At 32.4% G+C, this 72,089-nt stretch overlaps 5 protein-coding genes and 1 long non-coding RNA gene across 10 annotated transcripts in view; 2 read left to right on the forward strand and 4 right to left on the reverse strand.

Moving 5' to 3' along the window:
• Positions 1 to 6,131, reverse strand: part of LOC144562310 (putative potassium transporter 13) — an 8,266-nt gene extending 2,135 nt beyond the window's left edge. Inside the window, exons 1-7 of the mRNA XM_078311508.1 lie at positions 5,875 to 6,131; positions 3,805 to 4,036; positions 2,403 to 2,657; positions 1,835 to 1,885; positions 1,280 to 1,540; positions 433 to 485; positions 219 to 333 (exon numbers count right to left, since the gene is read on the reverse strand). Coding sequence (XP_078167634.1) covers positions 219 to 333; positions 433 to 485; positions 1,280 to 1,540; positions 1,835 to 1,885; positions 2,403 to 2,657; positions 3,805 to 4,036; positions 5,875 to 5,928 — 1,021 coding nt within the window. The 5' untranslated portion in view covers positions 5,929 to 6,131. The remainder of the gene's footprint in view (positions 1 to 218; positions 334 to 432; positions 486 to 1,279; positions 1,541 to 1,834; positions 1,886 to 2,402; positions 2,658 to 3,804; positions 4,037 to 5,874) is intronic.
• Positions 6,132 to 13,520: 7,389 nt separating this feature from the next.
• LOC144562329 (uncharacterized) lies at positions 13,521 to 15,071 on the forward strand. The gene is made up of 2 exons (XR_013514062.1): positions 13,521 to 13,647; positions 14,092 to 15,071. It is a non-coding gene; the product is annotated as an uncharacterized LOC144562329 (long non-coding RNA).
• Positions 15,072 to 18,404: 3,333 nt separating this feature from the next.
• PDS1 (4-hydroxyphenylpyruvate dioxygenase) lies at positions 18,405 to 21,329 on the forward strand. Its single transcript, XM_078310419.1, has 5 exons — positions 18,405 to 18,882; positions 19,399 to 19,829; positions 20,139 to 20,429; positions 20,999 to 21,177; positions 21,211 to 21,329. The coding sequence occupies exons 1-5, from the start codon at positions 18,457 to 18,459 to the stop codon at positions 21,216 to 21,218; spliced, it is 1,335 nt and encodes a 444-aa protein (XP_078166545.1). The 5' UTR covers positions 18,405 to 18,456; the 3' UTR covers positions 21,219 to 21,329.
• A 2,717-nt stretch (positions 21,330 to 24,046) lies between these two features.
• CYP59 (cyclophilin 59) lies at positions 24,047 to 32,983 on the reverse strand. Of its 3 annotated transcripts, none has more exons than XM_078310421.1 (14): positions 32,842 to 32,983; positions 31,692 to 31,907; positions 30,610 to 30,714; positions 30,134 to 30,251; positions 29,819 to 29,869; positions 29,620 to 29,717; positions 29,108 to 29,207; positions 28,764 to 28,883; positions 27,557 to 27,634; positions 27,190 to 27,236; positions 26,882 to 27,092; positions 26,479 to 26,587; positions 25,160 to 25,280; positions 24,047 to 24,880 (listed from the first exon to the last, which is right to left on the reverse strand). In XM_078310421.1, exons 2-14 carry the CDS (start codon positions 31,787 to 31,789, stop codon positions 24,289 to 24,291), a joined length of 1,848 nt encoding a protein of 615 aa, XP_078166547.1. In that variant the 5' UTR covers positions 31,790 to 31,907; positions 32,842 to 32,983; the 3' UTR covers positions 24,047 to 24,288. The 3 variants fall into 3 exon arrangements, with proteins under 3 accessions (XP_078166547.1, XP_078166548.1, XP_078166546.1); XM_078310422.1 differs by lacking the exon at positions 32,842 to 32,983 and having other exon boundaries at positions 26,882 to 26,922; positions 27,037 to 27,092; positions 31,692 to 31,921; XM_078310420.1 differs by lacking the exon at positions 32,842 to 32,983 and having other exon boundaries at positions 31,692 to 31,921.
• A 2,173-nt stretch (positions 32,984 to 35,156) lies between these two features.
• On the reverse strand, positions 35,157 to 38,034 carry LOC144561996 (uncharacterized). 2 transcript variants are annotated; one of them, XM_078311116.1, is made up of 6 exons: positions 37,881 to 38,034; positions 37,687 to 37,836; positions 37,296 to 37,372; positions 36,596 to 36,726; positions 36,422 to 36,470; positions 35,157 to 35,535 (listed from the first exon to the last, which is right to left on the reverse strand). In XM_078311116.1, the coding sequence occupies exons 2-6, from the start codon at positions 37,814 to 37,816 to the stop codon at positions 35,287 to 35,289; spliced, it is 636 nt and encodes a 211-aa protein (XP_078167242.1). In that variant the 5' UTR covers positions 37,817 to 37,836; positions 37,881 to 38,034; the 3' UTR covers positions 35,157 to 35,286. The 2 variants fall into 2 exon arrangements, with proteins under 2 accessions (XP_078167242.1, XP_078167241.1); XM_078311115.1 differs by having other exon boundaries at positions 37,687 to 37,840; positions 37,881 to 38,033.
• Positions 38,035 to 60,004: 21,970 nt separating this feature from the next.
• On the reverse strand, positions 60,005 to 62,748 carry JASON (aspartyl/glutamyl-tRNA(Asn/Gln) amidotransferase subunit). 2 transcript variants are annotated; one of them, XM_078311623.1, is made up of 7 exons: positions 62,470 to 62,748; positions 62,312 to 62,384; positions 62,150 to 62,205; positions 61,496 to 61,749; positions 60,659 to 61,082; positions 60,366 to 60,448; positions 60,005 to 60,200 (listed from the first exon to the last, which is right to left on the reverse strand). In XM_078311623.1, the coding sequence occupies exons 1-7, from the start codon at positions 62,626 to 62,628 to the stop codon at positions 60,188 to 60,190; spliced, it is 1,062 nt and encodes a 353-aa protein (XP_078167749.1). In that variant the 5' UTR covers positions 62,629 to 62,748; the 3' UTR covers positions 60,005 to 60,187. The 2 variants fall into 2 exon arrangements, with proteins under 2 accessions (XP_078167749.1, XP_078167748.1); XM_078311622.1 differs by having other exon boundaries at positions 60,005 to 60,214.
• Positions 62,749 to 72,089: the final 9,341 nt, after the last annotated feature.

Here is a 72,089-nt window from a genome sequence, read left to right on the forward strand (position 1 = left end):
AATGTTAGGTTTTGTTGACAAGCTTGCAAGAAAAGCATAATGAACATCAATGTACTGGCTTGGTACCGTTGATTTTAGTCTAGTACTATATGTGGTGAATCCTTGATAAGAGCTACTTAAATGAAAATAAATCTTGCTCAAGTACACATTTATATCTAACATAATTCTTAAGATAAATAAACAATTTATAATATAATTAAGAACCAAGATATGTATACCAGGTATTGCCATAAAAAAGCTTCTCTCGAGATCTTCGTGGTGCTTGGAGAGATATGCAGCTTCCCCCATATATGCCACAACGAGGCATGGATATATTATTGCTGTAAATCCCACCTTTAATAATCAAAATATACAGGTTGAATAATTATATCGTCCAATTCATACATATTATCGTTAAATTTAAGAATGTTAAACTGGCAAATTAAGTAATACCCTTATTGAGGGCTTTGAGAAGTGCCCAAGGTCAGCAAACATCGCCTCAGCACCTGATTCAATCATCCATTTTAATACAGTATAAGGAAAGAGCACTGAAATGAACACTGCATGCTTTTCCTATTTGATCCCGGTTTTATTTATTTTTCATTTATTAATAATTAACTTCCCTTTATCGTTCAAGTAACTTGATTGATATATTGCTCACACGATATTTCTATGTTACAAGTTGCCAAAACGCTTGATGAGCACTGTATAGGACAATTTTACGAGTACCTTATGAGCATCAAATGTTTCTCTGACACTTTGTCAAATAATTTGTAAGGACTCTGAGAAAGTCAAGAATCACCTTATGTTCACCCAAACCGTCATGCATAGTACGACCACTAGAAAGCATAAACCAAACAGCCATTCAACCGACCACTTAGTTGCAACCATACGGACAATAATCAAGAAACCCAACAATTAAAGAAAATTATACATAGACAATTAAAAGTGACAGCAATCAAGACACTGTCAGCCTGTCACATCCGGTTTTGGCAAATAAAGAGCCATCTCCCTCTGACAATGGTGTCCTTACAGCCTCTCTCTATATATCTTGAACACCAATGAACTTCTCCAACTCGCATAAGTTAATTCTCATACAACCATTAGTCCATTACAACAAGAGAGAAAAACAGATCTTCCCATTAAAGTTTTGTTGGGCTTTATAGGTCAAATCTGGGCCTGTCCAATTTGGGAATATGTGTTTTTATTGGATTTGAACCAACCTATCTCTAAAATATATATATCCAAGACTTGTCATAATCACCAAGAAATTTTTTTTATTTTTGTTCCTAAAAATCACCTGTTACACAGAGAACAATTCCTCCAAGGGAACTCCACCCGTCTTTCCCAGTTTCTCTAAAGAAATTGTAGATATAATAAGGCGATAAAGCTTGAAACACACCAGGGTTCCACTTGACTATGTTATAAGCACCTATAATGGTGATGCAAGCAAGCCAAGTGATCAGAACAGGTGCAAAGAGGAACCCGACCCGGCGTGTGCCATAGCGCTGAAGAGCAAAGAGGGCCACTAAGATCGCACATGCTATGATGACGATGCAATCTGCATGGTTAACAAGTTTTTGTGATCTGAATGAGAACATATGTAGAACCCAAAGTATCTACCAGTATGTAGTGGCTCAAGTAATTTAGGTTTTAGGCCTTTGTGGTTTATTAACCCATGTTATGTTCTCAAATTAGCTGGATTCATGCTCCAAAAACAGTAGCTGGATTCCAGCCCAAAATACTAAGTCTGTCAACTAGGATAAACAAAGACCATGTCTGATAATTTAGTCATTGGTAAGATCAATAATTGAATTAATAATGTACTGCTACCACTAAGGATGAAGGTGTATACTTTGATGTAGACCAGGGAACTTAACTTGAAGACCAGACACAGCAGCGAGCACTGGAAACAGAGAATGAAACAAAATTAATCGAGCCTCTTCAGTAAAACTGAAAGACAAATGGTATACATACACATAAATTTCGAACAGCCAAATTTGATATTATTACAGCTTCAAGCTGGAGACACACCTTGGTTAATACAGGAGGTTCTGGCATTTCATTTATCTCTGGATCTGATATACATTTTTTTTTCTTTTTCTTTTTTGTTGTTGCTTGGTTTTGTTATGCTAAACTGACACTAAAATATAAATTCCATTTTAGAAGATAAAAAATAAAAGTGTCATTGTTTATTGTACATACAGAGCTTGTTGAGTTGTTGTTTACCATGCTAGTTTTATTCAGTAACATTCGGGGAATGTGTTGCTTCTAGGTTATATGGTCATCTTTGTTACACCTTATTAACAAGATTGATCAGCTGGTAAAATAAAACCGACAAACTGTGATGAATTTCAAACCAAAACCAGAAAGTCAACTTAGTAGAGTTGACTGGGTGAATAAACAAATATAGTTTCTTGTACCAGACATTGTAGGTGTGAAGACACCATCACCAATAACCATGCTGACACCAAGAAGAGAAAAGACAAGGAGTGCAATCTGGGCTGGCCGATGCCTCTCTAAGAAACTTTTTATTACCAAACCGGCATTTGATTCTTTGCAATGCAGCACCGGTTTGCACTCAATAGCTGCTTGATTGTTGTTTGTCATCTGGGAATTGCCTAGGAGCCCCATTCTTGAGTTGCGGCACATCAATGAGTACAAAGCAAATGTACCCCCTGCAGTCATGTTAAATTCAAGATTAGCATATGAAAATTAATGTTGTACATGGTACAATAACAATATTTGTTCACCTGATCAACAGGAAAAAAAGGAGGAAAAAAAATTATTAAGTTGGACAAGTATTAGGTGCAGAAATCTTTATTGTGAAATTATCAAGGGTGTTAGGTTGTTCTACACACAATATGTCCTGTGAGGCAATTTGTCGAACACCTATTAGTCACTCACAAGAAGAGAACAAAAAACAATTTAACCAATATTAATTGTTCACTGGAGGCCGCTACCAAAAACTATATACACAATTTAACTACCATCATTCAAGCATATAGAAAGAAATAATCAAAGCAAGAGAAAGCCGATAGCAAGTAGCTATGCTTTGCCTAGTCAATCTGATGACATGCAACGAATACAACTAATCTAACAAAGCTCATAATGGAGAGTACTATTGTACAAAATATAATCTTTGAGCATAACAATTATCATCCAAATTTGCCCAAAACTAACGAACTACCCCTCTCCTCACAATGGTATTTCACGCTCCCTTGTGAAACAATACACTCTTGCACAAGTAGGGAACTAGGGGGACTATCAGTATCAGTAATGGGCCATATTGGGTTTTTCCAATTTGGGCCTAGAAAAACCAAAGTATAGTGTGGGTTTTGTAGATGCAATAAAAAACATGTAGGAGCGATATGAAAAATCGACAAAAATTTCTCTCCATTGTATAATGTATACTATACACAACCGACCAAACACACTGTATTTTGGGACAAACATGCAAGCATGATAGCAATGCTCTCCACGCGTGTATTCTATAAAAACAACTCCTGGAGACATTTACTTGGGCTGTACGTTGTTTTCATCTAATTAATGGTGTCAATTTTCTCATATAAATCGGTTGCTTACAGATTTAGATGCATTGAACCGTTTCTCACCCCAACCAACCCTCCTGATAATGAAAAACTTGGTGAATAGACTAATTTGATGGGAAAAAAATGCACAAGAGGACTCAAATCCATTCCTAATGAGAGAGATGAATTTTTTTACAATATTAAAACAAAAGTTAAAAGTTACATTTTAAAAAATTACAAGCTCGAAAAGAAAAAAAACGATAATTTTGCAAAGAATCAATAAATTTGAACATACCTTCGCCGTTGTCGTCTGCTGTCAAAACGAAAACGATATATTTGAGTAGGGGAATAAGTGTGAGTGTCCAAATGACCATGGAAAGGACCCCAAGTATCTCAGCATCTTCTTCATGAAGGCGAAGCCGACCTGAAAACGTGCTCTTGTATACATATACCGGTGATGTGCATAGGTCGCCATACACAATACCGAAGCTCTGGTATGCTAAGAGTAAGGTTTCTTTGGGGAACCTCTGCAATGGAGAAATTATTTAATTAATAGTTTTCAATTTGTATTGTATATGAGGGTCAGTTTGTGCAGTCCCCTACAAGTTTAATTCCGATTAATTGTTTATTAAATTTCCTTCAAATTTATGGAAGTTCTGATAAAAACAGAAAAGAAAAAAAAGATGTGAACATGTCCCCATAAATATAAGTTGAAGAGAAAAATTTCACATGCGCGCTGGTCTATAACAGGGAAATTCAAATTCTGGACTAGCTAGCTTATGCATTCAATTACTAATTTTGCCATTTTAAGGGTGGGGAGATACACAAACTGTGTAAATTAATTGCCTCATTGTTTTTTCCTCATCAAGCCTCCACCTGTTCTTTTTAGAAAAGTAACACCAAAGAAAAATAAAAATACAAAGATATTTGTAAATGTCATGTCATCTATAACAATCTTTCTAGCTGGTATATATATATAAAATGAATGATTTATGTACACGTAGTTCTATTTTTTTCTACTTTAATATTGTCCATGTGAAAAATCATGAAACTATAACAATAAATTGTAATTTAAAGCACGTCAGAGTAGTGGTATACATGACATCTAACGAATTTACGTTGTTATAATAATTTAAGAACTTTTCATATTAATTTTGTAAATAAAAAATATAGGTGAGATGGAGCTATAAAACATAGGGACTGAAAATCACGTTGTATCATATTATATTTTATGCATTGAATATTATAGATCGAAGTCCATATCACAGAAAAAGTCATTACTTTAATTAATTGATTCCTCAAATCAAGAAAAGAATAAGTAAAATCCGTGCATTATAATTAGTTCAATGAATTATCTAATATAAATTCCATCATTATCTAGCAATATTCAATTTAGTTGAAATATTGGTTTCAAGAAAATATATGTTGAAAATTTAGAAACTTGTTCCTCTCTAATTAGTTTAAGCACAAGACTGCATGCAATGAGAATTTCTCTTCAATCCCCCCCCCCCCCCCCCCCCCCCAAATATTATCATGAATTAAGTTAATTTCTCCACTATAACCCCTACATTTAATTACATTTTCTAACTTGCAGAACCACGCAATTAATGTATGTATGACTGATTGAAAATGAAAGAATAAGCTAGGATATATAATGGACACCTCGAGTGAAAGATGAATTAGGATAAAGTAAAATAAAAATCATTTGTATATGCGCTATAGCTGGATAATTGAAATAAGAATACAAAAAAAGGCAGCAATAACCTGATTAAAATAAAATGAAAACGCAGTAATTTCTGAAGAAGAAATTCGAAGTGACATTGGGTATTTACTACATCTGACAAAATTTTGCTCTTCTTCGTTAGCAAACTAATCGTGTATAAGCTCACAAGTCACAACTAGTGCTTGTCTCAAAAAGGAAAGATAATATTTGCTATAATAAGGCCATCAAAATTCCAATTTTTTTCCTTATTTAACGGAGGATCTCAAGATAAAGTAAGTGTTTCTAATTATTTATCAATGCTGAACACATTCTATTGGAGAATTAATCATATAGTAATTCCTTTCACTACTTCAAAAGAAAAAAAAAAGAAAGAAAAAGAATTCCTATATTTTTGGAAATATTTATGTTTTGTTAATTAGTAGGATTATTGGAACTATTTATCACTTCATTTAAAATTAAAAGAAAGACACTATTTAGTCAGAGAAGACTCAGCACAACCATTTCAAATCCACAAAAACGCAATATATATGTGATTAATTAGGAATGCGTTAAGAAAAAAAAATTGAAAGTCGAATGGTGTTAAGTATATTACACTTCATTAAATGAAAAGATGAAAAAACTAATGAGAAAAACAGAACTCACCCAAGAACGACGCTTCTGTGAACAAACTGCAGATGACTGATCTGTGATCTCCATTTATCTTTTGGTATTGCTCTCAGTAAAGGTCCAATGAAACCATGCTCCTATTTGTTGGTTCATACTATGTCTATGTATGATTCTTTATTACGAGAAAAGGTGAGATGAGAAGAAGAAAATTTTGAGAGATCGATAGAGTACAGACAGATGGATCGTGAGACTAGAATAAAAAAAATTGATAGATTGTTGGAGGTGGAGAACATGTCAGTTAAGTGAGGGTAAACGTTCCTCTAGAGGTTAGAGAGAGAAAGAGAGAGGCTCCAAACTTTACGTAATACGCCACGGTTTTTTGTAAAAGCTTCTATTGCACTATAGGGTTGTCAATGATACCCTTTTATCCTTTTATGACTTGTATCATATTCGATAAAACGGATATGCATAATTTTTTTTTCGTTTAATTTATCAGGTATGAGTAAGAATAAAGGTAAAGACTATTCATTGTCCGTTATCCTACATGATAATATTTTTTAGTAAAGATTGGTGTATGAGCAGAGTCAGATTTTCAAACTATAGGGGTCAACTATGAATGGGGTCAATCATATAAAAATTTTATACTACGGATGTCAGTCAAGTCATCCAACTATTTAATATCCATAAAGGATTCTACTTTTGAATTTCGAACCTGCGACCTCCCACACGAAGAGTATTTGTCTTTGCCACAAGATTAAATGTTGGTTCTCTCCTACACAGTAATTAAAAAGAAAAATTATAAATAATATACATGGATATATATTTTTTTTTATATTGAGATGATTAATAATATGATATAGTTGTATTTATGACCCATATATATCTATTCAATGAAAATTTTAAATTTTTTATCTGTTTATTCAATTCATATTAATTGTATTTGATAAGATGGATACAGATAAAGTTTTTTCATTTAGCTTATCGAGTGCGAGTAAGAATAATTTCTTTTATACAAATCAATGCTTCCACCTGACCCGCTTCGTAACCGTTGACACCCCTATATTGCACCTTGTATCTGGAGTTTTGGTGCCAAACAACCTGATAATCTCAAAAACAAAAATAAACCGAAATTTTTATTTATATCATATTAAAAAAAATGATTTGTGGAGATTTTCAAAAATACTAAGGCTGCAGAATGGTTTGGCGGCCCATTCTTGGAGGACAACATATTGGTTTGGAGACCTCCCAAAACTAAAAAATGCATTGTGCTATTAAATATATTTAGATTTTTGAGAGGCCTCCAAATCATTTGGAAGCCTCTCAAGAATAGGGTCGTCAAACCATTCTACGGCTTAGATGTTTTTGGAAATTCCCATATTCTGAGTGTTTTTTTTAGTATGATATAAATAAAAATTTCGGAAAATAAATGCAACGAAGTACTTTTCCATATATACGTATCGGTGCTCTCAAAGATTTCTATTCATGCAATTATTAAATTTTAATTTATTTAATTACCACACCCTCAATTTAACATTTTTTTTCAAATCAATTCAAAAATGATTTTATTTCGGCAAATGGTTTTGCTAATCTGATAGAAAGAATTTATTTTTTAAAATTTAAATAATCTTTTACAGTTGTAAGGATGAAAGATCCTCGTACCTCTTGCGAAGCAATTGCAAAAACTTATGTAACATCTCTAGACAAATGGTTAATGAGGATGATTCAAATGCATTGAATTTTGGTGTCTATGTTATGCCTTAGTTTTTAAAAAATTCATAACTTAATATTTAAAACTGAAATGTCAACTTAAAACAGTTAGGTATCATCAGTTCAAATTTATCTATGTCCATATAAAAGATTCTAGTATTTCAGCTTTATTTAATTGTTACCCAGAGTTTGTAAAAATACAATGATGTTGATAATTTTTTAACGTTAATTTTTGAAATTATTGATTCATATAAAAACAAGATAGTAAAATGAAATATTTTTTATGTATATATAGAAAAATTAAAATATATTGCATCTAACAGTTTTATTTTCATATATTTAAGTTTAGTAATTGTTATTATTGAAAATTTTAAAAAATGAAAGCAAGATGGGGAGATACAAAAAATAGAGGCAGTTAAACTCTCCTCATTATTAATTTTGGTGGCTAAATTAACATGTTGCTTATATTTATGTAATTCAAATTACAAGTGTCAGATTAGCATTTCTAATTTAATTTAATAAGAATGAAGATGTTCTAATGCAAGATATAGATTTCTGTATAATAATTAAATGGTTTGATTAGTATGGTATTAATGCAAAGAAATTTTTTGAGGAAAAATAGGGGTATTAATTTGGATATATTGAATAGAAGTTGCAGAGTTGAGTTAGATAAAACAACAAACCTTAGTTAGATAAAAGTTGAGTTTTTCTCATTAATTATTCTTCACATGCATGATAGGACCAGTAACAAACTACACATGTGAGGAGTCCATATTAATTTAGAATATGAAATATTCAACAATAAGAATCCTTATCAACATAACACAGTTTTAAAACAACATATATACCTTCAAGTTTGAATAAAATTAATTATCAGAACAACTGTTTCTGAGGTGCAGCGACTTGCAACAGAGAAAACTTAAACAGTGCATGACCAATAAAAGTTTCGAGAACAATTTCCTTTAGTTATATTTGAAACCGATTTTTATTATTTATCGTTTCATACAAGCAAGTGGCAAAGAAAGTTTAGGAAAAATTATTTTGACTGATTAAAAATATCAGCAAACTATTATCCTAATAATTAATATTCGGTTGCCATGCTTCACGAACAGTGTGTGTGTGTGTTTTTTTTTTAGTAAATGTTGAAGGTTAAGCCGCTCAACTATTTAATACTCTGGTAATACAACAAAGGATTTCTCATGTCTGAATTTCAAACCCATAACATTCTATATAGAAACCATATATGTACCTTTGTTATTAGACCAAAGACTATAGTTATTCACGCACAACGTGTTATTTTGAGTCGTTGATAGTCAATTTGTAGAGGGGAGAGATTTCCGAGGAAGTTAACTTGTGATTTTTTTTTTTTCGAAATTGTCTTAGATGCACAGAGGTTTTGAGATTCGGGTCAAATTAATTGAAATAAACGGTTCAAATTTCATTCTACCAGATCAGATACCAGCTGATGACTGGATCTGGATTTGGAATTTGCGGATCTTAATAAAGGTGTGTGGATCTTGAGACACTATTATGTACGGTACAATATCCATGCAGTGTGGTACATACGGTAAGAATTCGAATCGGAGATGGTAGGTAAAGTGGTAGTTGGAAGATTATGACAAGGTGCTATTTGGATCTGCACTAATTAATATGTTTGACATGTAAAATTGACTGTTAATTGGTGAGATGATTTTTAATTATGTCTCCTTTTTCAACTCTCTTCTATTATTCTACGATCTACAGTGCTTTTTCATGTTTGACAACAACCAATCAACCATCGTGGAATAGCGAAAGAGTGCTCTTCCAGTACTATTCTATCTCAAAATAACAAGGATTTTATTGATTTTGAAGGATTTTTATGATGGAAATTAATAGTATTAATTTTGCTAAAATTAAAAATTATAAGGTTAAAAATAAAAATGTTTAATTTATAGAAGAACTTAGCTCTCTCTTTCCCTTTCTTTGTTGGCTCTGTTGTTACTAGGGGCACCGCTAATTAGCTCGAAAAACTGAAATTAAATTGCAATTAAGAGTAAAAGAGATGAGTTTAGAGAAATTGACACGCGGGATGATAACGGAGTTCGGCAAAACAATGGCCTACGTCTCCGGAGCGTCGCAACCTCTTTCTAGGTGCGCCTTTCTATTACCCAATATGAAAGGATTACAATTGTGAACCGTGAGCCCTTACAAAACGGGAAGTCACGGCCAACGAGAGATGAGCGCCGGCGAGCCCTTACAAACAAGGGAAGTCACACGAGCAACTCGAGGTTTGAGCCGGCGAGTCCTTACAAACAAGGGAAGTCACACAAGCTACTCAAGAACAAGAGAAACACTCAATAGATCACTCTAACCTAATCTAATTAGAGATTAGTGAAGTGGATTTGAGGTTGTTTGAGATTGATTGAGAGATATTGAAGTTTTAAGCTCAATCAACAATGGTGGAACCAAGCTCTCAGAAAATCGCCTCTTTTGAAATTTAGGGACGGCTAGGTTAATTTGAGAAGAAAGCCCAATTAACTATTTATAGAGTCAGCTAAAAAATGAGCTAATTGGGCTAAAACGTTACAACGTTTTCCTTTTGCGATTTTTAGGTTTTCAATTTCCTGACAGCTCAGCTTAAACGTTCAAAAACGTTACAACGTTTATAAAACGTTACATAACGTTTTGTTCTGTAAAATCTTGATCAAAAACCAGGAATTGTTTGAAGGCTGAATTTAATTAAAATGTTACATAACGTTTTAAAACGTTACAGAAAACGTTATAACTTTTTAAAACGTTACAGCACAATTTCTAAAACGTTACAGAAAACGTTGTAACTTTTTAAAACGTTACAGAAAACGTTGTAACTTTTTAAAACGTTACAGCATATTTTTTTGATTCCTTTGCCTTTGATCAAGTTGTTTCACAGCATTTTCTTAAGGTATAATCGTTATAACGTTTTACAAACGTTACCAACGTTTTTATCCTGTTGAAACAACATCAAAAACACTTTACTAAGTTTAGATTTTACAATTTACATTCTTGATAAGTCTTCATGATTTCTTCAGTTCAAGTATTTCATATTGCAATTCCATTTGACTTGAACCTGCATAATTCTAAAATAGAATAAATCGTAAAATTCAATAATTGTATGTTTTTGCAAATTAGTCAAATAGACTAAAAAGATTATTGCTAGAACAACAGACTCCTGATTGTGGAATAGCTAATTAAAGAGTGCTCTTCCATTATAATTTTCAATAACTAATATTTATAGTGATTATTGAGTAGAACTAGGGTATTAAGTTCACCAAGCTACTTGGTGAACTCAATTCTAAAACCTATATATTAAATTGCCTTTAAACGATGAATCCAAACCGTTGAAATCCTTCTACTTTATGAGTGATGCGTTTACATGTGAAAATTTTAAAGTTTCAAATTAATTTAGTATAAAGTCAAGTGGTCAAAATTAGAAAGTTTATAAATTAATTTTAATGCCTTCATTTTTTGGACGTCTTTTGACCACTTGATGCTATACAAAATATATTTAAAATTTAAATTTTTTTTGCATGTAGATGCATCACTCATAAGGTAGAAGAATTTCAATGATTTGGATTCGTTGTTTGAAACCAATACAATAGATTTTAGAAACCACTTGGTGAACTTAAGAACACCCTAGTTCTACTCTTTCTAGGCTAAATGTGAAAATGAATTTGGCTGTATGTCATTAGTGTAAATTTATTTGTAGATCAGGCCATTTATTAAAGGACGTCGGAAAGTTGAATTGCCTAATTAGGCCTAATATGACAAGAACTGAGAACCTATGTTGTGAAAAGTACGCCAACCAAAGACCTGAAATCCTGAATTATATACCATGAAAATATATATATGCCAAATTGTTTGCCAACCTAAGACCTGAATGGGCAATTTGTGAAAGCGACAAAAACATGGAAATGAGGTACATGTCTCTTTTAGATTGCAAGTTTGCAACATATCACATATGTTTTCCGTTACTCTCACCTTCAAGTTTGTTATCATGACATACATATATATGTGCATTAAATATTTTCCCGATCTAACAGCAGAGCTAACTCGATGTGCACACTATGCAATTAAATTTAATCCACATAATATGCATGGTGTTTTTCACTCCAACCGGGCGTGGAGAGGTGGAGGCAAAATGGAGCACTTGCCCTTCTTATGATAAAAAGTAATAGTTTTCTCAAAAGAAAAGAAAAAGAGAAAGATTAAGAGTAATTAGCTAGGCTATGGGTACTATGCAAAGGGCGAATTGGTTTGTATTATGAATCAATATATTTGTTTTTAAAGAACAGTCGACCTGAACTGTTCAATGTGATATATATAAGAATGTGCTTGTAGATGAAATTTTATAATTTTTATATTTTTACACTATTTTAGAATGATAGAAAATCATTTGATCCAAAAATCCGAGACCATTCAAAAGTAGTGATTTTCTATCTAATTATATAATAGTAAAAACAATAAAAATAAAATTTAAAATTTAGCCTGCATGCACACTTCATATGAAAATCATGTTGAATGGTTCCGAATGACTATTTTAAACTTTAAAAATGAAGATACTGATCCATAGTACATACCAATATATGCAATGTATAGTACCATAGCCTCACTAAAAAAATTATAAACATATATTTGCGAAATAAAACCTGTGGTAAGAAATAATTGCAAAAGTATACTATCTTAAAATAATTATAAAATAAGAGTAGAACTAGGGTGCTCTTAAGCTCACCAAAGTATTGGTGAGCTTAACTCTAAAACTTATCAAATCGATTTCAAATGACGAATTCGAACCGTTGAAACCCGCCTACCTTACGTGTGATGCATCTACATATGAAATTTTTAAATATTCGAATTAATTTAGTATAAAGTCAAGCGGTCAAAATTAGAAGGTTAATAAATTAATTTTAGTGCATTCATTTTTTGAACGTTTTTGACCGCTTGACTTTATACTAAATTAATTCGAATGTTTAAAAATTTCACATGTAGATACGTCACACGTAAGTTATGCGGATTTCAACGGTTCGGATTCGTCATTTGAAATCAATTTGATGAGTTTTAGAGTTAAGCTCACCAAAATTTTGGTGAGCTTAAGAGCACCCTAGTTTTACTCTATAAAATAACGCTACTTTAGTAATACCAAACAGCAACGGTTCCATGTTCCAATCAAGCTGACATGGTCTGCGAAACAGGTGCCAGCTTGGCAGAAGGACCCACCATCCACTACAGCAAAACGGATTTTCTGCGACCGGTATCAGCGACCGGTTATGACGCCGGTCGCAGAATATTTTTTTTCTCAAAAAAAAAAATAAATAACTAATTTCTCTGGCGACCAAGAGTTTCTGCGACCGTATCAGCGACCGGTGCAATTACCGGTCGCAGAAAGTTTTTTTTTTCTTAATCACTGAAATCTTAGAATAAAAAAATAAGGCGCCAGACCCTTCTTTTCGTCTCCGTCCGCGCGAATCCAAACCCAAACCCTTCGTCCCCGCGCGAACACCAAACCCTTCGTCTCCGCGCAAACCCCAAACCCTATCTTTCCGTCTCCGCTCCGCCTCTCCCAAACTCTATTGAATAGCGCTCTTCTGTTGAGGTTGGTGTGTTTCCGCCTCTCCCAAACTCCTCCAGAAATTTCTCCTCCGCTCTTCTTCTCAGCAGTGATCAAGGGTTGGTGTGTTTCTGTCTCGAAACTCTATTGAATAGCGCTGCCTCCACTTAATTCTTCAATGAATCGGGCTTTGTTTTTCTGTTGAGGTGTCTTCTTCGATTATTGTTCCTATTCTACGGTGAGGTATTTTCTTCAATTTCTTATCTAAACTGATTTCGCTCTTCACCTGATTTCTTTCCTCTCCTGATTTAGGGTTTGCTGATTTTTCTCAAGGGGAAGCTGCAACCAAATCCCCGCACCCCCAACATCTGTATAGTATCTTAAAAGGTTATACCTTTTCAATTTGATGGTCTAATAAAAAATTCTGATGTAACCCAGTAATTTTTTTTCTCTCGATTAAGCAGCATTTTGGTGATTAAGCAACAATTCAGAGATTTTGATTCTCCACATCACTCTTTCTATTAGTGCTAACTGCTAAGGTACTCTTTATTATTTCTAAGATTTTTTTCCCTAATTCAATTTAAGACTTCTTCTGCAGTGGTACTGATCTCCTTTAGCTGAATGTCAATTAGTAAACTTTGTACTCATGCTTGGTCAAGTAGTACCAGTGTAGAAACCAATTTAGACTTATTTTTGCATTCTAAAGTTTTCAATTCTTGAGTATATGCATAGCAGCTACCAAGTTTTACTTTTTTCCCTGTGGTCGTCGAAGAACTCTGGTCTACAATTGTTATTCAATTTAGGCTTAACTCTTTGTGTTAGTACTTGAATCAGATAATGGGTTTCATAAAGCTATATGATAATTTATTCATTATGATTACTTTACTCTTTTTGTTCATGAGTTAATGGATAATGGATTGCCAGAAGGGAATCCTTCTAAATCTGATAACAAATTTGGTTTCATACATATGTTTCTTTTATAGGTAAGATTTGGTTTAGCTCATGATTCAGAGGCTCTAACTCTCGCTTTTCAAGACTGGATAGAACAACAATTAATGCTACCACTGAGCCCAAAGGTAGTTTTAATTTTTATGATATTGTATGGTTGATGCAGTGAAAACTCCTGAGAATGGAAAAATTGTATGGTTGATGCAGTGAAAACTCCTGAGAACTGGGAGAAGTTTCAACAAGGGATAAAGAAAATGAGATGCTCAGAAGATGAAAAGGTAGTTGTGTCATTACATAAATATGCATGGGCAATTTGCTGAGTCTGAAATGTGTGTATTTTGCTTGGTAGTAAAAAAAATAAATCAAAGGGGAAAGATGAGGTACTTGGATTTGAATCTCTGTCTAAACCCTGTAGGAGAAGCTGCAAAAGCTTCTACAAGCTAAAAGCTTTAAGCTACTTGGATTTGAATCTCTGTCTACCTCATTATGGTCACATACTTTGTCTTTGTATTAGTTATAAATTATAATTTATCAAATTAAAAGTTTACCTTAATTGGCATAGGAAATACAAGATATCTGATGTGCCATATTCAGTTCTCTGTTCTTCTAAGACTATAGGACCAGTATGCTACTTTCGAAGCTGTATATTGTTTTCCAAGTATGCTATTTTATGGAATTAAGAACCATTGCTTCAGTTACTATATGTAAATTACACCATTGTAGGTTGAGACTATCAAGGAAAAGAATAGACTGGCTGTGCATTTTTTATCTACAAGAAATTTCAATTTTCAAGAAGGAAATTAATATGAATTGTTCTATATGCTGCAACAAAGAGTACTTCAACATTAACTCTCAGCAGCTGTTTTGTAATTTAATACTTCCATGTAATAATTGTATCTATGTATATAGAATTATAGATAATAGTTGCACTATCCTTTTATATTTATTAAATTCTTGAATGTTATGTTGTACAATATCTGAAATTTTGAATGCAATTGCATCCTATCACATAGCACGATGTATGCCGAAGCAAAGCGAGGCATATTTCTAGTTTGATGTAATGTTGTATGTTTTCTACCTACTAAATATTATGGAGAAATGTAAATAACAAAATAAGCAAAAAAAAATGCTGGTAGAAGCATCTGTGACCGGTTTTTTGGATATCAGCGACCGGTTTTTTGGTCGCAGATACCTTTTCGTGACGTCAGCAAAAACAACAGCGACAAAAAAAAAATTGGTCGCAAAAAAAGTTTCAACGACCGGGTGACGTCATTCAGCGACCGGGGACGTCATCGGTTAAGTATCTGCGACAATGATTTCAGCGACCGGGGTATCAGCGACCGGAATTGACTTTTTGAGACCGGAATCACTATCAGCGACCGGCGCTTAAACTTTCAGAGACCGAAAAACCGGTCTCAGAAAGTTTTTTTTGCTGTAGTGATCCAAATGTGTATGAGATATAAATAAGCAAGCATCGATTTACTGAGGAGACTCTTCACCTCCTCTTTCTACATTCCCACAAGTATTGTAGTTAAATATAAATTTTATTAGCTCAAATGTAATTGTAATCGAAACATTAACCCAATTGGTACCGAATACTGACATGATTGAACCATATAGACGCAACGCCCGAATCAAATATGACCCAAGTCTTGACATGAATCCGAACAAGACCAAACTATCATGGGCTACCAAATATCAGGCCATAACTTCTAATTTGTAAATAGAAGGTAGAGGTGCTGTCTAAGGAAGGTAGATTCTTGTATGAGATAATGTTTAGAATTAGATTCATATTTAAATGGCGTTAAGTATCATTATTCTATTATAAATTTGGGGGGTTTGTAGAAGAGCCCAATTTAGAAGTCTTGTATTTATACTTTGGGTAATAACCAAAACATTTTTTAAGAAAAAGAGAGCATTTATGTAACAATCGACTAGGCTTCGTTGAGGGCTTTTTAATGGGCTTTTATGGGCTCAATAAAATTTTGCTACTGCCAGCAAAATATACTTTAGTACTCTACGTTGATTGGCTCGATTAGGGACAAATAAAGTCACTTTCAACCTTGGAAGAAAAGAAGTAACAATTCAACTTAATTAGTTACACGCTAAATAAGAGATAAATCGAACTTAGAAATATATATAAAACAATTCAGCTACAGTAAAACTATGCTCACCAAAAGAATTTGATAAACATTACTTTATAAATTATTGGATTGATTTCAAATGACAAATTCAAACTGTTGAAATTGATCTACTTCACGGATGATATGTGTACATTCAAAATTTTCAAAATTTCAAATTATTTTAGTATAAAGTAGTAGAAAATAATAAAAAATAACTCATAAACTTTTTTTTTTCATCTTCATTAATATCCTGTGTACTCCGCTTTATTAACTTTCTGAAATTGAAATTTAAAAGAAAAACAATACAGCGCTATCTAAACTATACACCAAACTCGAAGTTTTACTCTAAGTTATTTATTTTTTTCTTATCATAATTTTATCATACTTAATGGTTGTGTTACTCTATTGAAATAGTGTAAGGTTAATCGTTTTGGTTTACCCATTGTATGTCTTCAATGTTTAAAATATATATATATTTTAAAAAAATTTCTATTTAAATTGTTTAATTTTAAAGTTAACAATTTTTTCAACTTATATTTTTTTTTTCTGAACAGATCAAAAAAAATGGAGACCTAATATCTAAACAGGAAGAAAATCCCACCTCATGTATATTCTAAATAATCATTTTATGGTAGAAGAAATTTTTACCTTTCCATCCTACACGCATTTAAATATTTATTACTATTTTTATTAATTATATTTTATATCCAAGATTATGAAATATGCAATCAGAAAATATTTTGATAAATTAGGTACAAGACTTTGAAAAATAATAGTGCTTATGCAACTCTGTTGGGCACTTGGGCTATCTGAATTGAATAGAAACTTTTAGAAAAATAAAATAAGCTATGCAGAGTGAGGTTAGAAATTATGTTCTTACTAAAAAGTATTGATAGCTGTTTGTACTAATTTCATGGTTTACAAAAATAGAATTTATGAAAATATATAATTAAAAATATAATGAAATAAATCAAATCGAAGCCTCCAAGTCTACAATACAATCTACAACTTTCTTCAGAGTTGACTGGTTTATATAAAACTGGATCTCTTGTTTCGACAATTATTATATACAAAATTGTGTCCGGTCTCTTTAGTGAAATTTTTTACTTCCAATGAATCCGCTACACATGAGTTACGCTGTTTAGTTTATAATAGATCTAAGTGCGCTTTGCTTTGGTGGTCGAATATCCATTGCATCGCCGCAACGCACCAAAATAGACAAATGTTAACACACATTAGCTGAGTCACACAAAGACAAGATCCACCCGTAACTCCGACCCCATGAGTCAATCCTTCCACGTGGCAGTGCACCATTCTCTCCCTAATATTCAATAGCTCTACTGCTCTACAATGCTTTCCATTGGAAATATGATTCAATTCTTATTTTCCCTCTTTAGCAAGGCAGTAATTGTTCTAATCTTTTGGCTTTTCGTATATAATAGAACAATTTATAGTTATAGAGTTTGAAAACACAAGGTGAACTTTAAACTGTGACCTATGATCAATATGCTGAAATTTCAAAATGCTTTTTTAATTAAAAAAAACAAATTCTATGCAAAAAGGAGAGAAAAGAAATACGAGTACTTACAGTATCATTTCTTAAAAAAAACTCGTTTATTTATTTATTAATTAAAAATTTCTTCCTAGCTCCTATAAAAAAAATAATTCATTGCTTTTAGAGTTAGTCAACGCTTATATTAAGAACTTAGGCAATTTATTATTATAGTAAAATTTATTTGGTTAAATAATACAAAACTTATACATAACAACTTAACATCAAAACTCTTGTCAATGCTTGATTGAATTGTTTTAAGTTTTCAAATAAAAAGTAAGGAAAAAAAAACTATAACAAATATGATTAAGAACTGAAGCCTTTTTCACTATAAGGTTTTTATCTTGGAGCATTTATTCTCTTTTACTGATTTAATTCAAACTCATTTAAATGACTTCAATAATTAAATTGTGTAACATTAGAATCACGACTTATTAAAATATTTACAATACTATAGAATAATATTAAGTAAAAGTTCTCTACCAATGATATATTGGGACGTTGATGTTAATATAATGATATATTGGAATATAAAATTATAAATATATTTTGAAATTTTTTACCATAAACACACAAAAATTGCAAACTTCATAATCTCTGAAATAACAGAGGATCGAAACCTCTATCTTAAAATACCCCGCCTTTATCTCTAGTTCTCTACCACCCACCTACCCCCAGTCCCACACAAACTACACCAAGTACATCTGAATACTCCACGAACTTTAATGGGAGCTACACAAGAGCAACACGCAGCCATGAAAACCAACCCAAACCCAGAACCCCAAACCGGGTTCAAGCTAGTGGGCCACAAGAACTTCACCCGGTCTAACCCTCGGTCCGACCGCTTCCCAGTTCTCGGCTTCCATCACATTGAATTCTGGACCAGTGATGCATCCACAGCTGCCGGGCGGTTCTCTTTCGGCCTCGGCATGCCTCTCAAGGCCCGGTCTGACCTCTCCACAGGTAACTCGGTTCACGCCTCCTACCTGGTCCAGTCTGGCTCGTTGAAATTTTTGTTCACGGCGCCTTATGGTAATGGTGCTGTGGATTTTGCTGGAGGTGGGGTCGCAGCGATACCGTCGTTTGATGCGGAGGTGTGTAGGAAATTTTTTGTTGATCATGGGCTTGCGGTACGGGCAATTGCTATACAGGTTAGTAATACTACACACTACACTGGAATTAGTTAATACTGATAAACCCAAAGCAAAAAAAAAAGTTTTAATCACAAACAAGTAATTATTGACTAGCTAACCGTTTCTACTAGCTTCTTTTTTTTTTTCCTTCAGTATGAAGTTTATTGCTTACATGTTATTAGAATTCATTCTAGTCTTTTTTTTAGCATGGTATTTTTGTGGGGATATATTGAAGAGGAAAGAGATTAAAAGATTTTAATTATCCCAGCCCGAAAAAAGGCTGGAGATTCCTCTCAAAGAATAAGGAAGAAAAGTGTAAAATAGTTTCTCCTAATATTTTTTTTTTCTGAAAGTAATTAAGAATAATTTATCTTAATCAACTTGGGAACCAATTTGTTAAATTCCAATGCTCCGGTAACTGGAATTTCCTTACCAAATTTGTGAGGTTTTTTTTAGTAATATGTACATACCTTCTCTAGAATTATGCCAAAATATAATTCTTATACCTATTCAAATTCATGAAATATTTTACAGGTTGATGATGCCACAGAGGCATTTGAGAAAAGTGTTGCCAATGGTGCCATCCCATCCTTCGCTCCGAAACAACTCTCAGAGGGGTCTACTCTCTCTGAGATATCCATGTATGGCGATGTTGTGCTTCGTTTCATATCACTTCCTAAAAACAACCCCCCAAATGCCCCTTGCTTCCTCCCCGGCTTTGAGGATGTGTCACCAACCTTTTCAGACTTTGGGCTGATGCGTCTTGACCATGCAGTCGGAAATGTGCCAAATTTGGGGGAGACCGTGGCGTATATTGCGAAATTCACAGGATTTCATGAATTTGCAGAGTTTGTAGCTGAGGATGTGGGCACAGCAGAGAGTGGGCTTAATTCGGTGGTGCTTGCGAATAATGAAGAGACGGTGCTAATACCGCTCAATGAGCCTGTCCATGGTACCAAGCGCAGGTTAGCCAAATAGACATTTCTAAATTTCATTTTGTGTTGACTAATTTATGTTAATCTTTCAAAAAAGGGTTCACCTTTTATAATAATTTTGAAATTTACGTTAATTGTAATACATTGGGCCTAATATTTGTTAGTTGAATAATGGGGGAATTTGATATCACACTGCTGCTCAAATCAATAATGGAAATGACTAGCCAAAATATTTAAGTCTAATTGATGAAGGCACAAATTTATACTGGGTAAATGCATTACATTTCGATGACCAAACATTAATTTGGTATTACAGTTCTGAAATTGCATATATTGCAGGAGCCAGATACAGACCTATTTAGATTACAACTGTGGGCCCGGTGTGCAACACCTGGCATTATCAACAAATGATGTGCTCAAAACGTTGAGACAGATGCAGGCTCGGACGGCACTAGGGGGATTCGAGTTCATGCCCGCACCTCCCCCAAACTACTATGATGGGGTCCGACGCCGTGCCGGCGATGTTTTGTCAGAAGCTCAGATCAAAGAGTGCCAGGAGTTGGGTGTGCTTGTGGATAGGGATGATCAAGGGGTATTGCTGCAAATATTCTCTAAGCCTGTTGGTGACAGGTAATATCAAGGATTTAAAATTTTGAAATCATTAGTGTGCCGTTAGGTCTAAGTCTTTTGCACTTCCCAGCTTATGTGAAATTTAAAACCAGATTCCAGTTACATTGATTTAGTCCGGTACCAGCGTGTGGTTGGCCGAAATTCAGTGGTAAAGTTTGCAGATCTGTATCCCCTCAGGTACCTGAGGGTACAATTAGGAAAGACCGGTATGGATTTAGTCCCAGCTGGGCCAAAAGGAATTCGGTGCCTATTGGAGATATAGGAGTTTGTTTTGAGATTAGTGCCAGATTTAAAGATCAGTCTTGATTTCCTTATTGTACCTTAGGTAGGGATATGGATTCAAAGTTTGCAGCCCAGTTTGCCCATTTTTAGTTTATTTTGTTTTTTTAAGTGTCTAAATGACACTACATGATCCTAAAGATTACCTAATTTTTCAATATCTTGCTGGACTTAGTTGGATTGTTTTTTATTCCAAAAGAGCAAGTAACATAATAGATACATAGATAGAATAAATTAATATATTATATATGTAATTTAGGCATTTCATCTAATTTATATCTTCTATATAGACCAACTATATTTGTGGAGATAATACAACGGGTCGGGTGCATGATGAAGGACAACGAAGGCAGGGAGTACCAGAAGGGTGGATGCGGTGGGTTCGGTAAAGGCAACTTCTCTGAACTATTCAAATCAATTGAGGAATATGAGAAGTCTCTTGAGGCTAAACAAGCTACTTCTGTACCAAGTGCATAAAATGTTTCACCTCCCAAAGAAAAAGATGGATAGAATGTTGAATAACACAATCAATTGATTTATTGATTATGTTTGTCTAATTGTGTATGCATATATGTGTTATTCAAAAAATGTTTAATGAGAATAAAAAATAAAGTTTTGGGTCATTGAAAGAACTTTTAAGTGGAATAGTATGGACTCTCAGTCTCGAGCAATGCTTATTTTCTGTATTAGATTTTTAAGATTAATTTTACAGGGCACAGGTTGCATTAAGACACTACAATTTGTTTTCAAGCTAATCAGCTGTTTAAGTCTAGTTTCGCTGGCAACCAATTAGGTAGAACGTGTACTGTCTAAGCCAATTTGATAGCATAATCGTGGCATTAATAAATAAAAGATGTCTATTCATGAGGCGGTTCGGATTGGATACACAAACACAATCAACTTATAAAATATCAGATGATGCTTCAGATACGATTGCGCAATTTAATTATTCAACTTTAGATATGGAACACCTGTGAAATCAGAAAAATAAAAAGACGACAAGGATTCTTGGCTGTTTCTCATTACTAAGAAATAAAATAAGCAGTGTAAGCGAATCCGTATCACCCTCGTGCAAGCGGTGAATCTGGACTGTTCATTTCACTTGACATGAATCTCAAAGAAGATCCCCTATAATCTCAACAGCTATCGGATTGAGTTTGATTTGAATGGAATTAATCTCGAGTGCGTATCCTTTGAGATATCTCAACTTTTGCGTGACTGAAGTGTCCGGTGCCTATTCGGAGGTGATGTAGGGGATCAGTATTATGTGTGCTTTGAGATTCTTGCAGAACGTATTTAAACGGTTGGAATTTTTTATAAAGTCAAGCAAAGTTTGAGATATCTCAGAGGATACGAATTCATACTGACTCTTAAGGCTTGTTGTAAGGCAACTAGCTTAAACTTCATTAGGACCATGCCAAATTGAAGAGATGCCATTCGATCATTTTTAAAATTGCATCATACATTAAATAACACAAGTTCAGATAAAGCTACATGAATGATTAATTTTTTAGTCACTAAAGGTTTGTTGTTTGGTTGAGCGCAACTGCACGGGCTATCTGATACCGTAAAAAGGGAATATCTCGGCTCGGGTGCATACAGAAGGCTGGTGGTGTTCAAAGAGGACGAGACTATTTTACAAAATTGCCCTTCTGACAGCTTAAGGAAACGGCCCTGAGTCACGGGTTCGTTCAAAGAAAATGCCTCACATCGTTCCAAGCTAAACAATAACAATAGTGTTGTGGTCAGCATTATTTCTAGATATATATTTTTTTGCTCATTAAAATTATCAACATTTCGGTATCTCATGATCCTCTAACGACTTAGATTAAAAAATAAAATTTTATATTAAATATCAACCTTTCAATCAAATATTTGTCTTTTTTGTTTTATACATCTTTTTGTTGTTTTTTTACGTGAAGTAAATCTAAATTTATTTAAATAGATACTCGCCATATTCATATGTAGATGTTCTGATTTTCTCATTTTTTATTGGAAAACTTTTCGAAACCTTCTTATTTGATTGTCATAAACTCGATTTAATTGGTATTTGTTTTCATTTTTAAAAATATTAATCGTTGTAATTCTTGATTTCATTTTATATCAATGTGTCATGTGATAATATTTACTAAATTGTAACTTTCAAATGAATTTAAAACTAAAAAAATATATTATTATCTAGACATCAAAGTATTTATAATGAAAGACAACTTTTAAAATAAAATAAAATACAAACATAACTTTTCTCAAAGAAAAAAAATGAATAAACCAGCAACATCAGTAATCTGACAAGCAACAAAATACAATACTTTTCAAAGGTCTACAAATTAATAAAAATATTATATCCTGCACTTCCATTTTTTTTATAAATTAATATATATATGATTGTAACTAAACCAATTGACTAAACAACATATTTTGCAAAATGTAACATAAAAAAGTTGAATTAGCGGAAATAGGTATTATTGCGGGTCAATCGATTGGGGAACCAGGAACTTGGCTCACATTAAGAATTTTTCATACTGGTGGAGTATTCACAGGTGGTACTGCCCAAGAATAAATTATTTGTTGAACTACTTCACTCCACCAATTTGAATAATGCGAAGCACAAAATTTTATCTCCCCATTTTTTTTTCCTAGTATTCTTAAATCGCACGTATTAGAAAAAGGAAACAGACCGGATACATTTTTTTTTTTTCTCTTTTACCTATTTGTATTTGAAAAAAAATTATGATATAGATGTCATGCATTCTCAAAATCTTGGAAAAATACATCTACACATAATATTGTAGCAATTGAATATTTATTCTCTTTGTAAACTACAAGGTGTATAATATAGCTACTATTATAATATATTCATACGTTATTTATTGAATTTTATTATACTAATTGACTTTTATTTATATTTAGACCAATCTATTTTAATATTATTCATAAATATTGTTAAATAATTAATTTTTTTCATTAGTTTACTTTTTTATGAAAAAAATATTATTTTCTATGAGAATTTTTTTCGTTCCTTTATAATGTCCCGTTGCAAGTATCATTTGCATTATATAAACGAAAACTATCCCAGAATTACATCCATTTTATACCCAACCATGAACTTTAGACAATTTAATAGACATACGCCCCAACAAACATAGATTGGAAACATTTGATTTGCCCGTTTGCCCTTACACTTCAATTCTGTATGGATAAAAGTCCATTTCTGACTAGTTCTATTAAAGAAAAAACTAAGCCCAAGATTATTCCAACTGCTTCCACTAATACCTACATTCTGATCTTCTTTCATGTCAGGAGCCAATGAGCCATACATGATACATCTCTGAGATCTATTATCCAAAATAAAATAAATTAAAAATATACAACGTTTGTTTCAAGGATCCACGACTACAAATGTGGAGCAACATGAGATCTATTATCTTCAAAGATTACATCTAAAGCACAAACCTACTTTCTAGATCCAAAATCCAAATTTTTTTTTTAAGTCATTAAGGCAAAAAGGCAATTTCATGACTGCAGGCTGGTATTTAATGAGGCCTATACCAGTGCTCATCACCTGGTGATTACAGAAACTTCACCTTCTATTATCTCTCGCTCCCCTGTCCCTGTGAGACCTCTCATCATAATCTCTCTTATGACGATGTCCCTCATGATGCTTGTATCTCTCTCTCTCCCCACTTCCCTTCCTATAGTCTCTCTCCTCTCTCTCCTCTCTCCTTCGATCTCTACCCTCATCTCCATCTTTACTCCCATAATCTCTCCCTTTGCTCTCTCTCTCCCCACTTCCCGTCCTATAGTCTCTCTCCTCTCTCCTTCGATCTCTACCCTCATCTCCATCTTTACTCCCATAATCTCTCCCTTTGCTCTCTCTCTCCCCACTTCCCTTCCTATAGACTCTCTCCTCTCTCTCCTCTCTCCTTCGATCTCCACCCTCATCCCTATCTCTACTCCCATAATCTCTCCTTTTGCTCTCCTTTCTACTACGGTCTTCATCCTCGCCTCTATCTCTACTCTTATGATCTCTCTCTTCTTCATTAAACTGACTTCTATGATGGCCTCTATCTGAGTCTCTCTTGGGACGGTCTTCCCTTGTCGAGTCTTTGTGTACTCTTTGTTTCTTTTGTTCTCCTCTTTCTGGTCTATCTTCTTCAAAGATCATGTCATACCTGCACAGGGCCAAGGTATGAGATAGTAATGAAATCTGAGATTTGGATACTCTTCCCAATGAAGCTAGGTACTGTCTGGTATAACACTAATTCACCTGTTCGGTGCCTATGAAAGTGTACCAATCATTTCATTTATATTTTGTAATTGTTACTTGAGTAACCACACTAAAGAGAGCCTAACTAGATATTCTGGGTAGTCTGGGTTCGGCAAAAATGTGAATATTTGTTCATGTGCATGCGTGTGTCAATGTGTTGTGAGGGGCAGAGAAAGGGAGATACTTCTGACTATTATGGCTGCCACGCTGAATATTTTCATCTTTCAGAACATATTTTTTGCCATCTTTGTTCCCATCACAATCCTTTGCATAATGGTCAATAGCACCACATTTGAAACACCCACCTGCAACAAGTACATTTTCTAGAATTACTTCCATTCAATGTATGCCGAAAATATGAATAGAGCCAACAATTAACCCAATAAATCATAAGATGGGACTAAGAATAAGTCGAGATTACTGTTAACAGATGCCGATATAATTTTGTTCAGGACTTGTGAGGAATGGTGCTATATTCTACACTTATTTAGGCCCGATTTAATAAGGGAGGGTCAAATTAGTGCAAGATTGTATTAAATTGAGGTTTAGAACACCATATTAACACTGACCACAAAATATTCAATGGAAATATGACAATTAGTAGAATTTGGTGTGGATTCTGTTTACAGAAGTCACTGTTATACATAGGGGTGTTCATCGGTTCGGTTCGGTTGAAACTGAACCGAACTTGGCAAACCAAAGTTATAATTCGGTTTTAAAAATAGAACCGAACCGAACCGAATTAGCATTGCAACTGAACCAAACCGAACCGAACCGAAGTTTTATTTCGGTTTGTTCGGTTCAAACCGAAATATATTCATTTTTTTATTTAAAACAATTGATTTATAATAAACCGAAGTATATTAAGAAATAAACCGGAGTATTAAGAAATAAACTAAGATATTTAGAAATAAACCAAGTATTTAAAGCAATTGATTAAGAAATAAACCGGAGTGTTAAAAAATAAGTTCCAATCAAATTCATATTATATTAAAGTTCGGTCGGTTCGGTTATTTCGGTTTTGAAATTTTTCAAACCGAACCGAACCGAAGTTATAATTCGGTTTTGAAAAGCCAACCAAAATAACCGAACCGTTTAAACCGAACTAATTCAGTTCGGTCCAAAACCGATTAAACCGAACCGTTTGAACACCCCTAGGCCCTAGTTATACATTACAAGTTTAACATGTTATATATTTCCAAGACCACAGCAGGGCAGTTTAAAATTTTAACTCTGGTACACTAGTATTACACTGCAGCATTACACAGCTATTTGTGGAGTGGAATCCAATGATAGAATATTTTACTGAAAAAAAAGTGGAAGAGGGTCTAAAACATGTTATGTATTTACAAGGGCATAAGAGGCACTTTTTAATTTTTTAACTCTAGCACACTAGTGTTACACTGCGGCATTCTCAATTGCTATTTTTGTTGCATTATCCAATGGAAGAATTACTACTCAAAAAGTGGAAGAGGGTCTAAAACAAAGTCTTCAAACATTTACCTGTATCTTTTTGGTTTTTCTTTCCATGTCTATATTGACCCCATAGCTTTGAAACACTCTGGCTAAAATCCACATGAATTCTTCGGTCATCTATGAGAGTATTATCCATCTGTAACAACACAACTATTTCAGTCAATTCAGTTCAGAATACTATTTGTGTGTTTGAATGCTATCCAAAAGGAATTATCAGAAGTTGTTTAGTAAGGCTGTCTGTGATGGATCCAGGGTTTAGGTCATATGGGGGTTGTCATTGTAAAGTTATAACAAATAAAAACTCAAGAACTATCTGTTTTGAAGAACATTATATATTTGGCATTCTACTATCTTAGCCTTTAGAAGGGGGTATAAAAATGTACAAAGAAAATTCAAAAAAGAATCAAGAACAAATTCAACAAGAACTTGCCTTGAAGTATGCTCTTTCACAATCTTCTTTGTTCTCATATTCTGAAGAATGAAAAATGAAGCAGCACTTAAAACCCAATCTTAATAAAACAAAAATCTGGGATACTTGAAAACTAGATACCAACAAAAACAACAGGACAGAAAGGCAAATCTTACCAATAAATGCATAGCACAAGCTATCGCCTGTCTTAAAATCCCTGATAATCTCCGCTCTGCAAACAAAGGATCAAACTCAAAATATTTAACAAATGCAAGAGTAAAAATGCAATAAATTTGCTCAAAAGACTGGATGTTAAAAGTACAACTTACGAAGTAACAGTGCCAAACCGAGAGAAGATGGTGAACAAATCCTCGTCCTAAATAAAGAAGATTTAAAAAAAAAATGAGCAAAAAAAGGAAGAAAACAAAAAATATAAGTGGGAAGCCATGTGACACTAGTCAATTGGTTATTTTAGTGACTAATGTACTTGTCCAAACTAACCTCCTATACTCAAACCACAGTAAGGGGGAAATTACTGTTTCACTCGGCATACATTCATATTTGAACCAACCATTTGTACACACATGGTGTACCATAGCTCTTAACTACTGCATGTTTTGACAATAAATATGGGCACTCATCTCTGTGCAACAGCTTCTGCAAGTAATTGTTTAAGTTTCAAATTATTTGGTGTACCTCAGTAACAGGGTTAAGTTTGCAAACGAATAAAACATTTTCAGGAGGCTTCATATCTGCATCAGGAATGTCCCCAATCTGGAAAAAAAAAATTGAAAAGAAGTTAAATAATCTGAAACATTAATATCACTAAAAAGATTAAAAAAAACTGACCAATCGAGAATGTTGTGGTGTATTATAAATTTGCATAGTTATTGATGCTTAATAATCACATGCTGCCTTTCTGGAAACTAATTTGAATGTATTCACAGCACAGATGACTAGAATAAAAGTTTCTTATATTTTATGTAAAGTTATTTTCTTTTTATTCTAAATAACATTATGAAGGTACTCTTATGTTGTTCTTTTGAAGCTGTCTACTCTCTAAAAGATATATAAACAGAAAAGGAGATAGGAATAGCATATAATTATGTTGTTATTTTCTTTTTCAATAAAAACTTTCTGTATTAACTAGTCATTAATCACAGGATTTCAAATACAATATTACATGGCTGCCAAAAATTCAGAACAAAAAATTGCTCTTTGGTAGGGGTGTCAATGAAACCCATATACCCTACCCACATCTTATTTGGGAACAAAGACATGGGCAAGATTTTATTTTGTTAGCTTATCAGGTAAGGTTATGGGCAAGGAAAATTTTCAAGGCTTATCGGGTAAAGGCATGGGAATGAGCTATTTAGTAACCATTATCCTATAGGGTAGTTCACAAATATAAAATTATATATGATAAATTTTTATTTGTACATATAACTATATTTTGTTATTATGATGAGATGATTTATACAACATTTTATATAGTTTTTCCAATTAGGGATTTATGACAGGATTGATTTATAAAGCATTTCATATAGATTTGCTATATTATTTTTCTTAGTAATTTGTATTCTTTTAAAAATAATGAGACTAATATATTTTTTAACATTATATGATAGAATGTACATGATGCGTTTAAACTAATATATTTTTTTGTTTGCTATATTTTTGGGTTAGATTATACAAGCTATCAATTAATTCAGTAAATATCCGTTATTCATCAATCTAATGGATAAAATTAGTGTACAGATAAGACTATTTTAGATGGGTATGGGTACGAAAAGGCCTCCACCCGACCCGTACTGTACCCATTAACATCCCTACAGTCTGTGGTAATAAAGTTACTTTCTGTCAAGTAGAAAATAATAACAGAAAAAATGAGATTATTTCTTACACTCTCAAGAACAACTGCATTGGTGTGTGCCTCCTTGGATTGAATCAATTCATCCAACTCCCCTGGCTTCATCTTCTCATCTAGTGGCACCCAGTCATCTTCCAAACGCTCCTCCACAATCTACACAGCATTCCACAATCATACCAACAATAAGGTCGAAAAGTTAGTTAATAAATATGCTGATTCAAACTCCTGCCATGTACCACACAGCATTCCACAATCTACAAACCAATAATGGTATTGACACCACTAACAATTGAAGAATACTGATCTACTGATATTATAGGCTAGCTTGTAAGTTCTAGCATCTTTCTTCATTGGTTTTATGAATTTAAAAGATTCACCTCATCCCGTGGCTTTCCATCAGGAGATCTATCAGGAACAAGCTCACTGAGCTGGGACGGATCATCAAAGGGATCATCTAGTATGTATGTATGCTTTATTCTGTGAATTAAGAAGACAATTTAATATCTCAAAACAGATTAGCACGAGTGGTAGTATCAATACCAGTACAAGAAAGGATAAGACCATGATATGTAGTTACGTTTTAAACTCATTATTTGTTTCTTTCTTCTATTATTCTTCAATTTCTTGATTTGAGCTAATTGGAGCTCATCTTTACACTTAAACGCTAAAACTAAACTTTGACAGAGGTAATGTACCAATGCTGGAACCAATCAATAAGGAAAGCATAACATCTTCTTACCTTTTGGAGCCACTTATTTTCTTTCTTTCATAGAATAATTGCTTGATTTGGCTAATTGGAGTTCAACTCCTCAATATGACATTAAAACTTTGACCTAATACCATTGAAAGAGATAACCAAACTGAAATCATACTACATTGATAATATCACCTGATGTTTTTAAGAGGTCTTCCTCTGTCATCAACAAATGCTTCATTTATCTTTGCCAAGGTTTCAAAACTTTCCTTCTCCTCCACTATACCAAATACCTATGTAAACAAATTCAAGTTAAAAATATGTATTCATTGAAAATAAATAAACAATTAATGAAGCTTGGCCTTAAGAAAAAAAGAAAAAGAAATGCATGTACTGTATGCTTCTCGTCAAGATAATCTAGATCATCCCTCAGTGTGAAGAAAAACTGAAACACAAAGATAATTTCATTATATAGATAATCAAAATAAGCTGGCAAACAAATTTGGAGAAACAAATTTACAAAAAGGTTGTGCACATAATAATGAAAAATACAAGTCAATAAACAAAGACACAAAATGGTCTTTGGTGACTTTTTACTGTTCCAGGGGTGTAAGAAGCAAAATTCAGTTGGTAAGAAACTTTTTATGGTATTTGAACCAGTTGAAAAACAAAATCTAGTTTAGAAAGAGAAAGAAATGTATCAATTTACCTGCGATGCATTAAGATTCTCACCAGCACTGACCATAGACACTGTACCCATTTTTGAATGCTTCAATTCAGGGCGGATTTCATGCTCAAAGAAGCGTGCTTGGTCACCATACAGAAACCTGAAGTTTGGTATAAATAATAAAACTGAGTAGCAATATAAACATTAATTGAACTACCACACAAGTTATGTGACAGTGGAAGCTACAGTTATGAGATGGATAACAACACACAAATCTAGGGTTTTATTTTTATTTTTTTTGGAACAATTAGGTTAAAGTCTACTAGTAATTTTTATTTTACAGGGAACTAACAAATAAGAACCTCTGCAAAAGAAAAATCATGGGTGGCTAGATGGGGGTTCATCAAGTTTGCTTAGTTTGTATTAGCAGAACTACTGGCAACTAAAGCTTAATATATATTAAAAAAAAATCTGAATATGGCCAATTGAATCCAAAGCATAACGAAAATGACACTGACTTGTAGATAGAGTCCCCTCCAGTTCCCGTACCGGTAGGGTCACCGGTCTGTGCCAAGAAATCCTTCTCCACTTTATGAAACAAGCACCCATTGTAATACTTCATCCTGCCAAATTTTAGAAAAGAATAAGAAAAGAAATCTAATGAAATTACTACATTATTCTGTAATGTAGTACAAATTAACAATTTCTTTCCCTGAATACATTAAAGGGGAAGAAAAGAGAAGTTCTTCAATTCTCATAACAATTTCTTTCCCTTGTAACAAATGTTATAGACATGATAAACCCAAATCAATTAAAGCACAAGAAGCAGTCAGATCCATAATCAGGACTTTTCATACAAGGGGACAATAAAAGAGACAAGTAGAACTTAGCAGACATAATCATGCTATTTGGTACTTCGATAAACCTTAAAATTTCTATTATAACTGTAGCAGTGTTTTTGGCACAGGCTCCTCCAAAGATGAATTTAGCAGTACACACGGCATGTGATGTGTGCTTTTTGAATGTGCCTGTAAAAAGTGTGTTTCTAAACTGGGTTTGAGGGTCTCAACAAACAGATTGTGAGTTTTATTTTGCTTAATAAGGATTTTGTATTTGGGTACCCTGCCAATGATGTAATGGTGTGCTGAATCCTTGCTCCTGCCTATCTAATGGGTCAGTTAGCTAGGTGCAGTAGCTAGTTAATGATACTGCGTGTGTGTGACTGACGCAGAAAGGGTACCCATTGGGGTTTTTTAGAAGGTTTTTGTTTTTTGAGATAGTAGAGTAACTTTAAGGATGATGTGCAATGGCAGTAATTTTTTTAGATGCAATTCAGCAACAACCTCTTTCCTCAATATATAAACACCAGAAGTATAAGAACGATCTGGTACTCGAGTTTTACACCACAATAGGTGATTACGAAACCTAATCAGGCCAAAAGGACAACATAAAAAGCCTAATCAAGCTATGTAGCATTTTTGTGCACCCCAAAAAGAGAATGCTGATCAGAAATCCCAGAGGTTTGCACGCTCCATGAGTCATGACACTGATTGAACAAAGTTTAGCATTCATTCACAGAGAGAGAGAGGGAGAGATGTACTTGCAGAGCTTGAGAAAGTTTTTAGTGGTGAGCGGACACCGGTCTGTGTGCAGATCGATTACTAAATCCCCTACGCTGGTCACTATCAGCACAGACATTTCTCTCTCTTTGTTGAGCTTGTTGAGAAATTTCCAGTAGGACTGTTAAATGGACGGGTCCCGGCTCAAACCGTGTGCACTCCAGTAATTTGAACAGTCTGTCCTGTTCAGACTCGGCCTGTACTTGAGCAAGAAAATTCAAATAAACAAATATTATTTACTGTACCACATTACATATATGGTGGTTCATCATGGTACAAAATTCAAGGTTTACAGACTATCCCTCATGGCTCATGACTCCCTCTTTTGATATACCCTTTAAAAACCTTAAAATTATGTAATTTAGATAAGGAACTTTTGCCTTTCTTCCCTTTAAACATAATATCATACTTACCCTTCTAAATTTGCAAAAATGAAAAAAGAAACCATAACTTTTCTTCACTATGTCAATCTGTCAAACACCTTATGAGCATAAAAAAATAAAGAATTAAACACCTTATGAGCATCAAAAAAAGAAAGTTATAAGTCCCTTTGCTTATTCCTTTTGCATAAAAACAAATAATTACCAATATATTAGTATCTTAAGATACTAACATATTGGTAATTATTTACAGTTTCTTCTTAAGATACTAAATACCTATATAAAACATGATATAGAATTCTTTCAATTTTTTGAATAAAAACAAATAATTTCAAGTTTTGAGGAGCAAATTGCTTCTCCACAGCCAAAGAGAACATTGACTTCAATAGAATGATATTACCACAGTCAAAGAGAACTTTGATACTGATTTTTTTTCCATTTGAAATCTTTCTAACTAAAAAAAAACCAACAATTTCAACTTTTGAGGGGAAAATTGCTTCAATTGACAACTCTAAACCCTGTACCATATATCCCAATTCCTAAACCCTAAACCCTCTATCATAAGCCCTAAATCAATGATTTTTTTAGCAACATTACCAAAGAAAAAAAATTTAAAGCAACGAAAAAGTCAAATAAATCAGTTTATCGCAAACACTATATCACAAAACCCAAATCAATTAATTTTTGGCAACATGATCAAACAAAAATCTAAAGCAACGAAAAAGTAAAAGAAATCAGTTTGAAATGTTACCTGGAGAAGGAGAAGAAGATATCACAGAAGAGGCGCGAACTCGGCAGTTGATCTCAATCGGACGGAGCAGAGGTAGAGTTGGTCCAATTTGGGAGAGGAGAAGAGAATCGCATATGAATGAGAGAGAGATGGTGGAAGCGAGGAGAGGCCGAAGGGAAGAGAGATGGCGGAAGAGAGGAGAAGCCGAAAGGAAGGTGGAGGCGGACCGCTGTAGAGGCGAATTTGAGAACTTCATAGATAAATGAAGATTTAGAGAATATTAGCAAACAGATCTGACCGTCGGATGGAAATGAGACAGATCTAACCATTAGTTATGGATCATACGAAGGAGAGACAGGAGGGTACTGTAGAGATACAGTAACCGGCTCCATCCAAGATTAGATTATATAAAAGAAGTGTTCTCTCCGTTAATTCACGGGCCGTCATGTCAATTCAGCAGGGCTACCGACTAGAAGAAAATCTGAGCCCAAATTTTATTTGAGTTAATTATAGGTTCTGGGCCTTAGTGTTGGGCCTGTTTAATTTTGGTTAGAATAAGACAGACAGAAGGTGCAATAATTTACCTGAGGTCCTGTGCGACTAAAAAGTGTTGTTGACTGGTCCTTTTCTTAATATTAATTTATTTTTGTCATCTGTGCATGATGTGAGCTCGAAACATATCTAGGAACAGCAACGGGTTTTTTTCATCGAGAACGGAGATCTAATGTCTATCGGATCTATTTTTGAATTTAATGAGTTTTAATATTGTTTGATTTGCTTTTAGATTTGTGTGTACAAAAATTAAAATAGATACATACGAATTTTGAAGTGATACACACGCATCTTAAAGTTAATCGGATAGTGATTGAGTTCATCAAACTAAAGTATATCCGATAAACATTGGACCTACTCTCAATTCCTTTTCATAAAGAAAATACACACGCCGCGCGCACACACCCACCTACCTAAGACTGATATGTATCATCAATCATTTACGTACGTAAACAAAATTTCATTGACACGAATTTGTTTTAGAAAAAAAAAAAAACGGTTTTAATATGAACTTTTTATCTTTTCGATCGAGCATATGAAATTTTTTGTTTTGGACAACGGCTAAACCATTATTTTTTATTTTAAATTTTCTAATCTAGCAGTTGACATGTATACTACTGATCTATTGCTTATATCTCCTATTCTTCATTATATATTGTATATTTTGTTTTCATTTGCCTTTGTATAATCTACATCAGATTTTATGTACATTTTGTATTATATAATATAATTAGTGGATCAAATATTGAGTTCCTTTTACATATTATTAGTAAAAAAACTTCTTATACTTTTTAATTATTGTATAAATTTCAAAATGTTTTTCTAAAAAAAAAATAGATTTCCAATTTGAACTAGCCGATCCCTACTGAATCTTTTGATTTTGATTTTACAGATAACATACTAATTCCAATTCTTATTAAACATATGGATGATCCCAATATATACTATAGCTATTAGCTAAGTTTCGATAAAAAAAAAAAGATGAGTGAGTCTATGGTACTATGCATATTACGATTTGGTACCGTGCTATGGCTCTATATTTGAGTTTTCAAATTCTAACAGTCGATCCGAACCGTTCATCTTGTTCTCCATATTAATATGTGTTTGGAGACCAAATTTTACATTTTTTTTTTAATTTTTACTATTTTTTTAGATATTTAGAAAATCACTTGATCTGAAAATTCTGGACCATCCAAAAACAGTGATTTTCAATAAATTTTAAAGAATAGTAAAAAATTTTCAAAAAATGTAAAATTTGGTCTCCGAACACATATTAATATGGAGAACAAGATGAACAGTTCGGATCGGCCGTTAGGATTTGAAAACTCGAATATAGAGCCGTAGCACGGTGCCAAATCGTAATATACATAGTACCATGCATAGACTCACTCAAAAAAGATTTACAACCTAATTACATCAAGAAAATAAAATTACAAAAATGCGGTGGAGCTCACTGACCACGTTCTACACAACTGAAGCAGACTGGCTTTGAGGAAGACGAGCTTCTGCAGTCTGCTTACTCTTAGTGATTCCAGTTTTCTTTGACCCTATATATTGCTCGTATATATTTAAATCTACTCCTAAAATGTATATACTTATGTACAAACAGAACCATATCACACGCCGACTCTTCTTTCAAAAAGTGTCAACATCGATCATCCGTGAAGTTATCCGGTTATATATTAGCCAAAGAATAGGGAAAACACACATAAACAGATAATGCACATAACATGATCAGAACCAAATTGTACCACTGTGAACAAAATGATCATCAGAACCAGTACGATCACTCGAATTATATAAAATATACAGTATACAGTGTTTGTTGTATCTATCTATAACATTATGTATATCAGCATATAATTCTTCTCTATATGTCATTTTATTTACATGACAGTCTACTGATTCAGTACCTCAATTAAGAAACAACCCATAAGAACAGCTAGGGGATGAAATGGTAAGCTCTAGGTTTATGCTCTGCTGCTTTTCATTGCCATTTCTTTCGTGGTTCAGATATTGCAAAAGTTCTTCAGTGCCCTCAAAATCAACATTTGCGGTCCTTTGATCGGGCGTTTGCCTCTGCATGAAGGATGAAGATAGACCGAGGCTGCAGTTCATGTTTCGTTCTTGCAGTATCTGTTGAGAATGTCTCTCCTGAAATAACTGTAGATATGACATAACCGTGTGGAATTAGTATATCTTACTGGAATATCATGCAGCATGCATGTATATACTTTTCGTTTTGATATAATATTTGTTAAGCCAGAAGCTAGTTACTTCTCTTTTTTGGTGTTCTTGATATCAGGTATTTATTTGAGATGAGAACAAGTTAAGGTTCAGATATACATGTTGGGGGGGGGGGGGGGGGGGCATTTTTCATTTAATAATATAAGCATATTCGGTCGGTGAATGGAAGGTGTAAAAGGCTCGGCCAGTATTTTCCAACGTAAATCCAAGTATTCTAACCAATGTGCTTATAGAAATGGAGGTTTTCATGCATGCATTGATTTATGCTAGTGCTGCATCCATGTGGTGTTTTTCTTTTGTATGTTTAGATTTTAAACCATAACAGATGCATGTGAAGGTCAGTGTGGTATGATTAACAAAATAGAGGTTCAGTTCAATATTTTCGTCTCAACTTGCCTCCTTACAGGAGAATCTCTTTTAAATTAGAAAACTTAACCTGGTCATTATTAATTATCTCACACAAAAACAAAATATTTTAGTCTACTTCACCTGATTTGAACAATCTAAAATGATAACTAAATATATATGCATAATATATATATTATTTACTTAAGCATTGAGTTATGAAAAATATTTAATTATGCAGACCCGTGCATATCTAATTGTAGGTGCATGTGTGCAAATGTATTCAATTGCAACTCGAAAGTTATTAATTACTTTGGGACCTTCAAGGTATATGTTAATTCAAAGAAAATAATGAAAAGTTATATATTATCCCAATTAACTAATGATAATAGATCAATAAATTAATCAATAGTATACTTTGTGTGTCAATTAATAGATTTGGGAATAATAGACGAACCTCATCTTTTGTCTTCATACAATCATCTTGAGATGGATTAATGGAGCTTCTGTTCACCAAAATTGGAGTAAAATATATATGAAATCAGAAATCCCAAAACAAATATCTATAGTTTAGGCTAATAAATTCAACTATTAATTATGAAAATGTATGTTTAGTTAATTAAATACCCACATTTCAGATAAGTCGAGGCATTTTTGGGAAACTGATGACTCTTTGCATTCTACTTGCTTTAGTCCACAAGTTTCTTTTATAGATATCATTTGTTTCTGGACACTAGGATGGTCGCTTATGCTCCTATGCATCTGCAATTACATATCAAAACTATATTAATTACTGTCAGAATTAAATCACAATATTCATATACTATATATGTCTATTGCATGTAAATTTCTTATGTTGCTTCTCTAAATTATTTTTAAAAATTGGCTAACAATTAGAAATAGTATAGAGAGTTTGACATTTTCTGTTCAGATTAGCTATGTACGTACCTTTTTATCCATTCATTCTTTATTCTTGATATATGTGTCTATCATGCTTTGATTATACTAGAACCGTTGATATAAAAATCTAGTGCAGCGATTTAGTTGGCTAGATTGATAATAAGAAAGAAATCACGATTAATTAAAGCGGATAGAACAGCAATTTACACAATCAATCAAAAAATATGTATATTTAACAGGAAATAATATTTTGACTGTTGCAATTAATTCATTCAAATCGACTTTGATATACTAATTAATAAATTAGATTAATTTCATCCTTGATTTAAGAAAGGAAAAGTAAGTCTTAGATTAGGTATGAAAAAAATTAGGAACCTTTAATATAAGAAAAAGAAAACAAGAAAATTGAAAGTACGTAAACTAATATGTACCTGGAGATGGCTTTTTACATGAGAAATATTAACTCCGTTCACCCCCATTAATTGTAAAATCCTCTTTGGTGTTGCTTCTACAATTGCAAATTAATTACGATAAAGATAACGATAACGATGACAGACATAATTAAGTTGCTAAGAACATATATAAATTAAGTATCTTTTCAAATAAACTATATCTTTATTTCATTTCAATTCTGCTGATGATGTGCATGCCATCATTCTAGCTAATATCTCCGGCCGAGGTCTAGTCTAGGCTGGTATGATATATAATAAAGCCGCAAGAATCTTACATATCCATTAATTAATTAATATTTACATTGAAATGATCAAAGCATATATATGAACAGTATTAAATGAGAAGTAAATTAATTAAAGAGGTACAAACTGTGAGGCCCTCCAAGGCAATCTATGGCATCAACAAAACGACGATGAAGATCCTCCGTCCATTTCATGCGCGGTATATCTGATCGGTTGTATTGCCGTACCCCTCTTCTGTCTATTCCTTTCATCATCATATATATCTTCTCTCTTCAAGCTCTCTTCTCTCTCTCTCTCTTTTTTTTTTTTTTTTTTGATAACTCTTCTCTCTCTCTCTCTCTCTCTCTGTTAATACCTGCTTTTGTCTTCCTCTAACCTAAAACCTCTTTGACAATAATTAGAAACACCTTTTGGGGATCAGGTACAGAATTAAGTTTGGCAAGAATTTACGTATCCAAATCCTCCTAAATTTGGTACGGACTCTCTCTATATAAGGTTAACTAGGGGTATGAATCTTCACTTTTCTGACTCAGTCCAGTCAAACATACTAATCTCTTGCTTCCAAAAGTCTCAGCATGAAAATTATATAATTGCGGCTTCAACCTAACTTTCAGAAACAAATCAGGGTACGTACGATTTAGAATATTATTACAATGGTCAATTTTACAAACTTACACAATGAAATTATAATATTTTCTTCAAGGCCACACAACGACCAATATATATGCTCTTCAGTACAATTAATTAAGCTAGTCAATTAGATAGAGGGATAATTTGCCGGATAAATATAACACTAAAAATAATGATTCATCTCTTTCATTTTCTATCGGGCTAGGTGATTTTAACTTAGTCCGAAATTGTATAAATATAACTTTTTCTTATTTAATATATCGTTGGCGACAATTTGTCGCTAACTTTTAAAAAAAATAATAATAATGATATATACATCCATGATTGTGCAGATTCCCAACAGATGAAATAAAGTGCTCGATCCATCACTAACAGTTACAAGTTTGTCGAAATTTCTCTTCCTGTTGCTGCTTTCATCGTAGATGTTGATGTAGCACATTTTTCAACAACAAGTTTATCTTCAAAATAAATAATTTATGGGTAATCAACTTTTAATTTGTTGATAGATTTGGACTCATGGGCGTGGAGCATAGCAGTATATGAAATGGAATTGTTGCTATCATTTTATCTATCTATATATATACCGCGGTGCCTATCCCACTGTAACAATTTTTTTTTTTTTTTTTAAACTTGGCAGCAATCCCATCCTATATACTGTAACATGCATGGTGAATATACAGGCTCCAAATTTTTTGACATTAAAACATTGTGTTAAACCTTAGTGCTAATTATTTAAGGGTAAAAATTATAATTATATTATTGCATTAATGATCAATGGATCGATGTCAAAATAAATAAGGCTGGGTCATATATTGCATTGGCCCGAATAAATAAATAAATTAAAATACATGTTAAGGTAATTAAATTAAATTAAAGATTGAAGTGATAAAATTTGGGTTTTACCAAAAATTTCTAACATAACGAATTTAATAATTAGAAACCCATCCAATAATGCAACTCATGCTTACGTGCCATTAATTTAGTGCTAGACTCCTGCTAATTTATAGCTGGAAATACAAAACAGAACAAAATAAAGGTCAAGATCATCCAGATTTTTTTACTTTTTGGAAAATGAATGACTTCCGTACGTAACAAAGAGGATGAAATTACTTGACACTTCATGTTTGGTCAATTTAACGCTACATCTTAAACAAAAAATAGACAATTTGAACTCTCTTTTAATATCTAACTACCATATTTTTTTATTGTAATCAAGGAACCAAATCCCGAAATTCCTGCCAACACAGTCCATCCATCCATTCATTCATTCATAATTTAGATGATCAAGATTGAAGTAGGGAGAGTATTTGAATTTTGAGAAGACAAAACTATTATTTTAATCCTGACTATCCAATATATGAATGTGAATGGATGATAGATCCGAAATTTTTATAAATACCTAAAAATAAAACAAAATTATGAAATCTACTCAATTTTTGAAAGAATCTCGAAAAATACCCAATTCGCTTACTGGATAACCGGATTTTCAATTTCTTTCCGGTGACCCAATTCTCGGAATTGATGCCTATGTCTAGTTACTTAGTAACCGAAAATATGGAGAGTGTCCGGTTATCCAATAACCGGTTTTGGTCTGGTTATTTGGTAACCGGTTTTTTTTTTTAAATTCATTTTTTATAATATATGTATATGTATATATATGTAGGGTCCGGCTAATTTGCTGCTGGCAGCATTTTAGCCGGAGGTGCTGCCGGGTTTTTATTTATTTTGTGATGTCCAAACAACAAATCCAAACCGTTAGATGTTTAATCTATATTATAATCTACTTGGAGACTAAATTTTACATTTTTTGGAATTTTTTTACTATTTATTAAGCTGGTTTGAAAACCACTGATTTCAATAAATTTCTGCAGCATTGAAAACAACGGTTTTCAAACCAGCTTAATAAATAGTAAAAAAATTTCAAAAAATGTAAAATTTGGTCTCCAAGTAGATTATAGTATAGATTAAACATCTAATGGTTTGGATTTATTGTTTGGACATCAAAAAATAAAAAAAAAGCCGGCAGAAATGCTGCCAGCAGCAAATTAGCCACTGCCTATATATGTGTATGTGTATGTGTATGTGTATGTGTATGTGTATGTATATGTGTATGTGTATGTGTATGTAGATATAATATATGTATCCTCTATGTATATATAAACTCATTTTCCACGATTGGTTTTTTTTTTATAAACTCATTTTTTTTTATAATATGTATAATATATACATATATACATATATTATATATGAGGAGGGATCTAAGTTACAACAATTTTTGAGTTACAACAAGTTACAACAACCATTTTCTTTATTTTCAAAGTCCAAATCATCAATCCAAACCATTAGATGTGATCTCTACAATAAAATGTGCTTGGAGACCAAATTTTACATTTTTTGAAATTTTTTTACTATTTATTAAGATGTTATATTAGCCATACTCCTTCATACATTATAGATGAATACTTTTGCGTGCGTCAGTTGTAAAATCTTTCAAATATTAGGCGGTCCTCAAATAGTAAGTGGTATCCCTAGGTAGTTAGTAGTTATTAAAATAGTTAATGACTGGAGGATGAAATGAGAGATTGTTACGGAGGTAAGTGGTAACTAGGTGCTCCCTAATTTTTAATTCTTAGGTAGGTCATTTAATACCAAATTCTGATATCATTAGCTTCTATTCTTTGTTCACAAATCCCCAAATTGTATATTGCTACCAAAAACAGAAAAATTACAATTCCTTACACATTGAGGCTAGCTAATTAAAATTGCTTGCGATGCACGTATGAAATTGATGTTTCTTGGCTGTTTAGTCTTAATGAAGTAGCTCTATATATAGGTATGGCTAGAAACAAATCATAAATCATTGCCAGCAGAGTCAAAACGAATTATCTTCAAAACTGATAGCATAGCATATATAGCGTAGGTAGCTAGCTTTTTACATTCTTTTATCCCCTAGTACGCTCTGTAGCTTTTATCACCATACAAATTGCGTGCTCTATTGAGGCTTGTTGTGCATTTTGTGGCTGCCAAAAGAGCTGCGTGATATCGTAGGATGATTAAAGTCCGCGGTTGGTCATAGAATATATACCCATGCTAGCTAGCTAAAGATGGATACAATTCGCGTGTGTGTGTGTGGAGAAGGGATCCACTTCCAATATTTGTAAATTACAACAATTTATAACAATTTAGTTTTGTAATTTTTAAAGTTGAAACAGTTGATCCAAACTGTTCAACATTGTATCTATATTAAAATGTTCTTGGATAGCAAATTTTAAGTTTTTTTTACTATTTATTAAGTATTTTACAACAATGCTGTTTTTCAGTGGTCCAGAACTATCTAAAAACAACAGTTTTGTAAAATACTTAATAAATAGTGAAAAAATCAAAAAAATATATAATTTGTTGTAAGATGTTGTAACTTACAAATGTAAGTGGATCCCTCATCATTTGTATATGTGTGTGTGTGTGTGTGTGTGTGTGTGTGTGTGTGTGTATAGAGGTGGGCTCGGTGAGTTGCGAAGTAAAGCGACTATTTTACTTCACGCTCATATTTTGTGATTTTTAAGTTCAAAATGTCGATCCGAACCGTTCATCTTGGTCTCCATATTGAAATGTGCTTGGAGACCAAATTTTACATTTTTTGGAATTTTTTTACTATTTATTAAGCAATTTTGAAAGTCGCTGATCTGATGGTCCAGAAAATTTTACTGTTTTTTACTGTTCACAGCAAAACAGCAATTTTCAAAAACGCATTTCTACTTCACACCGTATTTTTATTTTGAAAGTCCAAACGACCGATCCGAACCGTTATATGTTTAATCCATATTGAAATGTGCTTGGAGACCAAATTTTACATTTTTTTGAATTTTTTTACTATTTATTAAGCATTTTTGAAAATTGCTGTTTTGCTGTGAACAGTAAAAACAGTAAAATTTTCTGGACCATCAGATCAGCGACTTTCAAAATTGAATATATAAAATAACTTATAATAAAATGTTCATTTCTTTGACCACTTGACCGTGTAGCAAATAAACTCGAAACTTTTAAAATTTTGCATGTATATGCATCACTCATGAAGTACATGGATTTCAACGGTTTGGATTTGACATTTGACATCGATCCGATATACTTTTGGAGTTATGCTCACCAAACTTTCTTGGTGAGCATGTCACACGCTAGCTTTACTCTATATATATATAGGAATATGCTAGCATACTATGCATAGCATAGAGCCCCTCCATGCAACGCCTTGGATTTTGACTTTTTAAAATTCTAATGGTCGATCCGAACCGTTCATCTTGTTCTCTATATTAATATGTGTCTGGGGACCAAATTTTACATTTTTTGGAATTTTTTTACTATTTCTTTAGATTTATTGAAAATTGCTGTTTTCAGCAAATCTAGACCATAAAAAAACAGCGATTTTCAATAAATCTAAAGAAATAGTAAAAAAATTCCAAAAAATATAAAATTTGGTCTCCAAATACATATTAATATGGAGAACAAGATGAACGGTTCGGATCGACCGTTAGAATTTTGAAAAGTCAAAATCCAAAGCGTTGCATGGAGGGGCTCTATCCTATGCATAGCATGCTAGCATATTCCTATATATATATATATATATAGGAGTGTGGCTAATTTGCTACCGGAAGCACTTCGACCGAGGTGCTTCCGGGGCTATATTAGCATATGTGATGTTCAAACAACAAATCCAAACCGTTAGATGTTTAATATATATTAAAATCTACTTGGAGACCAAATTTTACATTTTTTGGAATTTTTTTACTATTTATTAAGATGGTTTGAAAGTCGCTGTTTTTTACGGTGCAGAAATTTACTGAAATCAGCGGTTTTCAAACCAGCTTAATAAATAGTAAAAAAATTCCAAAAAATATAAAATTTGGTCTCCAACTAGATTATAATATAGATTAAACATCTAACGGTTTAGATTTGTCATTTGAACATCAAAAAATAGAAAAAACAGTGGCAGCACCTCCGGCTAAAATGCTGCCGGCAGCAAATTAGCCGGACCCTATACACACACACACACACACACACACACACACACGTGTATATATAATTGTGTATATACATATTGTTAGATATGTGTTCTAAAAGTTATCTTATGTTGATCACTTTTACATGTTATGTTTATGAATTGGATGCTACATGCATTTTGTTCCATGAAATTTATGTTTATCTATAGAAGTGTTCAAGAAGATGCTCTTGGTCTTGAACCATAAAACTCTATATGATGACAAACATAAATTTCTAAAATGTTCACAAACTTAGTTATTAGCATGGAATACTAATATACCATGATAAGTTTGTCATGTTGATTAAAGTACATTATAGTTCTATAAATGTTGATAAAGGCTTATCGTTTAATAACATGAGTATATGAAAGGTTTCATATATTGAACAGGCCTAACGAATGAAAATATTATATGGGTTATATGGACCATAAATCACCGATTCAAAGTCCAAAACCGATCCAAACCGTTCATCTTGTTCTCCATATTAATATGTGCTTGGAGACCAAATTTTATATTTTTTAGAATTTTTTTACTATTTATTAAGCCACTTTGAAAATCTGAATGAACAGTAAAAATAGTAAAAATTTCTGGACCACCGGATCGGCGATTTTCAAAGTGGTGCACACAGATATATAAAGCGCTCAAAATTTTCTCTCGTCTCAGACCTCAAAATCTTCAGGACTAGCCTGCACACAGATAAGTATGAAAATTAGTACTTGATTTCAGAGTAAAGATGGATTATTAATTCAATAGTCTACTAATTATCATAAAAAAAAAAAACGCCAATCGCGCGTGCGTACACATATATTACGGTGCTATGCATATACTGATATACAATGTCATCTTGTGTTATGCATACGGGAAATACGTGACAAGTCGTGATGTAACATGACAAATGCACTGTAATTTGGTCACGTGATGTGATCAATTAATTTTTTTACGTAACATGACGTGATGTGACTAAAATAGTGGCGGACAATCACGTCATGCGAATAGTCACGTGTGGTCATGGACGTGACGTGACGTAAATTAATCACATCAAACTTTTTATATATTTTTTAATTTAAATTGTTGAAAATTCAGAAAGAAAAAATAAATATGAAAAATTCTAAAAATTCAAAACTAAATAAATAATGTTACAAATTTTTTTTTTTATAAAAAATCGTTAGATATCTAATATTAATTTCAAAATTCAAATTATAAATATTTATTGGACTAAATTAGAGAAAATAAAAATCAGTACTACATGAGTATCGGTATCACTGAACTTACACTAAAAGAAAAATCTGGATATACTCTATGCGTACCCAAAAAAATAGTAAATTGACTAGAAAAAACCGGATAATATATGTTTCATATTATGACGTGACGTAACGCAACTACATAACGTGATGTGACGTTACTGGTTCGCGTAACGTGACGTGTAATTTTCACTCAAATGCAGTCACATCATGCGAATAATCACGTCATGTGACAGGCGAGTTACGTCACGTAATCGTCACACCTAACATGATGCATGTGACGTGAGTGATTACGAGGTGACAAATTTCCTTCTCTAACTATGCATATACATTATACATATAACACAACATATATAAGAGGCTGCAATAGATTAAGATAAACAATTGAGAGATTAATTAGGAAACAACTACCTACAGTCGGATCGATGAAGTCTTTTTGTGAGTTCATGAGAAGAGTGAATTAAATAGGAAAATAGAAAAATAGAAATACGTACACAAAATAAAGACATCCGAACTCTTCTTCCGAAAGAAATGTCTTCACGAATGTACATAGGGGCTTCTAACCAGGTCCGGCCTTGGTGCAGGACACTCAGGGTGAAGACTCCGTATCCCAAGATCCAAGGGGTCGAAAAAAAAAATTAGTTTATATATATTAAAAATAAATAAAATATTAGAGCTCAAAATTAATTTGTATATATAAATGGTCCAAATTTTTTTATAAATAAATATAATATATTGATATATTAATAAAAAAAATTGTATATATAAAGAGTTCAAATTTTTCTCCCGTCTCATATCTCAAAATTTTTTGGGACTGGCTCTGCTTCTAACTCCGCTTTCTGTGAGGTAAAAAGTTTATGGTATATTTATTTTATTAATTCAAACAGTACAGCTGGATTCAGTACATCCAGTTATTAAAAATAAAAAATAGAAAATGTTTAGTAGCAAACTTCAGTTAACAACTTAAATAATCACTCATTTTTTACTTTAGTCCTTAATACTTAAAAATATTTTAGTCCTTAAAATTTTCAATTTATACCAAAATGACATGTGAATTTTGAGAGCCAAAAACAGGAGATCATTATTAATTTAATGACTCCGTGTAATTTAGTCTAATTTTATGATTTTTCAAAGATTCCAAATCTATCAATAGATAATATTCCACATTTTGTTTTAAATAAGCCTTTAGCAATATGAAGAGAATTCATAGAATATTAAAGCATATAACTTATTATATAAAAAAAAAGACTCATATACTTAAGAGAATTAATCTTTGGTCTAGTGGCAAAGATAATGCTCTCCGTATAAGATATTACAGGTTCAAAATCCAAAAAAAACAATCATTAGTAGATTGAGCTCCAACCTTTACTCAAAAAGACTCATATATATACTTCATAAAATATTCAACACTATTAATTGAGCTAGCTGTAATGCTGTATATGCATATAATTTTTTATAATATTGTATTTAATTAAAAATGGGTGAAACTTCTTTAAGCTAAGTCCAGGTTTTAAATTTAACTGGATTTTATAAATCATGACTTTCAAGTTTGCGAACGAGTTTCTTTGACGATTAAATGCATGTCCTATCACTGTTTCCCAAACCCTTGCCTTTTTCAAGTATATAAGAACATTCTGTAGGCTAAAACTTTTCAAGTCAAGAAATGCATTTTAAGTCTTTTCAAATTAATATTGCGGACCAGTATATGTCTCATATTAAGACTTAGATATGAAATTGTCAAACCAAAACAAAAAAATCAATTATGCCGTATCAAACCCTCTAAGAATCGTCGACATATCATATACTTGAGTAGAACTAGAGTGTTTTTAAGTTCATCAAGTGTTTTTTTAACTCAACTCCAAAATTTATGAATTGGCTTCAAATAATAAATCTAAATCATTGAAACTCTTCTACCTTACGAGTTATGCGTCTCCATACAAAAATTTTAAGCTTTGAAATTAATTTTGTCTAAAGTCAAGTAGTCAAAAAGTGTTCAAAAAATAAATGTATTAAAATTAATTTATAAACCTTTTAATTTTGGCCTCTTGACTTTATACTAAATTAATTTGAAAGTTTAAAATTTTTGCATGCAAGCACATCACTTATAAAGTAGAAGGGTTTCAACATTTCAGATTCTTCATTTGAAAATTGAAACTAATTCGGTAGATTTTAGAGTTGAGTTCACAAAAAATTTGATAAACTTAAGAACACTCTAGTTCTACTCCATATACTTTGATTTTTTTTTTTCTAAATTGAAACAGTGAGGAGGTGAGAATATTTCATATATTTTCAACAAATCATACTTTGATATATTACTTAAAAAAAAATAGATATTCTATAAACCATAACGTCTGCAATATTTATTTTGTAAAACGACAAGATATATATTTAAATTTTTGCTTTCCTCAACCAAAATACTAACATGAAAAATAATAGAGATAATTTCAAAGACTAAATTATGTATTTACCATCTCAAATCTATAATTACATATTTATCATCATAAATTCTAATAATTTACATATTTATCCAATATACCAAATATATATCAAATATGCTAAAAATTCAAATTAATTATGTTTAAAATCCTTAAAACTATAATTAATCAATAATTAATTAAAAGTAATCCCATTTGCCATGTTCACTCCTGATCTGTTTTTCTAGACATACTCTCAGTAGTCAATACACTTAATTTGCTCTCTTCATTATATATCTCTTTGCATATCTACTCCGAATTTCCATCTTGGGCTCTCTTCCTTCTCCGACACGTGCTCCCTTCTAGGCTTTAATATTTCTTCCTCTTCGTGTCTCATATCCAACGTCAATAATTGGATTGGTGTTGGAGAAGCGGAGTACACAAACATTAAAGAGGGCGGGAGAGACTATGAGATATTTCTACGCATAAGGGTAAGAGTTGCGTCAAAAGAATGCGGAAGCGATTCTGTGAAAGGGAAAGGGACTAATTAAGTGATTAATTATATTTAATATAATATTAAACATAATTAATCTCAGTTTTTTATTAATTGAATAAATATGTGAGTTATTAGAATTTAGGATATTAATACGTAATTTTATAATTTTTGAATGGTATACATGGAAATTCTCCCAAAAGAATAATATTGAGGTCAGAAAAACAAATGTTAAAACCCGGAGAATTTCCAAATGTTAAAATTCTCCCACAATTGAGATAGGAAGAAGTATAGGTACCTCTCCATGCGTCAGAGCTCTCCTTTTCAAGATCGAAGGGTGCAAAATCACTGTCATGTACAGTATCACTTAATAATTATTAGTTGTACAGTATCATTTGGGCTCTGTCATGTACAGTACGTATCTACTTTTAATCACTTTAGTTTATTTTCTTATATATGCCTCGTACGTCATTAAAATTAGATATCTGCCTTAATATATATCAAGTAGAAGTTCAAGGGACATTAGGGTTATGCAAGGTTTTACCCAGGGGCTAGGAAGCACACTGTGTTCAGGTGTGCTGCAGGGGATTATCCTCCCAGATACTGTAGAGGATGAGTGCGTATCCTCTGAGATATCTCAACTTTTGCGTGACCGACGTGTCCGGTGCCTATTCGGGGTGATGTAGGGGGTCAGTATTATGTGTGCTTTGAGATTCGTGCAGAACATATTTAAACGGTTGGGATTTTCCATAAAGTCATGCAAAGTTTGAGATATCTCAGAGGATACGAATTCGTAGAGGATTACTCTGGTGAAGATGGCCTTGAACTGGTGGCAGAAGCTCAAGCAGGGGACTCGGTTGATGCTGCATGAAGACCTATGGCTAATTTTGATTTTGATTTTACATGATATATTTTGCTGACTGCGATCAGCTGAACTATTAGGAATTTTGCTGTGCTGTTTTGTTACTAAACTCATTGCTGGTTACCACCTTAAATGTGGTATCGTTGCTTAGGAGAACAGTCGTGCAACTATCAGGACTACCTAGTAGTTGAAACTGGTTACTCTAATTAAGTTTTTGCAATGAAACGGGCCTAAGCAGCCTTATTTTCAAAAAAAAAAAAAAAAATCAAATACTTCATAAACAAAGGAGACTAAAAATAATAATTTATAATAAAATTAATAACAAAATTATACATAAAATTACAATTTTTTTTAAATAGAGAATCTAATAAGTCCCTTCGCTCCCTTTAATCCGCCACTAGCTAAATAATCGATCTTATTAAGCTCGTCCCAGCGCAAGCTTAGCTCGATTGGTCTTTATTTTGACTTCAAACAATAAAGCTAATTAATTAATTAATGCCAAGCCAAATTTCTGTGGAACAAACATGAGTTAATTATGAGCTAAGTAGCGCCATACATAAAAACATTGTTTGTGTTTAATCTTTTCAAGGGTATTTCTGAACTTTTGGAGGGCAAGAAAGGAAAACCTAACTCTAGCTAGCCTCTAGGGCTCTAGGTATTTTGTTATCCTATAATTAGTATCCCCTCAGGTTACCTGACTAACAAGAATTGAATTGGACGGTCAGAAAATGGATTGGCACGCATCTCAAAGCACAAACAATCCTACCCCCTCTGTCATTCCGAATCCCGACTGGTTGAGAGTAAATCTGAGCCGTCCGTTATCCTGTCCGTGTTTTTTTTATATGATTAAATTGTCTTTTGAATAAGTCTTTTGTATCTGAGTCTTTTTTGCCTATAGCTTCCATTTTCAAAGGTTTAACTGCTAAAGAAAGAAAGTGTGACTAAGTGGAGGTTGCATTAGTCAAGATATTAGACTTTAAAGAACCCTATCCACCAAATCACCGCCACATCCTCTCCGCCCTCAAAAATAGAAAAAAAATAAAAAAAAGAATTATTTATAGGAAGAAAAGTGAAGTTAGGAACTCATGTGAAATTATAAGAAAGCTCTCATTCTAACTTTTGCGCCATCATTTTCATGTCAGCAAAAGACGGTTACCCACTTTTTTTTTGAAACGTGCTCTATTACATTCCTCTCAAGCCTAAGAAAAACAGATTCTCCTTTTTACCCTAATATAATTTCGGCCAGCAGGTTATTGGCTTTTGAAGATGTGAGTCATGTGGCATATTTTGACCCGGCTCGCACCAGAGAGCTGTCCGACTCAATTCAGATTTCAATCTGAACTCAATCTGCTTATTTCAAAATATATAAATGATTTGAAAATGACAAGATCTGACTCAAAAAGATTGAAAACTCAAAAACGGTTTAGTATTGGATGACTAGAAACCCAAACTCAAACCTCATGATCTGATTTGAAATACATGATGATCAAAAGCTGGACGATCTGGTACCAGTACAACCTGAGATCCAGTGATGATAATCTGTAATCAAACTAATTTAAATTCGACCACAATTCGTCGGATTGCCACCTGTACCTGTAACTTATCACTATATATGTAATTATGTATTCCTTATACTACAGAGCTTGTGAAAATCTTCAGTAATAATGCTCTTAAATTATACATAGCATTCCTCCACTCTCTTCTCAGTTTTAGAACAAAAAAAAACACTTACAATACAATTGCACAAATTTTTAAATTTATATATGTGAAGGGGAAATTTGTTTTATGCTTTAAGAATATATGCATGCATGTGTTCTACAATAATACTTATATCAAGATATATATATGTAATTGCAGCCGATATTATTTTAATGTGCGATAATGAATTCATCGAACATATATATAAATCATAAGTTTACGTATGGAATTGAACTTAATGGAGAAAGATCTGAAGAGTTAATTACATCATCAGGCTGATCAGTCAATAAGTACCTTTGGAAAAAGAAACCTTCTATTTGATTAAACTGGCCTCTTTGATGTACAGTATATAGTTTATGATGGAGATTGGCAATATCTTTTCATGGAGTCATTAATTGTAAGCTCGTTCATGTATAGAGTTTTATTCTTCTTTTTAGGATGTGATGGGGGAAAAAAGTTTTTCATCTAACTTGTATTATACTGAAACAAGATTTCAAACCTTTCACACAAAGAATAATATTAATAATTGGAACACTATCCCTATATCAAAAATGAAATGTCGCATCACTGTTAATTGCATAAGTATTGCCTGGTGTTTCTATTTTTTTCTCGTTTTGCAACACATTTGTGCAACATTAACGCTGGGTAGCATGAAAGTTGCAATACATTTTGCACATCCTGCAATTTTATATATATTTCAAGCCTTTCACACAAGAAAATTGTTTTTACAGGACTTGCATTAAAGTTTGCAGGATGTGCAAGTTATATTTTACAAAAAAAAAAAAAATAGTATAAATCATATATCATTATGTTTTTATAACAAGAATGAGAATTTCAATAGATGGAAGAAGATGCTATATTGCTAAAAAAAAAATCTACATTTTGACGTCTAACTTAAGTGAATTATAAAATATAAGAAGGTTTTTAATTATTTATTAGCCCCTCTGTTTCAATACGATTCAACTATTGGATTACTGGACTCTGTAAATATTCCAAATTGATACAACATAATGAAGGTTCCATTTCAATTTGGATTGTGAACTCCGGTTCCTCATTATTGAAGCTCTAATTCGGCAATAAAACACAAACTGAACTAAAATAAAAATAAAAAGTAAAGATTGAGAATGCATTTATCAGATTGGTCCCAAACTGAAACTGGTAAGGGCACACAGACACACTGATGTCTTGTATATATGAGAACATATTATAGAATTAACATGCCATATATGCATGCCTCACACTACAAGAATATATTTTGAAGGTGAGGATAAAAAAATAACTAATGCGATGAGTAAATCACAGAGATAGCTATCCCCGAGGATAATTATTTCCGACAAGAAAATTAGAGAAGAAATATGACAATCCCCTATTCAAAGCGAATAGCGATATGCCAGCCAAGAGGAGGCCATGTCGAGTCACCGTACACCGCATCAAGTAGTTGTTGCTTCTCAGTTTTTACTTCCCATGAGTAGTTGTTGCATCCCATGAGGCCAAGTTTGTCAAGGCTATTCTCTTCTACTCTTTCTTCCCCGTTCGATGAATCGAGTTCTATTTGAGAACAGATGAAATCGTCGAGGGAGCAAACAGAAAGGGTTTATGTGGATCAAGTTTAAATAATTTAATCAAGGGTGATTGAATTTTAAAAAAATTCTAGGGACTCAATATATTTAATTTAATAGAGATTAAAAACATACTTTTTATCAATCTTAATTATGTATATACTCTTGTTATTCCTCATGTATATACTCCAACTAATTTCATACATAAATATGAGTAAGGCTACCATACATTGCAATGTATAGGCATTTTTGTGCATTGGACTATAAATCACCGGATTCAAAGTCCAAATGACCGATTCAAACCGTTCATCTTTTTCTCCATATTTAAATGTGTTTGGAGACCCAATTTTATATTTTTTTGAAATTTTTTTACTATTTATTAAGCCACTTTGAAAATCACTGATCCACGGTGCCTTTTGATTTTACTATTACCATTGGATCAGTAATTTTCAAAGTGGCTTAATAAATAGTATAAAAATTCCAAAAATGTAAAATTTGGTCTCCAAACACATATTAATATGGAGAACAAAATGAATGGTTTGGATCAGTCATTTGGACTTCGAATCCGGTGATTTATAGCCAAATGCACAAAAATATCTATGCATTGCAATGTATGGTAGCCTTACTCACATAAATATATATATATATATATATAGAGAGAGAGAGAGAGAGAGAGAGAGAGAGAGGAGTAGGAGGGTTCAAATGCCTCCATTTTTTGTGCCTCCATCATGCCTCTATTTTTAAAAACTATAATAATTCAAAATTTAAAACTTAAAAGTCAAAATAAAACCGTTGGATATGATCTACATCATTTTATCTATGCACGTGTAAAAAATTATGACATTTTAATTTTATTTTAATTGCCATCAAGAGCTTGGAAAAAACGCACTAATGTGGATGATTTCTAGACGTTGATTTTTGAACCTATTGATTCACATAAAAAAAAAATTGAAATGTGATAATTTTTTATAAGCTCATAGAGAAAATAACATAGATCATATCCAATGGTTTTATTTTGACTTTTAAGTTTTAAATTTTGAGTTATTAAAGTTTTAAAAATGGAGGCATGGTGGAGTCGTGGAGGCACAAAAAACGGAGGCATTTGAACCCTCCTCATATATATATATTTATACTAGTATCATATATGTGCGTTACAATGGGAATATATTATAAGAAACAAATATATCAATGAAATTAATAATTATCTAAAAATTAAGACACGTGTTAATAGAAAATTTATATGATTTTGTATTTTTTAATTAACTTTAATCGTGATCTCTAATAACAATTCGATGATGTGATGATTCTTTATTTTTAAGTACCAATAATATCAAATAATAGCTCGATTCGAATCTAATATCAAATATCATACAACAATTCAATATCGACATATAATATGATATAAAAAAACATAAATAAAAAGTGTTATCATGTATATGTATAGGATATATACACACATATTATAAGAGAAATATATAGTTACACACACGTTCCAATTTTGTATTCTCCTTCTTCTTTGTTTCTAATTTAGAATACACACACACACATTGATATATTATATATTGAAAATATACTTTAAATTGCCCACACCAATATGTATAGAAACAAAGAAAGAGAAATAAGGAAATAAAAAAAAATTAATTTCCATTATGATCCGTATAGAAACGAAGAAGAAGTAAGGAAACAAAAGAAATAAGAAAATGGAAGGTGGAGTCTTTTCAATTGAAGAGGAGAAATATAGAAACAAAGAAATAAGGAAATGAATAAATATATCGCTAAATTTCAGAATTTGTTCAATTTTAATTGTAACATATCGTGTGGCAGCACATGTGGTGAGTATGCTTTTAACTAAATTTAGACTTTTATACATAAAATAGATGCATTTAATCAAAAGAAGACAAATTATGTAATTGGAGGGCTGAGATTAAATCCGAAGTTTCATCTTTCAATCGTAGCCGTTGGCGGATCGGACACCCAACGTGCTTAATAATAGAATGGAGATAGTAGAACTAGGGTGTTCTTAAGCTCACCAGAGTGTTTGGTGAGCTTAATTCCAAAATCTATTAGATTGGCTTCAAATAATAAATCCAAACCGTTGAAACCGATTTACTTCACGAGTAATGAATTTACATGTAAAGTTTTTAAAAAAATTAATTTTGTATAAAGTGAAGTGGTAAAAAGATATTCAAAAAATGAATGCACTAAAATTAATTTATAAACCTTCTAACTTTGACCGCTTGACTTTATACTAAAATAATTCATAAACTTAAATCTTTAATTACATGTAAATTCATCACTTGTGAAATAGATGGATTTCAACGACTTAGATTTGTCGTTTGAAACCGATACAATATATTTTAGAGTTAAGCTCACCAAATACCTTGGTGAGCTTAAGAACACCCTAGTTTTACTCTCTCTCTCTCTCTCTCTCTCTATATATATATATATATATAGAGTTAGGCTGGGGTGCTATGGATAGCATAGTGGCCTCCCGTGCTACGGCTCAATATTCAAGTTTTTAAAATCCAAACGGTCGATCCGAACCGTTCATTGTTTAATCCATATTGAAATGTGCTTGGAGACCAAATTTTATATTTTTTTGGAATTTTTTTGCTATTTATTAAGATGGTTTCAAAATCGTTGTTTTTATTAAAATTCTGCACCACTGGAAAACAGCGATTTCAAACCATCTTAATAAATAGCAAAAAAATTCCAAAAAATGTAAAATTTGGTCTCCAAGCACATTTCAATATGGATTAAACAATGAACGGTTTGGATCGATCGTTTGGATTTTGAAAACTTGAATATTGAGCCGTAGCACGGGAGGCCACTATGCTATCCATAGCACCCCAGCCTAACTCTATATATATATATAGATATAGGAGTAAAACTAGGGTGTTCTTAAGCTCACCAAAGTCTTTGGTGAGCTTAACTCCAAAACCCATAAAATCAGTTTCAAATGATGAATCCGAACCGTTGGAACCCACCTACCTTACGAGTGATGCGTCTACATGTGAAAATTTTAAACATTCGAATTAATTTAGTATAAAGTCAAGCGGTCAAAAAATGTTCAAAAAATGAATGCACTAAAATTAATTTATTAACCTTCTAATTTTGACCAATTTACTTTATACTAAATTAATTTGAATGTTTAAAATTTTCATATGTAGACGCATCACTCGTAAGGTAGGCGGGTTCCAACGATTCGGATTCATCATTTGAAACCGATTTGATGAGTTTTGGAGTTAAGCTCACCAAACACTTTGGTGAGCTTAAGAACACCCTAGTTCTACTCTAGATATAGGGTTGATAATGGAAGCCTACAGTTTTGTGCAACTGGAGATGATCTGAATTCAATTCTTTCCTTGTCCAGTTGTCCTAATTATACAACTGCTCTCGAATTTTCTAGCTTGTTTTAGAAAAAGTACGTACGGAGGAGTTGAATGAGTGCATTATATATAATCTAAATTATATTCTTATGGCAATAGCCTGATAAGGAATTAAGGCGCCTGCTCAAATCAAAAGATGCGCATTTTCTCATAAATATATATTAGGCACGTGATGGAGAAATTGATTTTAGATTCTGGCAGATGGCCCCACGAATTGGAATGCACCTCAAGCCGAATTAACCGGAAAATTATCCAATATTAATAAATGAATCGGCAGTTGGGTCAAGGTAATTAACGCAAATTTCAAAATTAGTGTGTTGTTTACTTTTGAACACTTGTATTAAGAAAAGTCAGCGTAGAAAAAAGTTCCCAGTTTGACAAATTAGCTAAATTAAATTATCATGACCTCAGCAAATAAAGATAATTGGGTATATATTTATGTTTGAATGGAATGTAGCTGAGTGAGGTTAGCACGCTACTGTTTGAAACAGTGGCTGAACATTTTTTTTTTGTTAGAATAGCAAAATAGTCGGGGTCGGGGTTAACAACTATTTCGAACAGCTATACTCACCTAGTCAAATACGGAACATGTATAATTTGAGAGTACTATTGGTTTTGTGTTTCAATCATGCTCCACGTCTTTATCTTCGTTTACAAAGTTCAAACAGTCGATCCGAACCGTTCATCTTGTTTTACATATTAAAATGTGTTTACAAACCAAATTTTATATTTTTTGAAATTTTTTTATTATTTTTTTAGATAGGCACCTATATAAAAAAATAATAAAAAATTTTCAAAAAATATAAAATTTGGTCTCTAAGCATATTTTAATATGTAGAACAAGATAAACAGTTCAGATCGACTGTTTAAACTTTGTAAACAGAGATAGAAACATGAAGTACGATTGGGACACAAAATCAATGATGCATTTTAACCCTTCTCATAATTTGAAATAGTTCGCTCCTGAATCAACATTATTTTCCATCCTTGCTAAGTTGTTTATGGGGGAGTATTAATTAGTGACATCCAAATCCAAAAATAATAATCTGAAGGGTCATGTTTGGCTGCGGAGTACGTAAGAAGTGGAATATTAAACTTCTTACAGCACACTTGTACGTTTGGATGTAACAAGAAATAGAGCAAGAATAGAACTAATTTCAAATTTGAGAATAGTTGCTAACTCAACTTTTGATTGAGTTGGTAAAATAGTGAGCTAATTTATATAAGACAAACAAAGAATAGTGGGTTAGTGGCTTAGTGCTATTCTTGAACCATTCAAATATCAAATAGCTCAAAATAATAGTGTTATTCTCGGATTAGTGCTATTCTTGAACCATTCCAAATGCACCCAAAACATGAGTGAAATGGAATTAAGATGGAGCAAGTTAAACTACTTCTTTAGACGGATTAATTTATTTCACATTTACTTCATATGTAGAGTTCCCTGTCATCTATAAAAATTTATTTTCATTTTTTTTTTACTCAGACAAATTAATTTAAGTCGTGACTTAAATTGTCAAACGAGATGTGAATAGAATGACTAAAATCAAGTAAAAAAACTTATTCCTTTTTAAAATTTTAGTCGTAACTAAACATGGAAGCTAGGCATCTTAATTAATTGATACACTTGTTGCAGTCAATTTGAAGCCAAAATGGAAGCCAATTATAATTTTTCAGTGAGCAAATCAGGAAATTCATGATGTTACAGTTAACCTACTTACATTACATCTTCTCTACTTTATTACAAAAGAAATAGGGAAAATTGCCGGTGTGCCCATGCAAATTTTTAAAATAGCCAATTTTTCCATAAAAATACTACAATAGCTAATATCTCCATACAAATTTAGCATTCTTCCTTCTATCCCCTTTGATTTATTTAACATTTTATTCAATTATTCAATTATTATAAAATTTAGATTGACAACTATGCCCTTCTATTCAGAAAATCCATTGTTTTCTCCCTTCACCTTTCTTGCACAGTCCGTATAAAAAACTGATATAAAATAATTCAAATTGCTCTCTGAAACTTTTGAGGCCTTGAGGGGATCATTAAACAAACACCGTGATATGATAATTTTGACATAAGCAAAAAGAAAACGTTACTGAGTCAACTCATCTACTAATAGAGAGAGAACTTTCAGTTTTCCTGTAAAAAAAAATGAATTTTTGTTTGATGATCTTATGATCAGAATGGAGCGGTGCTCTCAGATGAACAACGATCGTCGGAGATGATTGCAGCACTGCATTTGGTGGAGCAGTTCCTCCTTTCCGTCATCTTCCTCCTCGTATTGGGACGAGGTGCCGAGAACTGATGCCGCAACCACAGTTACTGTCTTTGTGGTGAGCATTGCAACAGCATGCCTCAATGGTGGTAAGATTACCGACACCATATTATCGGTCATCATCATGGATTAATCAGAAAGCTTCCGACGAATGAATTTGACTATGATCTACATTTAATGATTTTTTATAGAAACTTACTACAACCAATCTATTAGGTCAGTAATATTAGTGGAGCATGAGCCTGATGCCATTAGCGATTTGAATTAGTAAATCCCCTATTGTAATTACAATCGCTCTCAGAGCTTTAAAGGAATCATAAACTATATTAGATACCAATTAATTTGTAAAGGGCATGAGCTTGCCTGATGCTATTACCTGTAACATTCTTTTATGTGCAACAAAGGTGAACTGAGAAGACAATGGATTTTCTAATTAGAAGGGTATAGTTGTCAATTCTAATTTTATAATAATTGAATAAAATGTTAAATAAATAAAAGGGGATATAAGAAAGAATGTTAAGTTTATATGGGGATATTAGCAATTATAGTGTTTTTATACGGAAATTGGCTATTTTATAAGTTTGCATGGGTACAAAGGAAATTTTCCCAAAGAAATAATGCAATTCTGATCACTCGTCAACAGAATTCATTTTCAATTAACTGTTGTGGTGACAGAGATGAACCTAACAGTTATTATCAAAGAATTCGCATTTTTTTTTGTTGGCATTAGATTAATTTTTTTTTTTTAAATGTTTGATAGAGACTACCAAGTTGTAAAAAAAAAAAATTATTGCTATTTCAAATACCATTAAACCACTTCCAACTTTCCTAGTAAAAATTAAATATAGTGCGGAATTGCGGATGCCTTTATACGTCAAGTCTGTCGCTTAATTTGAAGAAATTTGTAACAAAATTTCACCTAATATGGTAAGGTATATATACGGTCTGATCATTTAATTTGTTACTTAATATCCCTTGTAGAAATAAGTTACTTGTATATATCTTTCTCAAGGAGCTTTTAGGAGCAAATAGGATGCAAATTGGGAAAACATCAGTTTTCTTTCTTATTCTTCTTTGCCAGAATATATAACACACGTGCGAGGTGTAAACATTCTTCCGGTACAATATCTAACAAAAGAAATTTGTACGATGCCCAAGCTTTTTCAACGCTATTTAAGTATTTTATGAGAATTAGTGTATAGTTTGATGATTATAGATTTTGAACTACAGTTTGTCCTTGTTAGACTTTGACAGTTTGACTATTCAGATTGAATCCTTCCTTTTCAGTCTAGCATCAGATGCCAATTTCACTACGAACGAACAAGGAACAACGACGCTTAATTTAATGATTTTAATTTCTCTTTTTTTCCATTCCTCTTTATATAAAATAATACATGTTCCGAGTGCATGTTAATTTTTAAGATTTAGACAAAGACATTTAGATTATTAGTATATATTAATTTTACGGCTAATGCTTTCTTTAAAGGAACCAAAATTTAGTAAATAGTACTCAAATAAATTTTGATTTCGTTATGCTTTTCCAAATCTTTGCAATTTATAAGACGAAAAGATTTTTCTCCGGAGAAAGGTAACCTTATTACTTGTCTAAATTGCTTTTAAATTAGGGGCCAGGAAGAAGAACAAAAAAACAAAAGAGAGAATGATATGACAGAGTAAAAAATAGCAAAGAAATACTAAGAAAGATATCTATCCGATTATTTGTTTAGAGTAAGAAATGAAGTGATTATCTAAAACCAAATAATTGCAAGTTATTTGCATAGAACAAGCCAAAATGAGTAATAAGTTCATTTCCATTTTATGCAGACATTTCCTCTTTTCCTTAATTAAAGTCTTAAAAAAAATATTTTTTGTTTTTCTTATGTCCATTCTCCAACTCCTTGTCAGCACCTTAAATAAAACAGTGCAGAGAGCTTATGAATAAAGTTAGCACCAAAATTTCTACTATCTTATCAATTGAACAGGTGTGAAAAGGACATCCATGGAAATAATTTTTGTTCAACCAAAACTAAGCATTAAAGGAAGATGGAATTTGTGCGGGAATTCTACCGACCTTTCAATTTAGATGTTTCTTTCACTGTTTGTCTTTATGAGAAAACGGGCAATTGACCTGACCAATTTTTCCTTTTTGCACTGAATGAGAATGACATTAAATCTTAATATGTGTACTAAGGAATTTCTATTCGGTTGTCTTAATCGGTAAATAAAGAGGCTTAATTCAGAAGTTCATGTGCCTTGAACCGAACAAAATGAGTTTAAAGGATGGAATCTTAATCTTTGTTAAGAGTTAAGGAGACTTCATCCTCTCTTTAAAATTCCAATATGAATACTGTTTACGACTTTTCCAATCCAAATCCGTACTTCTTTTTTCTGGTACTAGTTTAGGTGTGCACGATTATAATCCGATCTAATTTCAACTCTGTGCTATTAATGGAAAATATTTTATTCAAAAATAGCAAAAGTAAGAAGCAATTAATGGAAAACACAACGGCTATTTAACTTTATGAAATCATTATAATTAGTTTCAATAAATTAAATGCCGCAGTTCGTCATAGAAGTAACAGACCCTTTCCTGTGCTATTTGTGAACCTTCTCATTATAGTTTATCATTATTTTATGTCGGCCTGTAAATCTATATCGGGCTTACAAAGGCCTGGCCCAATTTATATCGGGCCTCCTCAATTACAGTTTCAAGCCCAATGTGTGTTTCTCAGTATTTGCTAAAAGCTGTCAAGTTTATTGACAAAATATTCAGATCAGAAGATCCTAATTACATGGTTCAAACTGCAAGCACCATCAAAGCACAAAGAGAGCTAGTCCAACAACAACAATGGTAAATGAATTCATATTAAAAAAAAATAGAAAAGTTCATCATACTAAAACAACACTAATTTTCTGCAAACAACATATTTGCATGTCTATCTTTTCCATTACTTTCAATAGAGCCCTTCTATTTTTATTTCAGCCTGAATCAGCCAGGTTCACTTCTCTTCAAGCTATTCCTCGAGCTCAATCGGCCTGCCTGAAATATACTTCCTATTAAACCAAAATGAAAATTTAACATATAATTCTCAGTTCCACTGTTGATTTTGTATTAGCAACTGTGAGAATAAAAATTCAATATGGCCCAAAATAATAAGAAGGCAAAAAAGTAAGGAGAACTAATTAAAGAAAAAAGTAGTCGAACCTTGAAACAGGCATTTTCTCATCTGATAAAACCCTCTCGAGTCTCTCTTCGAAAGGGGTAGTATGCCACTTTATATGTTGATCCTGATGTATATTCAAAATATAAGTTCTCTAACAATGACAAGAAAAACAGGATAGTTTTAATTTAAAAACCCAAGAGATACCTATACCCAGCGACACACCGGTACTGACCACATCTCCATAGACTCCATGGCATCAAAACCCACCATATTAAATTACTTGCAATATTATTCTACACCAATCAAAATATTTTTGCAGGAAGGTTAATATTACCTCCTTATACTTGGTTGTGGAATTTGGAATTCCATTTCTACCCCTCAAAGCTGTTGTGGGTTTCAGCCACCCAGAAAGGCCTGAAACCAGAACTTTTGGGGTCTCCTCAGAGTTCTTTTTGGTACCAAAAGAAAATTCTCCGGCCGCCTCATTTTCATTCTCCAATTCAACTGACTTGATGCCACTGGAGATCTCCAGTCTGTGTGCAGGTTTCGACGCAGGGTAGACATATTGCACCCGGATACGAGCCCGCTTGCCAGTTGCTGAGGTCTCCTGATACGAAGAGTAAATGGTTGCTGGTGTCTGCATATCATCATTGAGAGCTATTGGAGTGGGGTATGGTGAATTGGGATCTGAAGACCGAATTTCCATACCATACCTAACTGGTGTCAGCTTCAACTTATCACCTCCCATCTCTTCCGCACTATTATAACAACATTTTGAGAAAATCAATTAGTTTATCTTTTCTCTCTAGCTGTTGCCATTACCACTTGATATCCTGTCACATTTGCACATTTAAACCAACATTTCCAATAGTTGCAAAATAGCACCTCAAAGTAACTCCCAACCATTAGACTATTTCAAAGTAATAGCCCTCTGCTTCTACTGACAAATACATGTGTTGTTTATCCTTTTATGAAACACACCGTATAAGTCACAATTTATTTGATTATTGTCGATCTAATTTAAATTAAGGTGATTTACTGAATTATAAGGCTTAATTAATTCTGCAATTTCATACCGTCCTGTTCCAGGTGTGCTCTGACGTGAAATTGAGTTTTTAAATTAAGGTGATTTACTGAATTATAAGGCTTAATTAATTCTGCAATTTCATACCGTCCCGTTCCAGGTGTGCTCTGACGTGAAATTGAGTTTTCCTTTCCCGGAATAGGTGTACCCGTTATTGCATGGTCAGGGCTGTTTTCCTGCTCACACTGTGCATACAACTGGATCTTCTTATTGGATGAGGTATGAGCAGATTTTGGAGACTGATCCGACCCATTAAGATCCCGTAAAACTATTCTTTTGCTTGATTTGCGAATCTCCATTGGGGTCTCTAATATTGCACCACATAGCTTCAAGTGCTTGGCCTGTTTTTACAGAAATAAGAATAGTAATATTGTATTACTCTTATGTTAATTCGAAAAGTAGACCTAGTAGCAGTAGAGCAGAAATGCATTGGCTTTCTGGGCTTTCTGATGAAATATAAGTTTCTTCTTTGTTGAGGGAGCAATATTTTAATTACAAGCAGAGTGTGCAGTGTTAACAAGGAAAAAAAAACAAAAAGATAAACAATTCAGTATCTTCTTTTTCTTCCTGTATAACTTGCTTAATCCAAAGAGGGAAATTTAATTAGGAATTAGTCATTTCATTTTTAATTTCATCATTATTGGGAAACTGTACTCCAACATTACTGCATTAAAAGGTCTGAGGTAAACATAACTCCTAGATTAAACAATACTTCAAAGAAAATCAAAACTAAATACGCACCTCTAGCCTAAGTTCCTCTTCCAAGGTATGAGGATGAGCAAGATTCTCCTCCGTATCTAACATTATAAAAGCCACGAATTGGTAGAAGCAATATTATTACCAAATACATATTATCGTAAAGATCTTATCACATGTTAAATTGTTTTAGAGAAAAAATTGCACCATGTTCTCCATTGAGAAAAAGGGAACCAATCACTGACTGATTCTCTACCACCAATCGCTCCTCCAAACTCTCCTGCAATAGAAATATCAAGAAAGATCGCATCTTTGCTGTTCAAGAAATACGCACAAATCAACAAGGAAATCGAAGAAAACCTAACCATGTCAAAGTAAGAATCCGAGTTGGAGCGAACATGGGTTCTTGATTGAATCTTTCGATCACCATCCTTACTTCGAAAGCAGGAAACGAAACACCCCATGAGAACTGATTGAAAGAAACTAACGAAATCTTTGATTACAGCAAACCGGAAACAATTCATCAATCAAGCGGAAACCTTGTCGAATCTAATCTGGAATGCTCTGGGAGGGAGGGATGAGGAGAGAGACAGAGTCACAGAGAGGGAGAGAAACAGATTATGGCCTTAATTCGAAATTTAAATGGGTAAGAACTAAGAACGAAGCTATGGGAATTGAACCGGGCTGAACCGGATAGGTTTTAAAGATTGCAAATTTAACCGGATTCATTTGAAAAAGAAATCTGCAAATCAAAGCCGTTACACACACTAGAAACGGCTCTTTTTAATGTCATGTGACTCATGTTCTGTCCGACTCCGCGTCCTCTGAGGTAACAGAATATTTGAGTTTAGATCCGGACGGTCCAGATCTAAACATAACATTTCTGTTACCTCAGTTAATATTAATTCTGTCCTGTAAGAATATTCTGATTTGATTATATATTGTAACGAGTGTATTATCGTTTTATAAAATTTGTATTTTAAACGAAATAAAAATATACAAGAAAGAGTTAGCTATTTCGCGTGGGGTTTGAGATCACCTACTCTAGGGTGCAGGAATTTCTTGTCCCCTCAGTCACTGTCGGGTGGGACCGGTCACTGTTAAAGGAGGAGGTCACTTTTAATTTTTGAATTGGGGGCCCACCGACAATGACTTTGGAGGCAGGAATTTTCTGCCCCAAAGGGAGCAGAGGATTCGGTCTCTTGAAAATGATCAGCATCGGACGAATGCGTATCCTCTGCATTAACTCAAAAAGGAATTTTTAAAATTAATGAATTTCAACCATCTAATTTTAAACGGAGCCAATCTGACACTTTCATATTAGTCCGGATTTAATCTCCACGAATCTCAAAACAAAATAGATTGTCAAAAAAATTTAACTCAAAAGATTCCCTTTTGAATTAATGCAGAGGATACGAATTCGCATCGGACAGCTGACAGTCGATCTGTCTATGAATAAACTCTGCTGATGTGGGGTCTAGATATACAAGATTTTTGTAGAAAAGTAAAAAATATAATTTTGACCAAAATTTGCAGTCAAAACTTAAACTCCTTTTTTACGTTTAGTCCCTTCATTTTAGCACCCTGGTGAAGTTTTGTATATTTTTTTTAAAATTTTTGTGTACATTTTATGACAGAATCTCCAAAATATTACGACTTACGACTAAAAGATTTATGGAAATGTTCGCTGTTTGATGTATATGAACAAATTTGATTAGAAAATTATTGTATATATAAGTTTAAATGAACGTCATGTCTTAGTATATATTCAGAATAATAACAGCCAATTTTAAACGGATATTTAATAATATATAATAACAAACCAAAATTAAGTTTTTTTTTATCTGAATCAAATATTAAATGCAAATCATTTCTTTCTATCTATCATTATAACTACTAATAAAGTAAACCGATGAAAATATTTTTGACAATCACATATTTTAAGTTCATATACTAATCATAAGTGTAGGTTAATCCTGAGTAGTAAATAAAAAAATTAAGAGAAATTATTTCACCCCCAAAGCCATTATACTCGAGTGCGTCTCCTAACTAGTTTAACATAAAAGGCCTTCTAATACTGTCTAACTTTCATTTTCAGCACTCATACTCAAGTTTTTAAAGTTTTATTTCCAGCGTTCATATTCAAGCTTTGAAATAATTTTTTTTTTTTTGCTTGAATACAAAAGTAGTTAGAAGTTAAAATTACATAGATTTAGAATATTAGTTTTATTTTATTATGCACCAATTTCATTAAAAGAATTAATGACAAGGTATCTGAATTTTTGATGGAAAAATTCAGATTGCTATTAATAAATATAATGGTCCCAAAGGTTGCTTTAGAATATATAAAAGACCTCTTCTCTATTTGGACGGACCTCATTCCTAAAAAAACATTTCGTCCATTTTTATTATTGAAAGAGAGAAGTAAAGAAAATGCCTAAGGTCTCCATCATCAGATCTGAGGAAAACTATTGAAAATCAGTACTAACGCTTCTGCCTAAGCATGTTTTCAATTCAGAACTGTAAGATTTAAATTAATTTGCTATTTTATTTTGGATTTACGGATTCTGGATTGCTTGTGTTTTTTTAATTGCAAAACACTTCATGATTTATTCAGTCTATAATTTAGAGGTTTAAATGCTTCATGATTTATTAAGTCTATAATTTAGAGGTTTAAATACTTGTATGTAGTATTTTAAAATATTATAAATAAAACTTTAAAAGCTTAAATATAAACACTAAAAATAGAAGTTGCATATTAAATACTTGAGAGGTGCACTCTAGAATTTATTGGAGAGGCAATTCTCAAGCTCCAAAAATTAAAGAGAAATGTATATATATATATATAGGGTCCGGCTAATTTGCTGTCGGCAGCATTTTAGCCGGAGGTGCTGCCGTCTTTTTTTTATTTTGTGATCTTCAAACAACAAATACAAACCGTTAGATGTTTAATCTATATTATAATCTACTTGGAGACCAAATTTTATATTTTTGGGAATTTTTTTTACTATTTATTAAGCTAGTTTGAAAATCGTTGTTTTGAGTAAATTTCCGCAGCATTGAAATCAGCGGTTTTCAAACCAGCTTAATAAATAGTAAAAAAATTCCAAAAAATGTAAAATTTGGTCTCCAAGTAGATTATAATATAGATTAAACATCTAACGGTTTGGATTTGTTGTTTGGACATCACAAAATAAAAAAAAGGCAGCAGCACCGCTGGCAGAAATGCTGCCGGCAGCAAATTAGCCACAGCATATATATATATATATATATATATATATATATATATATATATATATATATATATATATATATATATATATATAGGTTGGCTAAGATCAAAGTGGTAGTTCCTGAGCTTTGGTGCTACCAATTCGTTTTTCAATTTTCAAAGTTTAAAACGTCGATCCAAACCGTTCAAGTTGGTCTCTATATTAAAATGTGCTTGGAGATCAAATTTTACATTTTTCTGAATGTTTTTACTATTTATTAAGTCACTTTGAAAATCGCTGATCCAACGGTGGCTTCTGATTTTACTATTTTGTTAAGCCACCGTTGGATCACCGATTTTCAAAGTGGCTTAATAAATAGTAAAAAAATTCAGAAAAATGTAAAATTTGATCTCCAAGCACATTTTAATATGGAGAACAACTTGAACGGTTTGGATCGACATTTTGAACTTCAAAAATTGAAAAACGAATTGGTAGCATCAAAGCTCAGGAACTACCACTTTGATCTTAGCCAACCTCTATATATATATATATATATATATATATATATATATATATATATATATAGGAATATGCTAGCATGCTATGCATAGCATAGAGCCCCTCCATGCAACGGCTCATATTTCGAGTTTTCAAAATCCTAACGGTCGATCCGAACCGTTCATCTTGTTCTCCATATTAATATGTGTTTGGAGACCAAATTTTATATTTTTTGGAATTGTTTTACTATTTCTTTAGATTTATTGAAAATCCTTGTTTTCAGCAAATCTGGACCATAAAAAAACAGCGATGTTCAATAAATCTAAAGAAATAGTAAAAAAATTCCAAAAAAATGTAAAATTTGGTCTCCAAACACATATTAATATGGAGAACAAGATGAACGGTTCGGATCGACCGTTAGGATTTTGAAAACTCAAAATTCGAGCCGTTGCATGGAGGGGCTCTATGTTATGCATAACATGCTAGCATATTCCTATATATATATATATATAGGGGTGAGTAAATTGCTCATAACTCGTGAGCCGCTCATAACTCGCTCACTAAATGTTCACTTGAACTCGCTCATTTATTAAATGAGCGAGCATGAGCATGCCCCAACTCGCTCATTTAAAATTTGCCACATCTAATCCCGCCGCCACATTCAATCCCAAATATTCATAGTTTATACATTTATTTATTTTTTTAAACAGACGCCTCAAAACAGTGTGCTGTTGTTAGTTTATGTTTTTGGATTTATGTTGGATTTTTATTAGTGCTGCTTTAGTTTTTGTTAATTGTTGTTTGTTGATGCTATTGTTAGTTTATGTTGTTATTATTTTATTTTTGTAATACCGTTGATTTTTTTGTTATTATTCTATTTAATTAAATTATGACAATTTATTAAATTTTAGTACTCATAACTCGTGAGTCGCTCATAACTCGCTCATTTAAAACTCGCTCATTTATTCGCTCGCTTGAACTCGCTCATTTATTAAATGAGCGAGCACGAGCATACCCTAACTTGCTCATGCTCGCTCATTACTCACCCCTATATATATATATATATAGAGAGAGAGAGAGAGAGAGAGGAGGGTTCAAATGCCTCCATGTTTTTGTACCTCCATCATGCCTTCATCTCTCTCCATCATTTTCAAAGTTCAAACAGTCGATCCGAACCGCTCAACCTAACCTCCATACTAAAATATATTTGGAGACTAAATTTTATATTTTTAGGAATTTTTTTACTATTTTTTTAGATAGGTAAAAAAATACTGTTTTTAGATGGTTCAGATTTACTGATTTTGTACCTATATATCTAAGAAAATAGTAAAAAAATTCCTTAAAATATAAAATTTGGTCTCCAAACATATTTTAGTATGGAGGTTATGTTGAGCGGTTCGGATCGACTGTTTGAACTTTGAAAATCATGGAAAGAGATGGAGGCATGATGGAGGCACAAAAACATGGAGGCATTTGAACCCTCCTCATATATATATATATATATATATATATATATATATAGAGTTAGGCTGGGGTGCTATGGATAGCATAGTGGCCTCTATGCTACGGCTCAATATTCGAGTTTTCAAAATCCAAACGGTCGATCCGAACCGTTCATTTTATTCTCCATATTAATATCTGCTTGGAGACCAAATTTTACATTTTTCTGAATTTTTTTACTATTTATTAAGTATTTTACAAAATTGTTGATCTAACGGTGGCTGCACAAAACAGTAAAACCGTTGGATTAGTGATTTTCAAAGTGGCTTAATAAATAGTAAAAAAATTCAGAAAATTATAAAATTTGGTCTCCAAGCAGATATTAATATGGAGAATAAGATGAACGGTTCGGATCGACCGTTTGAATTTTGAAAACTCGAATATTGAGCCGTAGCATAGAGGCCACTATGCTATCCATAGCACCCCATCCTAACTCTATATATATATATAAAGATATATGTATGTATATGTACCTATCACAACTTCTTTTCTCACCATCAAAACTTCAAAATTAATTATTTACCGTTACATCTCATCTCCTCCTCGAATCTAGAGCACAACTTAAGCAAATAATCAAGTCTAATTTATTCAAGTTGATGTCATTTATCTGTTGACCGGTAGTTAGGGGTAATCGCAATTCTTAGCATGATGCTTTGTCGGATGATTTTTCTCATTTATCTGTAGGTATGAGAAGTTTTAATATTTCTTTGAGATGCTTTATTAAAGGTGTTGTATAGTTTGAGATGACCATCCTTTAATTATTACTTGCTTATTACATTTTATTTTTCTTTGAAAAGCTTCTCAAAAGTTGTGAGAGAAGCTTAAATTTTCGATCTTTGATATCTAACAGTCTTAGAAAAAAAATTTAGCCAACTACGCTATCGCTTCATTCTTTGTTTATTACATTATAGCTTTTAAAATTTTGAAATTATTATGCAGGCTCTTAAATTTTTTTCTAATGTATATAAAATTGGTCATACGTTCATACAGTGGCGGATTTTTAAGTAGAGGAATGAGAATCAATTAACCTCTGTATATTTTTTTTTATTTATGTATAATTTTCTTTATAATTTAAAGTAAAATAATATGGTACTGTAAAATTGACCAGTATTCTCTGTTAAAAAATTTTATGTGATTGAACTCTAGTGTATTTGACTACCATAGTTCAAACTTCTGCCCTTGATTCAGTATACATTAAAAAAAAAAAAAAAACTCTCATGTAGTCATTTTTAACATTAAAAAATAGTACGGATGTAGAAATGTAGTTGCCAGAAAACACAAATAACATGGAAACTAATTTAATTATTTATATCAACAAATATTAATTAAATTTATACTAACAGCAGTGTTTGTGCCGTCATAAATTAATTAAAAATACTATTTACATACATCTTATAATAAATATTAAATATTGAGATGGGATCGTTAATCTTATATTTTGACAATCTTAAAAGACTATCATATACAAGTCAATGCGATTTAAGTGTCATTTAATATTCCATGAACGATCATTTAATATATATATTGTTATATGAGTAGAACTAGGGTGCTCTTAAGCTCACCAAAGTTTTGGTGAGCTTAACTCTAAAACTCATCAAATCGATTTCAAATGATAAATCCGAACCGTTGAAACCCGCCTACCTTACGTGTGATGCATCTACATGTGAAATTTTTAAACATTCGAATTAATTTAGTATAAAGTCAAGCGGTCAAAATTAGAAGGTTAATAAATTAATTTTAGTGCATTCATTTTTTGAACGTTTTTGACCGCTTGACTTTATACTAAATTAATTCAAATGTTTAAAATTTGACATGTAGATGCATCACACGTAAGGTAGACGGGTTTCAACGGTTCGGATTCGTCATTTGAAATTGATTTGATGAGTTTTAGAGTTAAGCTCACCAAAACTTTGGTAAGCTTAAGAGCACCCTAGTTCTACTCTTGTTATATATAAATTTATGATTTTTTTTTAAATAGAACTGTTTTTAAAAAATTTAACAAAACAAGCACTATACATGGGGAAGTTATAAAAAAAGACTCCACCGATCTATTTAATATATATATTTATGATTTTTTTAAGGACAGTGATAACAATCCCCGCAGGTTTATCCCCACAGATACTGCCAAAAAAAACATGGGGGGACCGCTCAATCATTAATGAGCGTTTAAAAAACTGCGGGTATTTAACTTGAAGCATTAAAGTATTTACCTTGAATTTGTCAGGTATTAAACCCTATGCAATGATCTCTATTTATGAAAGAATAAATCAATCCATTAATTGTCTCCGCACAAAATTTCTTTTTTTTTTGAATCGTCCCCGCACAACTGGGGACCATTAAATATGGGGGGACCGCTCAATCATTAATGAGCGTTTAAAAAACTGTTAATATTTAACTTGAAGCATCAAAGTATTTAACTTGAATTTATCAGGTATTAAACCCTATGCAATGATCTCTATTTATGAAATAATAAATCAATCCATTAATTGTTCCCGCACAAAATTTCTTTTTTTTTTGAATCGTCCCCGCACAACTGGAGACCATTAAATAAACAATCATCTCACCCAATAATAAATACTCTGAGACATAATGATAAATATTTTATGTTACATGGGTAAATACTTTACATTATATGGATAAATACTTTATGTTATATGGATAAATACTTCTCATGCATACTTGCAACTTTCAGTAAAACATCAATGATAAATACTCTCATGCATAATGATAAATACTTTATGTTACATGGATAAATATTTTGTATTGCATAGATAAATACTTCTCAGACATAATTGCAACTTACAGTAAAACATCAATGATAAATACTTTCAGACATAATGATAAATACTCTATGTTACATGGATAAATACTCTATGTTACAAGGATAAATACTTCTCAGAAATAATGATAAATATTTTTTTGAACATCAATTAACAGATAAACATTTATTAACAGTGATTGTTATTAGATAACAATATAATTAATGCGCAGATTGTTTTTAAAGCAATAATTAATGCGAGAATTGTTATTAGAGGAATGCATAATTAATGCGGGGATGGGAGTGGGGGGTTTCTTATAATTAGTGGGGAGATAAAAGAAAACTTTTAGGGAAATTAGTGGGGGGATATATGGCAGTTAAGGAAGAGAGAGAGTGCGGGGAAAATGGGGGGATTGGAGTGGGGGGTTTGTTATAATTATTCTTTTTTTAAATAGAACTGTTTTTAAAAAATTTAACAAAACAAGCACTATAGGTTATAAAAAAAGACGGTGGAGAAAATATTTTTTTGCTTCCACCCATTTCTAGGATCGGTGGAGTCTTTTTTTTTATAATTTTACAATAAAAAGTGTTTGCTCAATTAAAAAAAATTAAAAATAGTTCTATTTAAAAAATATATATATATATTTACAGAAGTACGTGGACTCCCCACTCACGGAAATAAATCTGCTACGATCCTAAAGAGATTGTAGGGTCCTACGATTCTAAATCCAACCTATCATTTTTTTTTTTTAGATTAGTGCATAAAAATAACTTCTATAGATATTCGTACAACTAAAAAAAAAAAATGATAGGTTGGATTTAGAATCGTAGGACCCTACAATCGCTTAGGATCGTAGCAGATTTATTTCCCCCACTCACACACACATCCAGGATCCCATTCTACAAGTGGAATTCGATCATATATTCTTTCGCCAAAAGAGCTATATCATTACCCACTGTGCTACTGCAGTGATGACATTGTTATAAGTTTTAAGTTGTATGATTAACGTTAAAATTTGTTTCAAATTCCATCATTTTTATATGCATATAGAACAAGTATAGATTACATTTTATAAATGTCAGATTTCAAGATTACAAATTATTTTGGACTAGTGTCAATTTTTATCAGTTAATATAATGTCAATGGATCCTCAATCTAGACATGGATGTGATTGTAGATCATCATCTAGCTTTTGGACGGGTGATAACAATAGGACTATTTTGTTACAAGTTTATTATAAATTAAACAATTTAGGACCAAACGATAAAACGAGTGATAATTTAAGACCTATTAATGTAATTTAATTTTTTAGATTATGGAAAAAAGTAAAATGGTAACAATGGAGGAAAACGAGGGAGAGAGGTTCTTTGTAAAAAAGAAGAAGAAGAAACTAATGGGGTCAATTTGTATTTTAATTGATAGTATTTTTTGGTCATTTAACTGATTTTTTTTTACTTCATCAAAACTTAAATTTAAAATTAAACTTTTATAAAACGATAAATATGTTTCTGAATATGGGAATGCTAAACCATAAAATTACGTCATAAACCAAATTGAACTAACACGAACAATATTTTTAAAAAAAATGCAAAAATTAGAAATGATAGGATGCTATTGCGTTTTAGAACTTAGGAAGGATATGTTTTTTTTTCATCCCTAACACCTTTTAACCCAGTGTGAAGAAAGAATCTCATCAAACTCTTTTGTACTAAAAAAATTCATTTATATAACTCAAAAAGGGGACTGAGCGCTCCTCGTTGAACTCCGCAAAAACCTTGGAGACATCGATTGCCGTTTTGAGAGTCAACCGGTTACCGTCTGCCATTTCGCCCACTCCACCCCTCGTCTAACTCGGTTCATCTTGCCTCATTTCATTTGAGCGGATGACTTAGTTCAAGAGTTCTGTCTCTCGTCATTTTATTCATCTGTCTCGATTTTTCGGATTCAACTAAGAATATATATTGTGAATTCGCCCCACCCTACGATATCTACTATAACTATATGTGAATAAGATAC

The sequence above is a fragment of the Carex rostrata genome, chromosome 11 (assembly GCF_964058835.1).
Source record: "Carex rostrata chromosome 11, lpCarRost1.2, whole genome shotgun sequence".
NCBI classification, from domain to species: Eukaryota; Viridiplantae; Streptophyta; class Magnoliopsida; order Poales; family Cyperaceae; genus Carex; species Carex rostrata.

Coding starts and splice junctions, on each gene's coding strand:
- PDS1 (XM_078310419.1), top strand. CDS start 18,457: ATGGGAGCTACACAAGAGCAACACGCAGCCATGAAAACCAACCCAAAC. Junction 19,830..20,138: donor GTCCATGGTACCAAGCGCAG/GTTAGCCAAATA, acceptor CATATATTGCAG/GAGCCAGATACAGACCTATT. Junction 20,430..20,998: donor TCTAAGCCTGTTGGTGACAG/GTAATATCAAGG, acceptor TCTTCTATATAG/ACCAACTATATTTGTGGAGA.
- CYP59 (XM_078310421.1), bottom strand. CDS start 31,789: ATGTCTGTGCTGATAGTGACCAGCGTAGGGGATTTAGTAATCGATCTG. Junction 29,208..29,619: donor AGACCTCTTAAAAACATCAG/GTGATATTATCA, acceptor CTTAATTCACAG/AATAAAGCATACATACATAC. Junction 26,588..26,881: donor GTGAAAGAGCATACTTCAAG/GCAAGTTCTTGT, acceptor GTGTTGTTACAG/ATGGATAATACTCTCATAGA.
- LOC144561996 (XM_078311116.1), bottom strand. CDS start 37,816: ATGATGATGAAAGGAATAGACAGAAGAGGGGTACGGCAATACAACCGA. Junction 36,471..36,595: donor TGCCTCGACTTATCTGAAAT/GTGGGTATTTAA, acceptor TTTGGTGAACAG/AAGCTCCATTAATCCATCTC. Junction 35,536..36,421: donor GTATGAAGACAAAAGATGAG/GTTCGTCTATTA, acceptor TCATATCTACAG/TTATTTCAGGAGAGACATTC.
- JASON (XM_078311622.1), bottom strand. CDS start 62,628: ATGAATTGTTTCCGGTTTGCTGTAATCAAAGATTTCGTTAGTTTCTTT. Junction 61,750..62,149: donor AAGAGGAACTTAGGCTAGAG/GTGCGTATTTAG, acceptor CTGTAAAAACAG/GCCAAGCACTTGAAGCTATG. Junction 61,083..61,495: donor AGCACACCTGGAACGGGACG/GTATGAAATTGC, acceptor TTGTTATAATAG/TGCGGAAGAGATGGGAGGTG.